General features: G+C 39.6%; 1 long non-coding RNA gene across 1 annotated transcript; it reads right to left on the bottom strand.

Annotated features, from left to right (window-relative positions):
• Positions 1-27,912: 27,912 nt before the first annotated feature.
• On the bottom strand, positions 27,913-53,956 carry LOC120517251. The gene is made up of 4 exons (XR_005631001.1): positions 52,533-53,956; positions 41,625-41,685; positions 33,245-34,501; positions 27,913-28,243 (listed from the first exon to the last, which is right to left on the bottom strand). It is a non-coding gene; the product is annotated as an uncharacterized LOC120517251 (long non-coding RNA).
• Positions 53,957-56,597: the final 2,641 nt, after the last annotated feature.

Genomic DNA, 56,597 nt, shown 5'->3' with positions numbered 1-56,597 from the left:
AACTTCCAGAAGGAGAACCATCACTGCTGGGCTTTACGACCGAACAGCCAGACAGGAACCTCTCCTCAAGAAAAGACACAATGAAGCCCACTAGGAGTTTGGAAAAAAGGAACCTAAAGGAATCTCAGACTGTGAGAAACAAGAATGTAACCAAGACTAGCGTCCTGTTTGGAGGGCACCAAACATCACTTGTCACCCGCGAAATGCCATCCCAGTAGTGAAGGGGGCAGCATCGGAGAATGGGGGACAAGGCAGAGCTGAGGGGCCAATGCGGCTGCACACAGACACCCTAAATGGAGGCACTGAGGGGTTTTGGAATGAAGTCTTAGGGGTCATGCAGGTTTGTACAGGACGGACAGTGTTGATTAATATTACAAAGCTTCATTTCTCACTTTTGTTGCCTGCGTCTACAGGTATCTAATAATATATACGTAGATATATAAAAAATACATTTTAAAAACCGCGCTTATATTAAGTTGTACTAAAAAGTCAAAAATAAGTCTCTCATATTTGCAAAATAAAAGCGTGGGTGCTTTCATCAATCAATAAATTCTTAGCAAAAGTGCCCACGCTTTTATTATACAGGTGATGTATGAGAGGGGGCGGCACGGTGGCGCGGTGGTAGCGCTGCTGCCTCACGGTTCGAAAACCCGGGTTCACCTCCCAGGTCCTCCCTGCGTGGAGTTTGCATGTTCTCCTCGTGTCTGCGTGGGTTTCCTCCCACAGTCCAAAGACATGCAGGTCAGGTGGATTAGCGATCCTATTATTGCCCCTAGTGTGTGCCCTATGGTGGGCTGGCGCCCTGCTCGGGGTTTGTTTCCTGCTTTGTGCCCCATGTTGGCTGGGATTGGCTCCAGCAGACCCCCCGTGATCCTATAGTTAGGATATAGCCGGTTGGGTGGATATTTTAACACTTCTTTTAATATTTCTATCCATTACTAGCGCCATCTATTGGTTAAAATTTGAACTATTCTTCATATGAAAATTTCATTTCTTAATTAACATGGATCAATCGATCAATTAGTGAAACTGATTATTAATTCATGTATGTCATTGGAAGTGAGTAAGTGTGCAAAATTCATTTGGACAATAGGAAGTGGATTAAATATCCATTACAAGAATTGAACCAGACAACAATCAGGTGAAGTTAAAAGAAGTGTGGTAAAAAGCAAAGACAGCAAACTACACGGTAACTGGAGTGAGGCGTTTAAACGCAACGAAAGTCATGTTCTGGTTAAGGAAAAGTTACAGATCCATTGTACTCTGCATCGCACACACGACATGTCGAGCTGCATGGTGGCTTATTATTCATGGTGGCTCCAAAATCTGCACTAACCCCTACTCTCTCTTCTGTTCTTTCTCCGGTTTTCTGCGCCACCACCGCCTGATCAAAGCACCGTGATGTCCATACATTGATGGATTAAAGGCCAGAAGTCCACATGACCGTCATTATCATGTTCTTCCATGAGAACCCTGAATACCACGAGGACTGATTGAAGTCATTTATGTTAAGTAGAATCCCTAGAGGGGGCTGGGTGGTCTCATGGCCAGGGACCCCTGCAGATTTTATTTTTTTCTCCAGCTGTCTGGAGTTTTTTTTTCTGTCCTCTATGGCCAACTGACCATACTTTTATTCTGTGTTAATTAGTGTTCCCTTTAATTTTTTTTTTTAATTCTTATTTATTTTGTATTTTTTTCTCTTTCTTCATCATGTAAAGCACTTTGCGCTGCATAATTTGTATGAAAATGTGCTATAGAAATAAATGTTATTGTTGTTGTTGCATACTTCTATGAGCACAAAAAATTTTAAATCAATTTATGTTTGGAAACCTCAGGCGTTCAGTTGCTAAATTGGTGCGTAATTTACTGCGACTTGAGATGATTCGGCCACCAGGTGGCGCAGCAGTATAAGACATGAAAAATTGATGTCTGACTTAATGTCCACCAGAGGGAGCCGTGCAGGGAGCAGGAACCCAAACGAAATGGAAAAGCGGCTCACGGCATTTAAGAAAATGTAATGAGTGAGTGTCCTTATGTGTCCTGTGGGGTCTTATAAATAATAATAATAATAATAATAATAATAATAATAATAATAATAATAATAATAATGCGTGTGTAGGTGCATGGAAGTCACGTCCTGCACAAGGTAAAGAAATCGATTTACCAATAGCTAATAATAATAAGAAGAAGAAGAAAATTTTCAAACATATCAGTGTAAAATTTTCTAAATTAAAAATTTTGCAATTAAATGAGAAAAAGTGACAACTCTGAAGCAATAACACAACTGACATGGATACTGCAAGAAGCTTGAAAGGCTTCTGATTGGCGTATCTGCAGATGCACTTATAGGATTTAATGAAATATAATTTCCAATACAGTTTCAAAATATAACTGGGGAATACTGGGTATTCCTACTATAGGTGACAAAAAAGGAATAAGGAAAATGCAAAACTTTACAGCTTCTCCTAGGACAAATAAAGTGCTCTCTATGTATTATATAATACTTTTCATCTATCTATTATATGATGCCTTTCACTCTATCAATCTGTCTACTTTATAGCTCCTTTCATCTATCGATTACATAGTGTTTTTCACTCATTCTAATTATCTATTATACAGTGCCTTTCAATAACTACCAATCATATAGTGCCTTTCATGAATTTGTCTACTATATGGCGCCTTTCACTCATTCTATCTAAATAAGTATTAAAGTATTATATAGTGTCTTCTACTCATTTTATCTTTTATATAGTGCCTTTCACTTATTCAATCTATGTATATATTATACAGTGCCTTTCACAAATTCTCCATATCTATTTTTTAGTGCCTTCCACTCTATTATACAGTATAATACATTTTCATCATTCTATTATATAAAGCCTTCCTTTCACTCATTTTATCTGTCTATTAAATAGTGCTTTTACTCACTCACTCACTCAGTCTTTCTATCATATAGTGCCTTCTCTCATTTGATCTGTCTTTTCATTTCTTTAATTCCTGAAACTTTTTATGTAGAACCATAGCAGAACATTCTCAAAGCCGCCCAATCCAATTAGATGTCCCGGGGAGAGGAGCCAATTCCGGCAGCATCCGACGCCTGCACTTCGGAGGATCAGACTCAGACACGTGCACACCCAAATACCTTTTGGTTGAATTTGCAATCGCCATTTAAAGTAAATATGCGTGTCTTGAGGATCTGTGTGATAATCGGAGTGCAGGGAGGATGTAAAAGCTCCTCACGGTTAATATTTGAAGCACCGAGCGTGAGACCAGATAGCTCTGCACATCTGCAGTTACTGTAATATTAAGGCAGCCGTAATGCACGGCACACACATACGAAGAGCTCGACTTCATCAAATACCCAAAGTCGCATTTATGCCGCCTTTCTGACCTTCTATATAATCGAAGGAGTTTGTTAAACCTGAGGATGTCCAAATCTTACTCGATAAGGTTCAAATGCCTCATCGGCCCTTTAAGACAAATAAAAATACCTCTGTGCTGTATAGGTCTTGAAAAATCAATCATTTTTATATAGCGTCTTGGTTTTTTTTTTACAATGAATACCACTTGAAGATAAACTACAAGATGAAAATCAAGAAATGGCTACAAATTGTAGCAGGGAGGCGCTCGGTGGTTCAAAGCAAGCTACGCTTTGATTTTGTGTGGCGTCAGTCCTTTGGGGAAAAATATTATTTAACAGCCTCAGATATTCAAATCCGTACACGCAATTTGCATGCGAATTGTTATCAGAGCCGAACAAACCACTAGAAGGCTTATTGGAATAATTTGAACAATGCAGGCTATACAGAATGTAAAGAAGTGCAGTCGTTCTTTACGGGTTTGCGTGCCTTCTAGTAGAGCCGCTGCTTGATAAAGAAACGTTTAATTCTGCATGTGAGGATGCGAAGTGACTGCTGTGCGTTTCAGAAGTTTTCTAAGATGGGGGCTAAACAGAAATCTTTAAAGTACAGACGACTGTGTGATTATATGCAGTGTGAGCCCTTTAAAGAAGTAGGAACCCATTGATATTTTACAAATGCCATCTATCGGTTCACTTTCCAAACCCGCTCACCCTGCTAAGGTCGCGGACACACTTGAGCCTATCAGGGGCATGGCAGGAACGCTCCTTGCAGGCAGAACACTCAGACACGAAAGATAAATTTAGATAGATAGATAGATAGAAAGATGAAAGGCACTATATAATAGATAGATAGATAGATAGATAGATAGATAGATAGATAGATAGATAGATAGATAGATAGATGAAAGGCACTATATAATAGATAGATGAAAGGCACTATATAATAGATAGATAGATAGATAGATAGATAGATAGATAGATAGATAGATAGATAGAAAAGGCACTATATAATAGATAGATAGATAGATAGATAGATAGATAGATAGATAGATAGATAGATAGATAGATAGATAGATGAAATGCACTATATAATAGATAGATAGATAGATAGATAGATAGATAGATAGATAGATAGATAGATAAATAGATAGATGAAAGGCACTATATAATAGATAGATAGATAGATAGATAGATAGATAGATAGATAGATAGATAGATAGATAGATGAAAGGCACTATATAATAGATAGATAGATAGATAGATAGATGAAAGGCACTATATAATAGATAGATAGATAGATAGATAGATAGATAGATAGATAGATAGATAGATAGATAGATAGATAGAGTGAAAGGCACTATATGATAGATAGATAGATACTTTATTAATCCCAAGGGGAAATTCACATACTCCAGCAGCACCATGCTGATAAAAAAGTGATAAAAATGCAGGTGATCAGTTAAATAGAGAAAAAGGTAAAAAGATAAAGTCGGAGCCGCTGGAAAGGCATTTAGAAAACTTGCCTGCACTTCTTTAGGCCGTCTGAGGACACCCACCCGCAAACTCCACACAGGGTGAACCCGGGACACAAATCCCGATTCCTTGATGCGAGGCTGCGCTGCCACTGCGTCACATGGCTGCCCTGTTATTATCTATTTTTAGTTATTTACAGCCCCGCCGTCGTTGGGTTTTGGGGCGGGGGGGGGTTTAAACGGGGCTCTGGTCCGGGGCCATAACGGAAGGGGGTCCCTTCACGCTTGATTTTTTTGTGCATTTGGGGACCCGGGGGAAGGCAGAGGGGCCCACACGTACCCAGTTGTCTGGGGTCCAAATATTTCTGGCGGCGGGCCTGCTGAGCGGATCAAAATTCTTTCTGGAACTTTCATGGTTCTTTAAGGTGCCAAAAATGTTTCCCCCCATGGCATCACTCTGAAGAAATGCTTTTGATCTCAGCTGGCACCTTTATGCTTTCGAGTGTAGTGGAACCTGTAAGTACTTTTCATTCAATTGACGAATAAAACGAGTTGAATGTGCATTTAGTTTCTTTGAACCTTTTCAAAAAATAACGCAAGTACAGTATTCGATTAGGTGTACATTCCCTCTCATTCAAAAGCAACAAATGTAAAACTGAATTAGATAAACTGGCATCCGTCAGAGAGCAAAAGCCTGCCTTTATCTAATGCTGCCGCGATGGGCTCTCACCATCCTTATAAACGGAATTCAACGTGGATGGATGCCTTGTTTTAAGGAAATCGACTGACAATAACGCAAGTCATTTTTTATTTTCGTAATCCAAAACTCTTATTTTTCTTAGTTCAACAGATACGTTTATTTGCATTTGTGACTTTGGGGCAGTTTAAATATTTAACTGTAACTCGATAGTTGTATATAGTGCGTACACTTGAAATGTAATGATGCGTATTTGAGAGGGGTTTATTGTTTATCGTATTATATTTATTTGTATATTGTGCTTCTAAAAAAACACATTTCCTCAAATTATCTATCTATCAGCTGCACAGCAGAAACTCTCCCCGGACAGGACGCTAATATGCAGTCGAGTAAAAACTGTGGTCTTGTTGGGTCATTGCCATGTCTAATACATTCAAACTCTTATGTGAATATTTTAATGAAGGTAAGGTTATTAAACTCTTTAATTTATGGCACCAGAAAGCCGCGATGCGTTTCAATTAACTTAGACGTGGAGGGCGCTGCTCAGCTTAAAACTCGAGGCGTCGATGAAGCGTTTATTGAAATACACGTTTGTACACTAAAGAGGCTGTGTAGTGTGGAGGCTTATCTGCATAAACATAAATATATATGTTTAAAGAGAGAATGAGAGTTTTTAGCAAACATCTCCCATTATCTTATAAATATAGGGTTGTCCAGATCGAATTATGTAATTTTCATTACGCTATAACTTATTAAGTTTATTACATAGAAAATCACCCGAAAAATCCCGGACCATCGAGAAATGTGCGAACTGACGACATGAAGAATCGTCTTCGCGCCGAACTGGAATCGTCCCCACGTAAATCAAAGTCACCCAGACGATCTGGATCTGCATAATTAGATCTGGACCGCCCTGTACTCGGCCTACTGGAGTCGGAAATAAGATTGCGAATGCGCATGCGTAAAGCAGAGGTTACACACGTGCATACTGTAGCATGCAATCAAGTGACAATTTAGGACAAAAAGTAATAGGTATACATTTAACCCTATATGTGCTGCGGAGTACATTTAATGGGTGCAGTTTAGGTTCACTGGGAGCCATTGATTACCACAGCAGCCCTTGGTGTAAGGTATAAGAAGTCAACGTGGTGCACTGGCCTTTTACCAGACAGCCAATTGTGAAAGAGTGCGCTGCATGCAATCCAGTAACAGAAACCTCTTTGCGAATGATATTTTGAAACTGTGTGATCTTGGGGTGCAGAATACCTCAAATAATTGGGGCTCAGGTGTTCGGGATTGAGAAAGAGATGGATGTTATTTACTTCACATCACATAAAGAACTAAATGTATTTTATTCAATGTGAAAGTATTACCGAGTATCCAGAGCATCATCCACAGTTAAGCAGACTGACAGACCAATTGGTCCAGAAATGCCCAGCAAGGATGAGCAAACTCCATGTAGACCTGGCGCTGTGAGGCAGGATTGAGTGCCCTGTGTTACCACTCTGTCTGCACTAATGTTAGTAAACTTTAAGCTGATTAAAACTAAATGTCCACCTCGAAGGTCTGCTCAGGTCTTAACATCTCATTGTAAGCTATGTGCGCATATACTTCATGTCTAAGGAAACTGCTGTCACAGGACAATACCAGCAGCAGTAGGCAAGACATTTGTGATATAATACAGTTTATATATATATATATATGTGTGTATATGCATCGGAGAGGCAGGTTTTAACGTGAATTAAAATAAAATAATATCTCCTTTTGGGGCGGCACGGTGGCTCTCTCTGGTTGAGAGAGTTGATGTTAGTTCTATATAAAAGGAGAAATCACACGTCAAGATAGTTGTACATAAAATGGTTTGATAAGAGAGTAACTCGAATATGTAATAATAATTATACCATGATAAACAAAACGTTTCCTCCCACAGTCCAAAGACATGCAGGTTAGGTGCCTTGGCGATTTAAATTGTGCCCTGCGGTGGACTGGCGCCCTGCCCGGGGTTTGTTTCCTGCCTTGTGCCCTGGGATTGGCTCCAGCAGACCCCCGTGACCCTGTAGTTAGGATATAGCCGGTTGGACGATGGATGGATCTCCTTTGGGAAAATGATCACGTTTCATTATATTCACTATGTCTCTTGTGCACGTCTTCAGACTTTGACTCCTGACAGGTACAAACAGCAGAGTTTAGTGATAAAGACCCTGCCTGGCCTTCAGACCTTGAGATTGTGGCTTCAGTTCCTGCTCCTGACACTGTGTGACCCTGAGTAAAGTCACTTCACCTGCCAACTCACTTAAAAATAAAGGTGCCAGAGTGATTCTTTACAGTGACGCCATAAGGGAATTCATTTTTGGTTCCTAAAAGAAACATCCTGAACAGGATTTATCAATAAATAACCATGAAAATGATAATAGCAGATTTAGATTCCAATGGCTTAATTCCTGACTGTAAAAGTGCTTGTGCTGCGTACGATTTGATCCGTTAGTGTCATGTCTACGGTACATTGACCATTCCTCTTTGGTTCGCATATAAAGAACTTTTTTACAGCCCAAAGAACCAGTTTCGTATGCAAAGAACCCTTCCTAGAATGGGAATGTTTGTCAGGGATGGGTGAAGGTATTTATCACTATTTTATGAGTTATATGCTCCAATTGGAAAAACGAAAGAAACATAACCAGGTGTATGTCAAATGTTGTAACTTGTCTTGGATAACAGAGGAGGAAGAGGAGGAGGTTAGGAGCAGGCGCTCATACGGTGCGTTGCCACACTCGCCACAGGATGTGAGCCAAAGAATAAGCTATAATAATAAAAATAAAATGACATTAACAGCCACGCAGACGCCACTAACCGAGTCCTCGGGCGCAGCGACTCCAACTTCTAGGGACCAAACAACGCGACAATCAATCTTATCTTTATCTGGTGACACTTTTCCTTCACTTGAGCAATGGTGAAGCTCATCCTGCAGGAACCAGCTCTGGCCGGGATGATTCGGCTAATTTCCATCATGTCTGGTTACAACCGCACTGAAAAAAAAATAACATTAAAGTTGTTCATTCAACGTAAATTTTCTCTTTCAAGCAAATGACGATTAGTCATTTAGTGTCGTAGCTTGAAATATTTGGTTTTTAGATCTCAATCAAAGTAAAACAAAATGTTTGTACTAAAGTAAGTTATGGTGGAAGGGAATAAACATAAAAATCCCATTTCAGTGAACCTGATATTTTAGGTGTTCGTGTGCTGCTGTGTGGGAGGCCCTTTGTATTTTCTTCCGGTTGAACTTTCCAGCGTGTTGGCTTTCCCGAGTGGAGTGGACGTGGCTATGCAGGTCTGGTCATTTTCAGCAGCAGGCTTTTCTAACGGAGGATTTCTGGTTAAGTAACCCTGTTTCTCGACTGTTAATTTGAAGTATAAGAACTCGTAATAAAAGAGACTTTCAAGAAAGCTGTAAAAATGTTTAATAATTTTTTTGTTGTATATTTAAGATTTACACTGTAAAATGCGTGTGTATTTGCACTAGATTATTAAATAAATGTAAAAAGTACAGCATTGGAATGTGTTATGTTTAAAATATTTCTAATAGCATAAAAATGGGTGGGCGGCACGGTGGCGCAGTGGTAGCGCTGGGTTCGCTTCCCGAGTCCTCCCTGCGTGGAGTTTGCATGTTCTCCCCGTGTCTGCGTGGGTTTCCTCCCACAATCCAAAGGCATGCAGGTTAGGTGGATTGGCGATTCTAAAATTGGCCCTGGTGTGTGCTTGGTGTGTGTTTGGTGTGTTTGTGTGTGTCCTGCGGTGGGTTGGCACCCTGCCTTGCGCCCTGTGTTGGCTGGGATTGGCTCCAGCAGATCCCCGTGACCCCGTGTTAGGACATAGCGGGTTGGAATAAAAATGGGTTACGATCAATAAATCATTTTAAATTGTAACAACTTACAAAACAGATTTACTTCAGTATAAAACAAGTGAATTGCACCCAATCACTCGAAATGATTTTCCTCAACTTACAAATTGTTGGTTTAATAAAATAAAAAGAATTACATTGGTTCAGATTGAAAATATTAAGTGCGAATCATTACCTTCATTATTTTAAGTTGAATGGAGGTTACACTTTTTCAGTGTTATAGGGACACATGAACCTGACGGTAATTTTGCCTGAAGAAGGGGCCCGAGTTGCCTCGAAAGCTGGCACATTGTAATCTTTTTAGTTGACCAATAAAAGGGGTCATTTTGCTTGACTTCTCATGCACTACATTTATAATGGCTAACTCGGTACAACACCCTAGTAATATACTTGACGGTATGGGTTACATTGGGGTGCAGAGCAGCCAAAAAGTGAAAATTACAAGCATATGAACTTCTTTTAATATAAATGTGTGTATCAAATTAAGACAAGGGAGAGCGGCCATCGTCTTTAGGTGGCTGCGCTGTCTACTTAGGTTTCTTTTCGACTGGAAGCCAAGAGCGACACATGACGCGGGTGGCGCTGCCAGGACTCTTCTCGGTGCCGCTATTCGTTGGGCAACTCCTTTTAATGAGCACGTGGGGCGTTTATTTATGGCAATCGATTGAACTGTCATCATTATTAATATTTAATATTTGGGATATTAAAGAACGCATTACCAACGTTTTAAAAACACGATTAAGCCAGATATAATGAAAGGCAAGCACTCTGTGTCCTTTTAAATTTTTTTTTTTTTTTCTTCAAAATTGGAAGTACAAATAATCACTAATACCGGGGTTTCACCCTCCGTTACTTTAAGCTTTGTTTCAGACTTGGTGGGCGTCACCAGTAACTTTGCACCTTTTGCGTATGTGAAGGCAGACGTTTGGGATCTGTGCTTGGAAAGAAAGCTCTCTGGATTCAGCAGTTGCCGATGACGTACACATGACTGAAACGTCAAAACGTCACTCGCAGACGTTAGAAATGAGGTGAACAATCCCAATGTGTGTAAGAAGCCACAAATCTAATCAAGAGTAGCACTAATTATTAGGGGTGTAAACTCGCCACTTCGATTCAACGATCTGGAAGAATTTCCTTAAGCGACTTTTTTCATTTTATTTATTTATTACCTTTTCTTCTTAGTTAAACAAACAAACCGAATCCTAATAAACTGATCACATCCTAACGGTCACAGGCTGAGGAGTCACCACTTGTGCTCTATCGGCGGCGAGTGCTGTGCTCACGTAACCGCCGTATCAATCATCAAATTCCTCGAACTTCTCCGAAGTGCCCCGCGCCCTCGTCTCAGCCATCTAGTGAAGTGTCACACAAAGTTTGACCGAAGTGATGATCCTACCTGAAGCAACTCTCATATTTCAGCTAAGACATCTATCTCTGCGTCAGCAGCAGCTGTCTTGGAGCGGCGGAGGCTCGAATGAACTCTTCTTAGTTAAAGCCTTGAAGGAAGAGTGAAACCCGCAGCCGAAGCCTTGGCTCTGTGGACATTTTAAGTTTGTTTGTGAAAGGTAAAGCCAAGCTTTGATTTTTCTTCTCGTCTTTTCTTTCTTGGTTGGGGGCGTGGCTTCCTCGTAACGTGTTCAAATTAAACAAGTTACTTTAAGGGAATTGTACCTGCTATACTGCGATTTGGCCAGCCTGGAGGAACCTCGCGGTGTACTCCACTCCAATTCGTGACTTCTTCTTATTAATCCAATCTATCTATCTATCTATCTATCTATCTATCTATCTATCTATCTATCTATCTATCTATCTATCTATCTATCTATCTATCTATTATATCACCCGGCTGTTATTATTTAGAAGGGTTTTTGCCTTTGATATGTCCTTAAGCAGCATGTGCTTACATATACTGTACAAGCGCTCTTTTTGAATGTACAGATACAGGTATAATGTGGGGAAGATCTACTTTTTTAATGTTAATTTGAGGACACTTCAACCAGGCATGTTGCACGTAGGCTCCTTTCGGCAGTGATTTGTGTGTGTATAGAGTTGGTCTCTCTCCTGTTTTGTAACCAACAAGCCACTTAATTGACAGACATTTGATACTTGTCAGATGACAATCCTGAAAATGTGATCATTCAAGCGCTGATCATCTGTGTGGATGAAAGGGTGTTTGATGTTTCTCAGGCAGACTACTCCATACTTCACAAGTTTTTGACATCAGCTCCTCAGTTTCCAGGCTTAAATTTGGATTTGTATGTGCAGCTATAATGAGAGTTTTCAAGTTTGTTTTTTATTTTCAATACTACCGTTTTGTCCGCACATGAAAATAATCTTTTATTCCCGCTTGGTGGTCAGCGTTAAAAAACAAGACCTATCTGCCACTGGCTTGCTAGATAAGCAGCTTACTAATTCATTTCCCAGATGTGTATATAAACAGGAGTCCTCAAACACACCGACATCCATGCACTTGAGCAACACAGTCGAACGTCTGCCACCAGATTTCACTCCTTTGTGCCGATTTGTCAAACAAGGAAAATTTTCTGCACACATAGGAGCTGTGCTGGCTGTCTAAAACTGCTCAGATTATAAAAAAAAAATGATTTACCAAGACGCCCCTCACGTATATTTAGCACATTTCGAGCAGCTTTAGCAAATAACATGTCTGCGTGGGTCTCCTCCGGGTGCACTGCTTTCCTCCGACTCCAAAGAAATGCATGTTAGGTGGAATGGTGACACTAAACTGACCCCCAGTGTGTGTTTGAGTCTTCACCTTGCAATGTACTGGTGCCCTGTCCATGGTCTGTTCCTGCCATGTGCTTGATGTTGGCAAGATTAGGCTCCAGCTTCCCTGAGACGCTGCTCAGGATAAGTGGATGTTTTAGGCCTGAAGGTCTTTGAATTCCCTGCTCCATTGCTCATTCAAAAACTTGTGATTTCCATGCAGTTGTGATGTTAAATGATGCAAGAATTTAATTTCTGATTTTATCAAGCATCAATCTGAAATACCAGTCAAAAGCTCCCAAATGTCTTTGGATTGTGCAGGACACCAATGGACTCACTGACGCTTTGAATTTTTTTTTTGAAATGCTGTCTCGTTTCATTTGTTCATTGCTGTTTTCTTGCCATTATCACTGGAATATTGTCCAAGGTGTACTTCAGAGAGTGTAGTAACAGACAGAGGGGTTTTAAGTAATCAGCACAAGTTGGGACACCCGAGCAAATGGTTTGCTTCATTTATTTTAATTGCTGCAGAACTTGTTACTTGCTCCCCAAAGAGGGTCCATGTGTAATATTTTAATATTTCCCTTTTCTCATTTTTATTGCTAACCTAACCTTTGAATTTAAATGTCTGCCAGTTACTACTTACCTTTTCATCATTTCAGTTCATTCACTGCATTTCAACTGATTCAATCTGAAGAAAAACTGAGGTGTTCTAAAACTTTTGACCAGTACTGTAGATAGATAGATAGATAGAGTGAAAGGCACTATATAATAGATAGATAGATAGATAGATAGATAGAGTGAAATGCACTATATAACAGATAGGGTGAAAGGCACTATATAATAGATAGATAGATAGATAGATAGATAGAGTGAAAGGCACTATATAATAGATAGATAGATAGATAGAGTGAAAGGCACTATATAATAGATAGATAGAGTGAAAGGCACTATATAATAGATAGATAGATAGGTAGATAGAGTGAAATGCACTATATAATAGATAGATAGAGTGAAATGCACTATATAACAGATAGAGTGAAAGGCACTATATAATAGATAGGTAGATAGAGTGAAATGCACTATATAACAGATAGGGTGAAAGGCACTATATAATAGATAGATAGATAGAGTGAAAGGCACTGTATTATGATAGATAGATTTTAATCTTTAACATAGTAGACATAAGATAGATAAATAGAATTTTATTTTAGCATATTAGACATGATAAACTAGATAGATAGATAGGTAGATACATATTTTATTTTTTAAAAACGTTTATTGATATAATTGTTAAAAAACATTATATAACATCACCCAACAGACAAAAAAACACATACAGTACATACAGAAAAATAAAAATAATCTTATTCAATATAACAAAAGAAGAAAAAATTTCCAAAAAAGCTGCCCTAACACACTCTAATTAAGCATATGTGGGGAAATATTATAACATCAAGTGTAACTCGTCTTCTTCACATTCACAGAGCACACTATTTACACACCAAACATCTCTAAACCTTTCCAAATTCTTTGTACATTTATAAAAATTAAACTCCACTAAGATTCTACTCTTACATAACAGTTTGAAGAACCCAATGGTATCCTGAAGCCCAGCCCCACTGATCTTATTTTTGTGGGTTTTCCATATTGTCAGTTTTGCTTGTCCTATGATGAAGTTCACCAGGTTCACGTTATTTGCTGTCCGTTTTGTTGTCTTCCACCCAAACAAGAAGCCCACCTTGTTACAAACAAAACCCAATCTAACAATCAGATTAAAAAGAGGCTGAAGCCTCATACAAAACATAAAACAATGAAACACGGTTTCTCTTTCACCACAAAAAGGACAAGCATCAGTAACCCCAGGACTAATTATTGCTAAAAAGGAGTTCACCGCTAAAATGCCACACAACAGCCTCCACTGCAGATCTCCCACCCGATGAGCCAATGGTGGCCTGTACAGCGACCTCCAGGCTGGCTTTGCTCCCTCCAGAACAGTGAGTTTGTCTCTCCACGGTGTGTCAGGATGCGTCTTCAGCTGAGTTTGATGGTTGACAGTCACACACATTCTGTAAAGCTGTTTTCCTGTCACAAACTGCAGTGGCAAGTCCAGCAGGTTACTTATGGACAGTGAGCCATTTGTTTTACTGTCTGTCCACTCACATGCCTCATTTCTGGCGCCGCAGTGAGTGGCAGTCATTCCAGCAGCTCCGTGTATGACTTTATCTTTTTTTTCTCTATTATTCTCTCTTTCACTGATCACTTCTACCACTTTCTTTTATGTGGAATCGCTCCCTGGACACTTTTTACTATTTTTACTACTTGACATGGATTTTTACACTCCAAGACTCGCCTATTCTAGTAGTCAACTTAAAGCACTGAGAAGAAATGCCCACGCCGGTGTGGTTCCCTAAATGTTGTGAATTTCCCTTTGGGATTAATAAAGTATCTATCTGTCTATGCCGGGGACACCACAAGTGTAGGACAATCACAGTCACTGGAAGGGCAAATCTTTGTAACAAACAGATCTTCTATTTGTGTTAAATAGCACTTGAGCAATGATGTTCTCAGTCTATTTAAGAATTTGCCTAATAATCACAAAGAGTGCACTCCTGTCTCCTGTGCTATTGTTGTTGTTTCCTTCCAAACAAATCTGTCCCAATCAATTAAATGACAAAGTTTAGTAACAGGGCACCGTACAAAATTGTGAGCAAAATGTTGTAATTCCCAAGAGCAGCTGACATGAGGATTAAATAGCAGCGGTTCCTCCAGTTCCCAAAATAAGGAAGTACTTTCAAAATCCCTCCTGACCTTCAGTAGAGACCAAGCACTTAATAAACTTTTATAAAAGTCCGGTAACTGTGAGGTATTAATCTTGTCCACTTCACACAGCACTATGGTCTTCCCCAGTCTCATCTGTCCAACCTGGTCAAGAAAAAACCGAGCTAAAAAAGTCCGTGGGTGCTGCTCCTGTGCATATAACAGTTTTTGTATTGTTTGTAGACGGAAAGCAGCCACTCGACTCCCAACATCCATAAGTCCAAGACCCCCTTCAGTGGTAAGTACAGCACACTCAGATAGATAGATAGATAGATAGATAGATAGATAGATAGATAGATAGATAGATAGATAGATAGATGAAAGGCACTATATAATAGATAGATAGATAGATAGATAGATAGATAGATAGATAGATAGATAGATAGATGAAAGGCACTATATAATAGATAGATAGATAGATAGATAGATATATAGATATATAGATAGATAGATGAAAGGCACTATATAATAGATAGATAGATAGATAAATAGATGAAAGGCACTATATAATAGATAGATAGATAGATAGATAGATGAAAGGCACTATATGATAGATAGATAGATAGATAGATAGATAGATAGATAGATAGATAGATAGATAGATGAAAGGCACTATATGATAGATAGATAGATAGATAGATAGAAAGAAAGATTTTAACTTTAACATTGTAGACATAATAAGATAGAATTTTATTTTAGCATATTAAACATGATAAGATAGAAAGATAGATCGAGATAGATAGATAGATATGAAAGGCACTATATAATAGATAGATAGATAGATAGATAGATAGATAGATAGATAGAAAGATAGATGTGAAAGGCACTATATAATAGATAGATAGAAAGATTTTAACTTTAACATAGTAGACATAATAAGATAGATAGACAGAATTTTATTTTAGCATATTAAACATGATAAGATAGATAGATAGAAAGATTTTAACTTTAACATAGTAGATAAGATAGATAGATAGATGAAAGGCGCTATATAATAGATAGATAGATAGAATGATAGATAGATTTTAACTTTAACATAGTAGACAAGATAAGATAGATCGATAGATCTTTATTTGTCTAGACTGACTAGACAGCCCATACTTCACACTACCTAATTATTTTATTTAGACTTTTAAAAAATTTTCTAATGGTGAGAAATAACGAGTGCCCCTTTATGAATGCTATTCATCTATCTCACCATAGGACAAAAAGCGGTTATTTGAAGGAAGAGGAAAAAAATGGCAGTCTAAAGACTGCAGTCTAACAATGGGCTTAGTTAGTGCACAGAGGTCACTGCCAGAGGAGCTACACTAACATAAAGAAGTTGTAATAATAATAATAACAATCTCAAAGAAAATCATAGAAAATGCAATGGCATTAATAATTCTAAAGATCAGAATCATCATGACCCCAATCACATACATTAAAAGTCATAGCCATTATCTTCCTCACCGCATAAAGTGAAATAAAGATGATTGGATAATAACAATAATAATAACAATCATAATAATACTAATGATTACAAAAAAGCATTTGACTGTCCCACACACAAGGCTAATACAAACGTTACACTTCTACAAGACACACCCTGTCCACATACACGTCTACAGTCACTACTGGGCCACTGGAGGACAACACTACAGGGACACATCAACACCACACCAGCACACACAGACTCAACACAAATAAGATGAGGCGTCTTTCAGGCAGGGAGATCCCCCCAAGCCCCCTTTCCCCATATTAGCTGTCTCTGGGTCTGTTTTGCTCTCAACTAATTATCAAACAGATTAAGCAACACACAATATGGACACAAAATCAAAAACCAACACTAAGAAAACACCCAGTCACATCGATTCTGTATGGACAGCATAAAGATACATGCAGGAGCAAGAAAACAATTACAACAATTACTAGAAAAAATCCAAACATATTTACAATGCATACAGTTTGGACTTGACAAATGTAAAACAATCCTTAGAGAATCCTTAGAGACGGTGGGCACACTCTCTAAAATGGCAACTGAATCAAGGCCATGGCGGATGGTGAACAATGTAAGTACGTTGGGTTTCCAACAGACAAGCTTATACAACACAAACAAATAAATATTCTCTTACACAGCATCACTCCTTTTACAAATCCTCAAAACACACCTACTGTACAAGCACGGCACACAATTAAAGCCATCAGTGCACACACCGTGCCCATTTTTACGTGTTTCTTTGGTCAAACAGACTTACAACAGCTTCAAAAGAGAACACAAACACAAAACAAGTGCGCCCCAAAACAGCCATAGAGCGATGAACTCTTTCACGTGCTGAGAGATAACATGAATTCACACAACACACAGATTAATAACCTAAGAAAACTCTTCCACACAAAACAACATATATCAACACTAAATAAAGCAACAGTTAATGCAGACATTACACACCAACATAACCTCCAAACACAACGTCACAGCCGACATAACAGCCACATAACTTAAAGCACAAGCATGGACCCTGGGAACACAGCATGGCAGAAACTCTCATGAATTTCTTCAGTCTTGTGTGGTTACAACCAATGGTGGGCTAAGCTGTGGTGATCTGTTTGGCAAGACAGAATTGTCCATGCTAGCCATACAAGATAGTCATAAACATGAAAATCTACAGTTGTGGCCAAAAAGTTTAAGAATGACCCTAGTGTCGGTTGTCACAAAGTCTGCTCCTTCAGTGTCTTTAGATCTTTCTGTCAGATGTTTCTCTGGTCCACTGAAGTAGAATGACAAGCAGTTCACAAGTTTCAAAGTCTTTTATTGACAATGACATGAAGTTTATGCACAGAGTCCATATTTGCAGTGTTGGCCCTTCTTTCTTTTTCAAGACCCCTCTCTGCAATTCACCCTGGCAGGCTGGCAATCAACTTCAGGGCCCAATCCTGACTGATGGCAGCCCATTCTTGCATCATCAATGCTTGGAGTTTGCCAGAGTTGGTGGGTTTTTGTTTGTCCACCCGCCTCTTGACCACAAGTTCTCAATGGGATTAAAGGTCTGGGGAGTTTCCAGGCCATGGACCACAAAATTTGATGTTTTGTTCCCCAAGCCACTTGGTTCTCACTTCTGCCTTCTGGCCTGATGCTCCATCATGATGGTCATCAAACTGTTCTTGGATGGTTGGGAGAAGTTTCTCTTGGTTGATGTTTTGGTGCCATTCTTTATTCAGGGCTGTGTTCTTAGGCCACATTGTGAGTGAGCCCTGCACTGCCTTGGCTGAGAAGCAACACCACATGACATGAATGGTCTCAGGATGCTTTACTGTTGGCATGACACAGAACTGATGAACGCGCTCAGCTTTTCTTTTTTCCGGATGCCTCACACAATCGGAAAGGGGATTCATCTGAGAAAATGACTTTTCCCCCAGCAGTCCTCAGCAGTCCAATCCCAGAATATCAGTCTGTCCCTGATGGCTTCTTTGCTTCCCTTCTTGACGCCCACCAGGCCATCCTCCAAAAGTCTTCACCTCACTCACCGCTACCTGCTGCTATTCCTAAACAAGCTCTGCCCTGGTGGTGCCCCAATCTTGCAGCTGAATCAACCTTAGGAGATGCTCTTGGCACTTGCTGGACTTTCTTAGGCACCCTGAAGCTTTCATCACAAAAAGTGAACGTCTCTCCTTGACGTTCTTGATGATCTGATAAATGGTTGGTTTAGGTGCCATCTTACCAGCAGCAATATCCTTACCTTTGAAGCACTTTTTGTGCAAAGCAATGATGGTCCTTTTGTGGCAGCGCTGAAATGCAGTTGTTCTTTGGGATGAAGTTCATTTTCATGGCAAAGAAGGACTTTACAATTAATTGCAATTCATCTGATGACTCTTCATAACATTCTGGAGTAGATGCAAATTGCCATCATAAAAACTGAGGCAGCAAACATTGTGAAAATTAATATTTGTGTCATTTTCAAAACTTTTGGCCATGACTGTACATAAAATATATTCTGAAAAATTCTAATCATTACAGACAATACATGCAGATACTGGCACAAGGAACAATCCAGAATGTCACCTCAGGTTGTAAACTACCGATGCAGACACAATCAGATGGCAAACACTGGACATTAAGTATTGGCAATAGAACACAAACTAGTCGACACATGCAAACCATAATATAAAGAACCAGAAAACAGCGCACATAAACTAGGCTGGGGCAGACAACACCATCCGCTATCTTCTTCTTTTCATTATTTCCCTTCTTCCCCTTGGTAATATCTTTCATAAACATAACATTCATTTTCACTGTTATGCTGATGACACCCAGATCTACCTTGCTAGTAAACCCACCGCTTCCTTTCTACCACCTTCGCTTATTGACTGTATAGCTAAAATCAAATCCTGGTTTTCTTCGAATTTTCTTAAATTAAACAGTGACAAAACTGAGGTTCTCCTCATTGGCTCAAGGTCATCCTTATCCAAAGCCGATAATCTTTCTCTTGTGATTGATAACTCCATTGTTTCCCCATCACCTCAGGTTAAGAGTCTGGGTGTCAGGACTCTATCTTTCCAATCTCACATTAATAACATCACCTGGTCTGCTTATTTCCACCTACATAATATTAGTGGCATCCGTCCCTCCCTCACTCCCAACACCACTGCCATTCTTGTTCACAGTCTTGTTACTTCTCATCTGGGCTACTGCAACTCACTCCTCTTTGGTCTCTCTAATAAATCTCTTCATAAGCTTCAGCTAGTCCAGAATTCTGCAGCTCACATCATTACTCAAACCTCATCTATTCACCATACTACTCCGGTCTTGCAGCAGCTTCATTGGCTCCTGATTAAGTTTCAAATTGATTTTTAAAATTCTGCTATTAACATTTAAGGCCATTCATAACCTCGCCCCTCCATATCTATATTCAGAATCCAATATTCAGAAAGGAAAGCGCTCCACAGTGTCGTCAGGACAGTGGACAGACAGAACAATTGGTTGTACCCTCCCCACTCTGGGACAAATCTACACCTCCCGATGCCACAAAAAAGCAACAGACATTTCACAGGATTCATCACATCCCGGTCACTGCCTCTTCCAGCTTTTGCCATCGGGCAAGAAATACACAGAACTGAAAACCGGGAGAAACCGCCTTAAAAACAGCTTTTATCCAAAAGCAATCATAGCCCTGAACTCAGGATAAAACTGCTCCATATCATCATCTAAATGTGCAATATAGACCTTAAGTCCACAAGTGCAATTTGTATATTTTGTAAAGTACTTTTATTACTATTTCGGTTTGTTATTATTTTCTCTCTTTTTGTCTTTTTAACTCTTATGCCTCACACTGAGTTGACTGCACCTTCAATTTCATTGTTCTTTTGTAAAAGTGATAATGACAATAAAGATCTATCTATTATATAGTGCATTTCCCCCTATCTATCTATCTGTCTATCATATAGTGCCTTTCCTATCTATCTATCTATCATTATATAGTGCCTTACACATCTATCTATCTATCTATCTATCTATCAGTTCAATGAGAATCGTATGTAGTCATTTGGAGAATTGCACCAAACCATTTGCAGTCCTTAAATAATAATCAGAAATGCTGTTATGCTGTGAGCCAAATGGTGTTGGGTTTTAATTTATTATTCTCGGGGGACCCAACCTCTCCTCTCTTCTGAGAACCTTAATTGTCATTCAGAAATTGTCCAAGGTAACTAAGTAAAACTGTAATATGCTTTTTTTCCCTGTAGTTTACCCCCCTTTTTGTTTATCTACCTATATATCTATTATATAGTGCATTTCATATCTATCTATCTATCTATCAATCATATAAGTGCATTTCCCCCATCTATCTATCATATAGTGCCTTCCACATCTATCTATCTATCTATCTATCTGTCTGTCTGTCTGACCTTCTTCATGTTGCCATTCCCTCCCGTAACCTTAGATCCTCTTCCTCCATCCACCTGACCGTCCCTCTCGCCCATCTAACCTCCATGGGGAGCCGAGCATTCAGCTGTTCTGCTCCCAAGCTCTGGAATTCATTACCTACTGAACTCAGAAATATCAAATCATTTTCAACCTTTAAATGTAAACTTAAAACACGTCTGTTTAAAATGGCTTTTTCTTTATGATCACAGTGGCTTTGTTTGGTTTTACAAACAAAATAAAATGACAGATATTATTGACATTGACTACCAAACACACACAACATGAAAATAAAATGCAGAAGTACACAAAACAGATGCTTGTGGAGAATGGACAAGGTGATCATTGTTCTGATTGCTGTATTCACCACTGGTGTCATCCCACATACGCCAAATAAAAGCCTACATATAAACCAACACCCATATAGAAAACTACAGAAAGCAGCCATTTTAAATACTTGTCACCTAGTGAGGAGGTTCCTTCACTCAAACACAATCCCTAAAAACATACACAGGTACACACCACAGAGAACTGCCTCGCGTCTTAGCCCAGGCCCAATGTAGGCTGTAGCAATGGGACCATCCCAGTAAGTATTTAATATAATAACACATTGCTTATTGACCAGGGTTAACTGTTTTTTGTACTCTCTGCCAGTGGTGCAGTCCTCTGGGTTCTTATTTTATTATTTTACTTCGTAACCAGTGGGTTATTCTCACCTTAAGTCAGGAGATCCTGGAGGGCCACAGTGACTGCAGGTTTTTGTTTCAGTCGCTTTCTTATTTAGACAGCCAGTTACTGCCACCAATGCAATGAGCTAATTTTTCCTTCATTTGAAAGGACTTTGTTTTTTAGGATATAAAAGTGTTAATTGCTTCTTTGTTAAAAGAAAAAACAAAGGTCTGAGAAATTAGGATCTTCTCTGGTGCTCAAAACACTTTGGTACTGCCCCCAGAAAAAAAGAAATAAATTGGAAAAATGTGGTGTGACAGTATGAGACCACTAAGAAGGAGCGTTTTATTAAAAGTATGATGTGGCTTCTAATTATAGTGAAAATGGTGGCCCTCCAGGAACTGAGTTTGTGACCCCTGACTTACCTGGAGGGCATCATGGTGGTGCAGTGGGTAGCGCTGCTGCCTCGCAGTTAGGATACCCGGGTTCGCTTCCAGGGTCCTCTCTGCGTGGAGTTTGCATGTTTCCTCCCACAGTCCAAAGACATGCAGGTTAGGTGCATTGGCGATCCTAAATTGTCCCTAGTGTGTGTGTTTGTGTGCCCTGTGGTGGGGTGGCACCCTGCCTAGGGTTTGTTTCCTGCCTTGCCCCCTGTGTTGGCTGGGATTGGATCCAGCAGACCCCTGTGACCCTGTAGTTAGGATATAGTGGGTTGGATAATGGATGGATGGACTTACTTGGATATCTGTTTGGCTCATTATTGTTGGGTGGCTGTTTAAGAAAAGTATAAACAATTAAGGATTCTGAATCTGAAAAAAAAGCAAGTGAATTAAGTTAACTGTTCTTTTAGCAGCTGTAATGGGTTACTAATGAGCAAAGTGGTTGGAAGAAACACTTGCAGCCAATGCAGGATTAACCATTAAACAAAATAAGCACTTGCTTAGGCCATCAAGGGAAGGGGGGCACAACAGAAATTTTCAAATGTTGGATTTACCAGGGACCACATGATGCAAAACTGTAAATGGTGCAGGTGAACCAGGGTCCACAAAAAGCGGCTCCACACATTACGTGAATAAATTACACACACACACACACACATATATATATATATATATATATACATACAATAATAAAAATAATAATAAAATAGTAATAATAGAAGTTAATGATCTATATTATTCTTGGGAATACAACAAAATTAGAATCTGGTAACTGCCACACAATCCACTGAGGCTCATATGATTGTTTTTGTCTTGATCATGTTTGCTGTCCTATTCAATCATCCACTGTGTCGTCCACAGACATACGATAATTTTCAAAAAATAAAATTTGATTTTATGGTTTATTATTGCTGTGGTGGGCTGGCGCCCTGCCCGGGGGTTGTTTCCTGCCTTGTGCCCTGTGTTGGCTGGGATTGGCTCCAGCAGACTCCTGTGACCCTGTAGTTAGGATATAGCCGGTTGGATACTGGATGGATGGATGGTATATTTTTGGCCTGGTTAATCCTTCACTGAAAAAGCAACTTGAAATCAGACTGCATTTTACCATCAACTCACTGTGTACACCACTAGAGAACAGCAGGATTAGGGTTAGGGTAAAAAACTTTCTACACATTTGGCTCGAAGCACAAGTCGGTTGCTAATTTAAGGTTGACTCTTAACCTGCAATTGCTCCGTCCTGGGTATGACGTTAATCTGCATCCAGCCCTGCATGTAGGCCGTCCAACCTGCAGGGAAAAACTTGGGGGTTGGTGGCAGAATTGGTACTCCAGCCATCATACAACACCTCACACTGGTTCCACTCCATCTGAACTAGTGTGGTGATGAGGTATCACCCGTTGCATGGCTGCACTCGGGTCCGAATCTGGATCCTGAGTTGGTTTTGTCGTGTAGTGGGTGCGGCAAAGCACTGTATCAGTGTGTGCTCCTAACCTCATCCTTATCATCCTTCTTCTCTATTACGTTTGGCTGGTGGATTCAGGAGACCACTGAGGTGCTTTTCAAAAACTGAAGCTGTTTCATTCTTCTCTCTCTTTTAACAAGCGATCTCACATCTCATTCATTCAGAAACAACAACATTTATTTCTATAGCACGTTTTCATGCAAATGATGTAGTTCAGAGTGCTATACAAGATGAAGAAAGAAAAGTTCATAAAAAAAATAAAAACCTAAAAATAAGATTAGGCAATATTAAGTAACAATGAATAAAGTAAGGTCTGATGGCCAGGAGGAGAAAAAAAAAACAGCAAATCTGTAGGGGTACTGAGGCCACGAGACCACCCAGCCCCCAATGGGCATAATACCTAAAATAAATGATCTCAATCAGTCCTTTGGTTTTCATGCTTCACGTGGAAGAATTAGATGATGCATAACAGCAGAAGGCCGCCTCACTACTTCTTTTAAGTTTATCTCTTGGAATTCTAAGCAGACCCTCATTTGAAGCCCTAAGGTTACGATTTGGAGTGTAAGGTGACAGGCATTCCAAAATATAGGATGGAGCGAGATTACAATTCTTTGTAAATCATAAGCAGTAAATGGCACAGGTAACCAGTGCAACAATGCTAAGACTGGTGTGATGTGCTTGGATTTTCTTTTCCTAGTTAAGATTCTGGCAGCCGCATTCTGCACTCGCAACCGAGTCATGTCTTTTTTGGGAGTGCGTTACAGTAATCTAGTCGACTAAAAACAAAAATGTGAACTAATTCTTCAGTATCTTGCAAAGGTATAAGGGGTCTAACATCTCTTACATATATTTCTCTTCTGGTTCGTCCTTCTTCCTTATCAAACCCGGTCCCCCCACACATGGCATTTCTCGATTCCTATTCCTCCTCTTCCAAACCCTTCCCCACACTGCCTGCAACCTCCCATACACCCCCATGCCGCTTTTCTCGATTCCTATTCCTCATTCAGACTAGCGTGTTCCCCGCTCCTCTCTCATGACACTATTGATGTCACATCACCTTCCTATATCTAGCCTGACCGCGTGACCTTTCACTTCGGCCATGTGTGCGCCTGGGAGTCGTTTGTGTAGCCTGCTACAGGAAGGTACTCTCTCGACCATTGGCATTGGTTTCGCTCCTTGTTATTTTCGTTATACTGCGACGGTTGTTTCCTAAGCCTTTGTTTTAAAATGAACGACAGCATCTTCTCTGTCGATGGGTTTTTGTACAACGTCATCTCTATTCTGGGATCTGACAACTGCCTGTTCCTATCATTGGGTTATTTCTTGACACACGGTTGACAAAGGCAATGCACTCTCACTACGACATAGGGCAGTAGATTTTGTTGCATCACATTGGGACAGATTTGGAGACGTTCTTGCTGTTGTTCCTTCCAACGCAAGTTGAGTTATCACAACAAGTCACGAGTACCATCAATGCATGGCAACATCTGGAGTTTATGGTGGTGAAGCTGAAATTCAAGCTCTTTCCGAGATTAGATCTTTCGACTCATTATCTGTCGTCTCCAGCAAAACACCTATTCACAACTGCGTCTTTTAAGAAGTACAGTATTTCTTTCTTCTTGATTTCTGAATTCCTTTCTCACCGTTTTCCGTTCTTTTTCTTACACCGCCGTATGCTACGGCGGCATCGGCTAGTTTGTTATCTTTCTTAAGTGAAAAAATGCTGTCCTAGTGATCTGTTTAATATGTGACTTAAAATTCAGGTCAGAGTCAATAATTACCCCAAAATTCTTTACCTCTGTCTTGACTTTTAAGCCTAACAGAACAAGTTTATTTCTAATACCCTCAGTATATCCATTTTTGCCAATCAATAAGATGTCTGTTTTCTAGTTATTTAGCTTGAGAAACTAATGACTCATCCACTCAGAAACACAAGTAAGACACTGGAGTCAATGAACCAAGAGAGTCGGGGTCATCAGGTGCTATTGATAAATACAGCTGTGTGTCGTCAACAGAGCTGTGGTAGCTCACGTTATGCCTTGAGATATTCTGACCTCATAGAAGCATGGAGATCGAAAACAGCAGTGGACCCAGGAGAGATCCTTTTGGACCACCATATAGAATATCATGCGTGTTTGAAGTATAATTGCCACAACTAACAAAGAATTTTCTACCTGTGAAGTAAGACTCAAACCAGAAAGGCCCATGCACTGAATAAGTCGATTTATAAGAATAATGTGATCAATGGCTTCAAATGATGTAAGAGGATGAGAACAGATACACGGCCTCTGTCTGCATTAACACCTGCAAGTCATTTGCTACTTTAACAGTGCAGTTTCTGTACTTTGATTTGCTCTAAAACCTGACTGAAACTTGTCAAGAACAGAATGTTTCTTTGAGTGATAATTTAGCCGCGTAATGACTGCCTTTTCTAGGATTTTGATTAAGAAAGGCAGGTTAGAAATAGGTCTAAAATTCTCAAAAACAGAGGAGTCGAGATTATTTTTCATGAGCAGGGGTTTAACTACAGCAGTCTTAAGACAGTCCGGGAAGACCCCCGTATCTAATGAAGAATTTACTATGTCAAGCACACTATCAATTAGCACATCAGATATTTCTTTGAAAAAAACATCTTGGCATTGGGAAAAACGTGTTGGTATGCAGAGAAATGGAGTTTCATAGCCCTTAACATACCAAGCCTAATTCGTCAACGTTGATTACCAAGCTGGGGTCTTCTGAGGACCCCATGTTTTTTTTTTATTTCTCAATTGTTTGTTGTGGAAGGTTACTCAAATTAGGTTTTTTTGGGTGTCTGAAAATATATTTCAGTTATACAAGCATTGTGAGCATCAAATATTTTGTTTATTTCAACAGTAGTTAGCTAACAGTAGTTAGTTCTTCATAAAATTGTATATTTTTGTGTTTGTAAATCCATCCATCCATCCATCATCCAACCTGCTATATCCTAACTGCAGGGTCACAGGGGTCTGCCAACACAGGGCGCAAGGCAGGAAACAAACCACTGGCAGGGCACACACACACACACACACACACACACCAAGCGCACACTAGGGACAATTTAGGATCGCCAATCCACCTAACCTGTATGTCTTTGGACTGTGGGTGGAAACCGGAGTACCCGGAGGAAACCCACGCAGACACGGGGAGAACATGCAAACTCCATGCAGTAAATCTGAATACATAATTTTAACAATATAATGTGTACATTTTCATATCTGATTATATGGAGTGGTGTACATTTTGATTATATACAGTATAATATTAATGTAAAACCAGTTATATAATTTCACAAAAACAAGTGATACAGATTCATTTGTTGCCATCGCTACAATCCTTAGCACATGTCACGGTTGTGCTGGTCTTCCTGTGTGTCTCACAGACAAAACGTTTGCATTTACAGCAGACCGTGTAGACTTTCCTGTCTTTGCTTCTGGGACAGTATGAGCATCTTCACCTCTTGTGGATCTGGTGCTGCATTGATGTTGATGGTGTGCTTTGAGCTGAAGTGTTGCGCGCAACAAATACTCCCGCAGCTTCAATAGCACTGACAACTGGAAGATGGAGACCATTTGGATTGCTTGCCCTCCGCAGAATGTTGGGTTTTGTCAGTTCTTTGCTTTAACTCCAACAGGAATCGATATCTACGATTTTTCTGGCGGTGGTTCCATTCTTCGTTTTTTGACATCCTGATCCAATATCAAGCATGTTCATGAAAAGTCTCAGAGGCCATCTTGAGGTACGTCTGGCACAAGAATATTCTCTTACCAACTTGTCTGCATTGTCCACCCCTCCTTTGGTATGGTTGTATTCAAGTATCACGTTGGGCTTCTTGTGACTTTCACTGGATACTGAATCATCAAGAAATTGAGCGGAAGGTTACATGGACTGCTTTGTTTTTCTTTGGGACGTAGCTGACCACTGCTACCTCGTCTGAGAAGATGAATTTTGATGAAAGAAGGTGTGGTCTATGGCCAGCTTGTCATCCCGGCCAACACCCCCAGGCCGCCAGGTGGAGCTCTTCCTGCGGCATGGAGGTGCCCCGAATAGCAGCAGGGAATCATGGACAATGAAGTTTTCCTTTACAGCCCTGCTGGATACCACAGGGGCCAACAGAGGACGCTGCAGGGAGGCCCAGAGAGTCATATGTGCCCTATAACCCGGAAGTACATCATAGGCAAAGCGACAGGGGAAATGAAGTACTTCCGGGATGTAGAAGAGGACTTTTTATCTGACCCGGAAGTGATAAGAAGTCACATGGACTGAAGGATTGGAAACACTTCTGGGTCAGGCAATATAAAGGACTATGGGAAACCCCCAGATGTGGAGCTGAGCTGGGTGGAAGGGTGGCAACGCGTCTGGGAGTGGAGGATTGGTTATTGTAGTATTATTGAGAATTGTGATTGTATTGTTTATGAGTATTGTGGAAAGGAGGGTGCTTTGTGCACTGTTTATTAATAATAAAGTCAACTATTGGACTTTTACCTGGTGTCTGGCGTATAGTCTGAGGGTTCAAGAGGACGATAGTGCCATCTATCTGTTACAAATGTCTCTACCTTTTGCAGTTTCCATCATTGCAGGAATGTCAAGCTTTTTTGCTCTCAATGTTCCTGTCATGGTAATGTTCTTCTGCAGCAAAAATTCCGCAGTTGGCACGGACGTAAAAACACTGTCCGTAGTCACACCTCTTCCAGATCCAAACAGTGGTTCCATCAAGTCACACACGAACAATGTCATCATGAGATTTGTCGGCGGGCCATTTTTCAAAATTTACAGCGTTCACATTCTGTAAAAAACAAGAAATAAATCAATCTGAATTTGTAATGTAGTATACCAAGCGGGGTCCTGCCGGGACCCCAAGTGTGTTTTTATTTTTTTATGTTTTTTTGAAAGAAAGCATTGTAAGTCTAATTATATAATATTTATCTTAAACTGATCCGGGACACATACAAAAAGCAAGAATAAATTGGTTGTTATAGTTACCCAACTTGGTATGTTAAGGGTTAAGTACGCATTGTGTCTCTCAGCGCTATCTACAGTCCAAGCTAAATAATATTTTGAGCACGCAACCCAACAGCCAGAAGTCTGACAGAGCTTGTTATACATAAACATTACAGCGGGTCTCTCTCTCTACTCTGTGACCCACCAGGCATCAGGCTAAATCCTCAGCCTTGGCCTTGTGGATGCCAAGCTCAATATGGCTTCTTTATGCTGAGCCCAAATGGACTCTTTGGATGACCAGCCCAGTAGGGTACCACCAGTGGCCATCATCTGCTGGATTGGCTCCAGTAGTTTAGGTTCTCATAGTGAACAGCTCCCGAATTTGGAGCAATGGATGGGAAGATTAAAAATAACAAGGCTTGAAAAACATCCTGTCATGAGTGTAATATTTCCAGATATACTGTACATTACTCCATTCATTACTGAACCTGTTCAAACCAGCTGAAGGTCACAGGGTCAGGACAGAGCCTACTCTGGAAGCTTAGGGTATAACGCAGGGATCAACTCTCGACTGAGCACCAGCCCATCACAGAACACTTACTTCATTGGTATTCTGTATTCAGTGCACATTCAAATGTTTAGAAAAACCCGCAGCTTTTCCTCCTAAGTGATTTTTTTCTCCAGTTTTCTGTCAGCCAGGCACTTACTGCTTATTGTGTCTTTGTGCTGGATGTTGCCAACCTCTTTCCAACTGAGGGGCACTGTTTTAGCTTTACCCTTGGAGATGTGTGGTTGAAGCTTACAGCCTCATATTCATTCATCCATCCATTTTCCACCACTTATTCAAAGCTGGGACGTAGGGGCAACAGTCTTAGCAGTGAGTCCCAAACGTCCTTTTGCCCAGCCACACTTGCCAACTCATACTGTGGGATCCCGAGGCATTCTGGGAGATATAATCTTCCCAGAGAGCCTTTGGGTCTTTCCGGGGTCTCCTTCCAGCTGGTCGTTCCTATAAAATCTCCACAGGGATCATCTAGGAGACACCCATATCAGATTCCTGAACCACCTCAATTGGTTCCTCTAGATGCGAAGGGTCAGTGCCCCAGCAACCCTGCAGAGAAACCTTACTTCAGCCTCTTGTACCCGCAATATCATTCTTTCGGTCATTACCCAAAGCTCATGACCAGAGGTGAGGGGAGGAATGCAGATCGACTGGTAAATTGAAAGCTTCGCCTTTTGACTCAGCTCCTTCTTGCCCACTACAGATTGGTACAGTGACTACATAACTGCACTTGATGCGCCAAGTAAGTCTGTTCATCTCACCATCCCTTTGCCCCTCACTCGTGAGCAACACCCAGAGGTATTTAAACTCCCACTCAAAGAGACATTCCACCATTTCTCCTACTGAGGACCAGGACCTCAGATTTTTGAGGTGCTGATCCTCATCCCTGCTGCTTTACAGTCCCTTGCAAACTATCCCAATGCACGTTGAAGCCAACAGGACCACGTCATCTGCAATAAGCAGCAACACAATTCTAAGTTTCAGTGACCTCATATTTTCAGCAATAAAATGCACATCGCCTTTTGTTTTTTTTAGCTTCTCCCAGCCAATGCTATGTAGGGCAGGACAGTAAAGAGATATGAGAAGTCTTGTACTACTGACTCTCTTAAAGGTTGCTAAAGTAATTTCAAGAAAGAAAGAAAGAAAGAAAGAACAATCTAGACAAGAACAGGCATTTCAGCCCAAGAAGGCGCGCCAGTCCTGTCCTATTAATTCTCCTAAATAACATCAAGTCGAGTTTTGAAAGTCACTGAAGTCCTCCTGTGCACCACACTACTTGGTCTCTTATTCCAAGTGTCTATATTTCTTTGAGTAAAGAAAAACTTCCCAATCTTTCTGCGAAATTTACTCTTAACAAGTTAGTGACTTGTACACCACATTTTAAGGCGCTATATAATCTTACACTCTGTTAGCCTTCTTAATGGCCTCTGAACACTGTCTGGAAGTTGATAGCTCCTAACTCCTTCTCATAAGGTGGACTCTCGATTTTCTGACCGCCCATTGTGTATTCAGACCTGACATTTTTACTTCCTATGTGTAATTCTTTACATTTACTGACATTAAATTTCATCTGCCACAAATCTACCCAAGCCTGTCTGCTGTCCAAGTCCTTCTGTGACGATATAACGGATTCCAAATTATCTGCCAATCCACATATCTTGGTATCATCTGCAAACATAACCAGCTTGTTACTTATATTCAGGTCACCCTTTTTGATCCGAAAGCATGCTGACGTACACTCCAAGTGCAGGATAATCAACAGCAAAAAAAGAAATGAATGTTAAGGTCTGAGGCACACAAGAAGGAAAGTTCTGGTGTGGCCCCTACCACAATTTTCAGGCCACAAACAACTCTGATATTAGTATTAATATTACTATTACTTCGCATATAGAGTTTTGGGTCTTGTACTTATGTAATAATTTATAGTGTTCTTTTAAGTGACGTGAACAATCTGGATGGGCTCCACGCTCCCTTGTCACTGCCGGGAGCCTCTTCAACCTGGAATCATCGATAGTCAGGAACCACGAACTGGACAAACAAGGACACACACATGCAGCAAGGGGTTGGTGCAAAAAGTGATAGTGCCTTTATTATAACCAAACAAAACAGTGTTCAAAAAAATGCAGTGCCTCAAATTCTTCTCCACATAAATAAATAATCCACAAAACCAGTGATAAAATGGGTGACACAAACCCAAAACACAGCAGTGCAATTGACAAAGCAAACTGGTGTCAGAAAAGACAGTATAAAATATTAAACTTCTAAACTAAACCTCTAAGCAAAAGTTTGATTGCAGAATTTCCATTCCTGGCATGTTAAAACCCCCAAAACAACTTGCAAGATGAGTTTTCCAGCTTCAGGGAAATTCAAGAAAAATGGAAATGAAACTCAAATAATAACAACTGGATTGGCCAAAACTGCCTTATCCCAGTTCTTGCTTAATGGGCTTTTTTTTTTGAATGCCAGCACAGGCTGCTCTGTTTCATCTGTTGTGCAAATCATGGGCACAACAGCATCCCCTTTGACAAATCTTTGATTATATACTTGCAGTCACCTGCCAGCAGAGGGCAGTAATATCATAAAACTCTAGTTCCATGAAATGGCCCATGTATCCCACCAATGGCGAAATTTTATTTTGAAAGCGTCATCTCTTGAAGGGTTATTCATTTCACAACTTTTAAAATGACATGGCTATGGGGTGCCAAACCATGTTTCAGAAGGCATGACAGATGGCGGGTTAAGGGTTTATATGAAGATTCTTAGTTTCAAATGCTAGCACATTTTCTTATAGGTGTATATGGTCCAAATCATTAAACAAATATCAAAAGGCAAAAAAGTTGAGGCAGAGGTCTTAACTACAAAGCCTTTGCATAACTAAATTTAAATTTGTGAACATAGTATATTCAGAACGTTTTCAGGCTGCTAACTTCCTGCACACTTTATTGTGTAGTACTTTAATTTGAAATGTATATATTTGCCATTTTTGCCCATCCATCTTCACTTAATAATCCGAAATGACAAAGTGAGTGCATGTTTTCAGAAAGGTGTGTAGATTTATTACTTTATTTATCACTAGTCTGAGATATAAATGAGTGCAAATGCTAGATCTTGTCACTTTCAGGATGCCAGACTACACTATATTAATCACAGAGGATGACAGACTACATGACACACAAAACAATTAACAAGAAATGCTGCTGTTTTTATTGCTGCTTCTAATGTTTCAGTAGCAGAGACCATGTGAAATGAATGGATGAGAGCTCATGCCATGCCAGCGTCTCACAATCAATGTTTGCTCTGAGGATGTTAATGGAAAAGTTTAGAGAAGGCCAGAAGGAGTTGCATTGCGTCTCTGTGGACCTGGAGAAAGCATATGACAGGGTGCCTTGAGAGGAGCTGTGGTATTGTATGAGGAAGTCGGGAGTGGCAGAGAAGTACATAAGAGTTGTACAGGATATATACGAGGGAAGTGTGACAGCGGTGAGGTCTGCAGTAAGAGCGACGGAGGTGGGATTACATCAGGGATCGGCTCTGAACCCTTTTCTTATTTGAAATGTTGATGGACAAGTTTAGACAGGAGTCCCCATGGACTATGATGTTCGCTGATGACATTGTGATCTGTAGCGATAGTAGGGAGCAGGTTGAGGAGATCCTGGAGAGGTCGAGATATGAGAGTAGAGGAGAGGAATGAAGGTCAGTAGGAACAAGACGGAATACATGTGTATAAATGAGGGGGAGGTCAGTGGAATGGTGAGGATGAGGGGAGTAGAGTTGGTGAAGGTGGATGAGTTTAAATACTTGGGATCAACAGTACAGAGTAATGGGGATTGTGGAAGATAAGCGAAGAAGAGAGTGCAGGCAGGGTGGAGTGGGTGAAGAAGAGTGTCAGGAGTAATCTGTGACAGACGGCGGGTATCAGCAAGAGTGAAAGGGAAGGTCTACAGGATGGTAGTGAGACCAGCTATGTTATATGGGCTGGAGACAGAGCTAGAGGTAGCAGAGTTAAAGATGCTAAGATTGGCATTGGGTGTGACGAGGATAGATAGGATTAGAAATGAGGACATTAGAGGATCAGCTTAAGTTGGACGATTGGGAGACAAAATCAGACAGGCGAGATTGCGTTGGTTTGGACATGTGCAGAGGAGAGATGCTGGGTATATTGGGAGAAGGATGCTAAGGATAGAGCTACCAAGGAAGAGGAAAAAAGGAAGGCCTAAGCGAAGGTTTAAGGATGTGGTGAGAATTTAGCGGCGGATCAATCAGTCATATCCCGGACCTCCTTACCTTTAGAAGTGGTGAGCAGTGCTTTGCGCGCCTTCCCCTTCCCCTTCTGGGAGTCCGAGTCCGTTGGGTAATGAGACAAGTAGTACACGGCCTGTCGTGGACCTTCTCCTTCCCAAATTCCTTTGGGTTAGGTCACATGGTCCTCACCGGGGAAACAAAACACTGGATTTTTCCGCACTTGGGCGTCTATCGATTCGGCTACTTTTGTCCTTGGGAAAATGGACGGCTCCACGCCAAACCTCCAGATGACCCTCTTCTAGGTGATATGAGCACAGGACAAAGTTAATTACATTAAAAAACTTTTCCATTGTTTCCCAGGCATACCTCCTCCATGATGCCGTCATCCGGAGTTTTCTCTGCCAGTTTATTGTAACCGCTTGCCGTTTCCTTTCCGACGGTGTTGATCACGAGGGCGGAATTTGGCCATCTGCTTGACTTTCTTTTTAGCCATAACATTCGTAACAAGGGTAGTTTTCTTTGAGGGTCCTTTGTGTCACAGCACAGTCTATTGGGTTTGCGTCCACGTTATTTTTAAAAGGCTTTTGACCACAACTGACGACCAGAATCCTGCCAGCTACGCCAATGTAAGAGAATGGATGCTTGAGGGTGCTGTTGCCCTGTGAAACCCAACAGACAGATGCAGACACAGATTTAAAAGCACTAAGAAATATTTTAATTTTCTTCTTTAATAGTACCTCCAAAGCACCACAGCCACAATAAGCACACAATGACTAAACACAACAATTCTCCTCCTCTCCTCCCAGCAGCTCTGTCACACTCCCTCCCAACTCCGGCTCTCTTTCTGGGTTCCCATCAGTCCTTTATATAGTCCTTGGTCTGGAAGTGCTTCGGTTCTTCTTCCCACTTGACTGACTAGCACTTCCGGTTCACCTGGAGAATTCAGGTTTTCAATCGGCCCGGAAGTACATCGGGGATTCTGTTGTCATAGTTCATTAGTACTTCCGGGCTAGGTGAGAATTTGTTTTCCCACCAACTTCCCACAGCATCCCCTGGTGGTACCCATGGTACCCAGCAAAGCTTTGCTGCTGAACTCCAAGTCCCATAGTGCCCTGCAGTCCAGGGAAGCTGCCATCTATCGTCTTGAGGGAGGCATCCTTCTATTGCTTGTATAAACTGTCGGCCTTCCCTTACATTGCCCTTCCCACAGCTGAGCGCCATTGGGCGAAGCAGCCTTTCCCGCAAGGGTTGTCCTTCTCCATGATGGGCTGTCTGTAGCAACTGGACCATGCCTTCATCCTGAAAAATAGGAATAAGAGAACTACGGAGAGATAATGCACAAATGTTTCTGTTCAACTGACTCCCAGGTTCTCCCTGGACAATTCCTCCACACATGGCCCGGTCAGCAGCATTCATAACACAGCCGTGTCCCTCTGGATATTCTGGCTGTTCCTTACTATATATATATATATATATATATATATCTATACTAATAAAAGGCAAAGCCCTCACTCACTCACTCACTCACTCACTCACTGACTCATCACTAATTCTCCAACTTCCCGTGTGGGTGGAAGGCTGAAATTTGGCAGGTTCATTCCTTACAGCTTCCTTACAAAAGTTGGGCAGGTTTCATTTCGAAATTCTACGCGTAATGGTCATAACTGGAAGCTGTTTTTCCATTTACTGTAATGGAGATGAGCTTGAACGCCGTGGGGGCGGAGTTTCGTGTGACATCATCACGCCTCCCACGTAATCACGCAGTACATAGAAAATCAGGAAGACCTCCAAAAAGCGCTGAAGAAAACATGCATTATATAATTGAGAAGGCAGCGAAACAATAAGAAGCGAGCGAGTGACATATACAACCATATTCATGAGTTCTGCTACTGAAACAAAGCACGATGTAAACCTACACTTTAAATTAAGTTCATAGACAGGCTGCGCTGGCGTTTGTAATTTAGTGCCTGCCCATATAAGGCCGTCCGTCAGCGGCAATCCAATAGCAAACTCCCACTAAATATTCACGGGTGAAGGACTGTGCTTATGCAGAGGAAGATGAGATGGTCAGCGTGGTGTTTGGCACAAACTCAGCGAAACTGCGAGAGAAAGTTTTAAGTGCCAGGACTAAGGTAACATTAAATACAGCCATGGACATAGCACGAGATGGCACCAGCACAACTGGGAACTTCGATGCATGTACACCGAGCGGCTCACGTGAACTGACGCAGTGCACAGAAAAAGCAACAGTTCCAAAGAGCTGAACAAAACCGAATTACACAATTGAAAAGGCAGCAAAAATATGAAGCGCCTGATACAGCATATTCATAAATGCAGCTACTGTGGAAACAAAGCACACGGTGGAAAAAGTCAATGTCCCGCTAAAGGAAGACAGTGTAAAAAACCGTGCATGCAGTGTGTCAGGTCTCGATAAAGAGAAGACGAGCTGTTTATTGATGCAGTAAGAAACGAATCGATGAATGAAACCTGTCATCTTTACAACGATTGACAAACACGGAATGTAACTTGAACACAACACATCCTACAAATACGAACCTGATTGAAAGAAATAATGATAATCAAATCCTTGATGACAGCAACACTCAGTAACACTCACAAAACAAATACTGTATATTGACAGTCATGTTACGTTATTTTTAAAATGTTCCCTTTTCTTTTCTAGCTTTTTAACACACTACTCCTCTATGATACGCGGGTATATATATATGTATATATATATCCCGATCTACATACTCGAATAATGGATACTTTATTCGCCATCAATGATTGTTTTGGTAAAGCCATACTCAGTGTATTCATTAGATGAACGGTAAAAAGTAAGAGCGAGGGAGGATGACTTATTGAGGCATGCAGGCTGTAGTGCGTCAACTCTATCTGAATTGCGCGATCACATTTGAAAAATATATCTTTTCAAGTTCTATTTAGTCCATATGTGTCAAACTCAAGGGCGCGGGCCACATCCGCCCGGCGTAATTATATCCAGCCCGCGAGATCATTTTATATACTGTATTATTGTTATTAATGGCCCTGGTATATGAAGCGCTGGTAACACAATAAACTACAGATCCCATAATGCAGCGCTTCAGCTGCCTTGCCGAACACTTACCGCGTTAATCAAGTCTAGCTTATGATGCTGCAAGTTATTGCGGCTAGCTCACACGATGCTGAAGAGAAAAGTTGATTCTGAAAATAGAGCCTTTAAAACCGATGGGAGGCTGAGTATATGTTTACTGAACCCGTGTGTCTCATTTGTGGAGCTAATGTGGCTGTAATTACAGAATTTAATCTAAGACGGCACTATGAGACAAAACATCAGGGAGTTCTGTGTTGTGGAGATTCTCAGGATGGATTGCAGGTGCTCATCAGTGAGGCTGAAAGACCTGAATGCAATGCAGAAGATACAGAAAGCAGAAGAATTAAATAAGAATCTGACACTTCAGCGGACGTTTTACCCGTGCACAATCACAAAGTGATTTCAAGTGAAGTTGCTTTTATGGGAGACACAAATGCACCAGTGCAACTTTCCCTGTTGCCAAGTAATGTTAAACCAAGTCGTCACTACGGTGTTCCCAAATCGCACTTTGCTGATAAACCGAGCGCACTGAGTTTGCACGGCGCTTTGGTGACTTTGAAGAACAAAAAGTCCGTCTACATGCGGCTCGAACCTTGTGCATGTTTGGTAGCACATATCTGTGTGAGAAGCTCTTCTCAGTGATAAAGACTAACAAAACAGCACACAGGAGTCGCCTCACTGATGAGCACCTGCAATCCATCCTGAGAATCTCCACAACACAGAACCTCACACCAAACAGAAACGAACCTGTTGCCAAAAAAGATGCCAGGCGTCCAGCTCTAAAATGACATATGAGCAAAGACAACTGAATGATTTGATTTGTTATTGCTGAAAGGAACACATTTTATTTATATTTCCAGGTTTTGTTATGCAGCATGTTCATATTTGAATTTGTATAATTTTGAAAGGATATATTTTTATGGAGAGCAAAATCTTTTGGGATATTTAAAATCTAAGTTTATTTTTTATATAAATTTACATAAGAGTAAAGAAATTTGAATGTTTGTTCTTTTAAGTTATTTAAGGTTTGAGTTGATTTATTCACGAATAATATTCCTGTCTGTTTTACCATTCCTACCAAAGATATTTCTGTCGACTAAATAAAAATTCCTTCTATTTAAAATTTAAATAGAACTTGAACAAATACGATAGTTCATAATATCCACGCAGACTTGCACGTAAGAGCGGAGTTATCCGTTTTAACAAGCAGCGTATTGCACTGATACTGAAATAGCTGTGTGTGTATATATGTAGATATGTATGTATATGTATATATATGTTTATATATGTGTGTGTGTGTATGTATATATATATATATGTGTGTGTATGTATGTATGTATGTATATATGTGTATGTGTATATATGTGTATATGTATAGATATGTATATATATATGTTTATGTGTGTGTGTGTAAATATATATATATATATATTTATATATATATATATGACAGCAACACTCATCACTCACAACAGTGACAAAACAATTACATTGACAATCATGTTACGTTATTTTCAAAATGTTTCCTTTTCTTTTTCATTGCTTCTTCAACACACTACTTCTCCGCTGCGAAGCGCGGGTATTTTGCTAGTATATATATATATATATATATATAGTAAGGAACAGCCAGAATATATATATACACACACACATATTAGGGGGCTCTACCACCTGCTCGACTCACTCGCCAAATCCCGGGGGTGGGTGCTTGGTGCCCATAATCTCCGCTCAAAGGGCATTATGATGGTCCTCCATTACAGAAAGCGATTGTATTTAAAGCGATGGTATATAGAAGAGTATGCAGAGTGCAGGAGGAAGACAGTTTGGTCCTTAGTTATTATAGAAAGAAAATCAGTTACTTGAGTATTTAACTACAACAATTTATTTTAAATACCAATGAATACTAAAACATAGTAAAAAGTAAAAGTAAAATTTAATATAAAGTAAATAAAAAATTAAATTACATTAACGCCTGTTCAAAAACAATATTATGAATTACTTTATCATCTAACTTGCACTCTATAAATGTTACTTTTTTGCATTTCTGTTCACATGTTCAGGATATTTTTCTCTTTTTCAATTGCTGGACGATTCTTTGTTCTTCATTTTTATTACTTGTAGCTCTTTTTTGTTCATTTTCTTTTATCGACGTTTATTATCAGCCCTTGACGCTCTTTTTTATCATGATCTAAACTCAACGTTCCTGAAGAGATATTTTTGCTTTTCTGTCTTGCCATTACAATTGACTGCATTGAAGGGTGAGGTAGCACTAAGAGTTATGACGGGGTGAGACGTAGAGAGGATGTGTGCAGAAAGAGTAGTGATTAGGCGAATGGTGTGGAGAGGAGTGGTCAAGGCTGAATAACTCCTTTTAATATAATGAAACTTTTTTTAATATAATAAAGAGATATACAGAATGTGTAAAATATCTTTGTTTTGTTTGAAAACACATAATCTTGCCAGAAAAAGGAACTGACCCACCTGGATGTTCACCAACATCTTGCTGTTTCTGAAGATTGAATTCACTCAGGTTATAAACTTCCATGTAGCATTTTGTATTTGCTGTTCCTGGTGTTGATGCAAATAAATATGTTTTTGAATAAAAGCCTAAAGCCAGTGTCGCTTTCTGACAGCTATTAGTGGGCCTGGATCTTACATTGATCTTTTCTTGTCTAATTTTGGTCCCTTTAGTGCACAAGGGTACACCTTTGTGAATTCTTCTGTTAGTGGTAAACTGGATGAAGTAAAGGACTGAAAGTAAAGGCAGGCCCAGTCAGCGGGCAGCCTGCCATAGAGGTCCCTATGTGTAGTGTGTAATTGAGTGAAAAGAACTGAACAAACGTTACAAGTATTCATTTATTCCTGCATGTGCTGAGGGGTCAGTTGGGACTGAAAAAAGTAAATGGATGTTATACACTTCACAGAAACATATTTATAAAACCCAAGAATGTACATAATTGTGCCTGAAGTGGAAACAAATGAGTTTTTTGAGAATTTTGGGTTCTTGGTCCTTAGTCCCTCTTGTGATGCATTTCAAATTTTACAGCTCTGGATTGGCATAATGTACATTAGATTGGAGGGAGTAGGTCCTCTCTGGAGTGTCAATCAGGACATTATTTGTAAATGAGACAGGAGAGTCCGTTGGGGTATGGGGGGAGAGCATTAGATGTTGTCCCCTTTGAAGGTCAGAGTGTGATATTCCAGTACGCAAGATTTACTGCCAGTACACTGAGACAAAAAAATGGAACTAAGCTGGAATACTGTACCCCTACTTCAAGCACTGGATTTAGTAACAAATGCTGGCCAGCAAAATGTGCAGTTTTTCAAACAAATGAAGAATTTTTTTCACAGAAGAATCACACTGTTTGTAATGAATTACAATTTATAATAAGTAACTATATAAAATATATATATATATTTTTTTTGTAAGTACTGAGTAATGTAATTAAGTTAGTTTTAAAACTAACAGTCCCAAAAACAGACAACAGGTGTATAGCTAGTTTTGACATTTCTTCCTATCCCCCATCTAGGCAAGAACCAACCTAGATAGTTGGTGAATTTCATGTTAGGTGATGTGGCTGCAGGTTTTTGTTTCAACCCACTTCTTTTTTTAATTGCACTCCTAGCCTAATTAAGTGAGTTGCTATTTTTCAGTTTCTGTGTTTTGGTGTCAATGTAGAAATTAAAAAAAAACTAAGTTTAGTAATTTGTTATTAAAATGTACTAAACATATACATTCACTGGCCAACACAAATATCTAATCAGCCAATCACATGGCAGCAACTCAATGCATTTTGGCATATAGACATTGTCAAGGCGACCCGAATTCAAACCGAGCATCAGAATAGGGAAGAAAGAGGATTTAAGTGGCTTTGAATGTGGCGTGTTTGTTGGTGCCAGACGGGCTAGCCAGAGTATTTCTGAAGGTGCCGATCTACTGGGATTTACCCACACAACCAGTAAGGTTTACAGAAAATGGTCTGAAAAAGGGTAAATATCTAGTGAGCGGCAGTTTTCTGGGTGAAAATGCCTTGTTGATGTCAAAGGTCAGAGTAGAATGGCCAGACTGGTTTTGAGCTGATAGAAAAGCAACAGTAACTTAGATCAGCACTTTTTACAACTCATGTAGGCAAAAGAGCATCTCTGAACATACAGCAAGTCGAACTTTTAAGCAGATGGGCTACAGCAGCAGGAGACCACACCAGGTGTCACTCCTGTCAGCTAAGAACAAGCAACTGAGGCTACAATTCACATAAGCTCACCAAAACTGGAAAACAGAAGACTGGAAAAACACTGCCTATTCAGATCAGTCTTGATTTCTGCTGTGACATATGGATGGTTGGATCCAATTTTTTTTTTTACCTTTTAACAATATTTCCATCCTGCTGTTCCAGGTGTTCTGGTTATTTGACCCATTATTTACTAATTAGTGGGTCTGACACTGAAGTTGCAGCCTTTTGCCATTCAGTACTGTTTACCTGGGTGTCTGTTCTGCTTGTTGCTAACTGCCATTATTAGGATTCAATGAAGGGAGTAAACTACACCGAAAAAAGGCAAAATAACAAGAAAAAGAGAGAGTTAAGCATTTATATACCTATAGCAAATACAGAAATCTTTGTAAATATCTCATAAATGCAAAAAAATTATTTCTGTGCTTTTCTGAATGTAGAATAGGAGAAGTAGAAAAAGAGACCAGCTAATTCAATAAGATCCATTTTTACCAATGATTATCACAGATTGTGAATCTGGTTGGAATAAAACCTGCAGCCACAGCGGGCCCCAAGGACTGAGTTTGGGAACCACTGTTGCGATAAAACAGCAATGACAGGGTTTTCTTCTGGCCTTGGCACTGATTGTTTCTTGTCCCTTTATTGACCAGGTTTCATCTCCCAGCCCCTTTTCTCTCTGAGGCTACATTGACAATGGCACATTTTCATTTAAAAATGCACACATTCGTCTGTGTTTTTGCCTTTCATCCACAATACTCCGGTGTTTTTTAACCCCTGAAAAGGAGGACTTTGGAAAATCTCTCCAGAGTTGTATATGTCTGATCACAGCAGCTCAGAGTTGCAGTGAGGATGGGTGAAAACTGATAGTTTTGAAAACGCAGACTCTAATTTGCACTCTGATTTGTTCGTGCTTATTACAAGGCCCACTCCCAACTGGTTCCTGTTCATTACAACATCTCATTCCCTGACTGGTTGCCATTAACAGAAGGAAACAATACTTCAACAAAGTGGACACAGAGAAGTTGCTTTCCATTGCTCCTGTTATACAGTTTGAATGCTGCATTTATGCACATAAGACAAATAATTTACTATTACTTACAGTTTTGCAATAAATCCTGTGGCTGACAGCGATCCACCATTCTGAATATTCCTTCGAGGATCTTTATCAATATAATTAAGGGAACAAATTACAGAGAAAGGTAAATTAAAAAGAAAGCAACTATTTAAAGTCATGGTAAAGAATTCAAGTATTGATGAATTTCTTTAAAATATCTGTAGTCCAGATCAAACAGCCATGACATTAATTGACTGGAAAACTGATTGAACATTAAATGATGCAAAGTGAAGTAAAACATCAATGTGAAATAATTCACTGTATAAGGCTATGGAGGTGTACTGTTCTGAAAACTCTCATGGAGCATAAGATCGTTCAGAGAAAATCTGATTATCTCAAGAAAAACCAAGCAAACACGGGGTGAATGAAAAAACTTCACAAAGACAGGATTCCCGCGGAGATCTAAGCAGAAGTCTGAGCGCTGTAACCCACCACCATGTCCACTATGTGCTGGGAGCTACTCTTAACGGTAACGATGACAAGTCAGGTAGATCGGCACCAAATTTTCTTTGGTTCATGTGGTTTCACTTTTTCACGGTTCTCTTTTAACAACCTGCTCAAGATTTATTATGAAGGAACAGCATACACTCATATTCACACACTCACAAACCCAAGCCTGCATTTTGATTCGGCCTGCGAATCGAGCTAAAAGGACACCCGGTGCTGCACTGTCTGGCACGGTTCTCTCAGGCCACTGGAGCTGCACCTGTCCATGTGGCAGCAGCCCTGCTTGCTTCACTCGGTGCATCGTGTCTGCCACCCCTCCCACAACAGGGATATTTATAGTTGATGGCTTCATTCGGCTCTTTAGGGATGTTGTCTTCCCTTTCATGTAGGCACTACTGCCTGCACTCTGTCTATTGAATCATCTTCTGTGTTTTAATCTGATACAAACACACCAGGGAGTACATCTACCACCCTCCGTCCATTATCAGAAGCGCTTAATCCACTTAAGTGTTGTGGGTGTTGCATATCCCAGCAACATCCGAAACAGAAAAACAAATCTGCTTTAGCCTTGCCCGTTGACTACTTCTTAAAATATTCAGTTTGATTTCATCAGTCCTGGCTGTTTACCCCCTGTGTAAGCTATTGGCCAGTGAGGTGACCATGTGGCTCCAAAGCACAAAGTCACAAGTTCCAAGCCCAGTACTTCCAAAATCTCTGCACCATTGAATCAGGCAAGCAAATCAAATAGGTTGCTTTTTAATTACAGAAAGTTAGTCCTGTAACCTAAGGGAAACACTGTGTGTGCCTTACAAATTTTGGGTGAACCTAATGCTTACATTGTAGATAGGCATTACCATTAGAACAGCATTTACTGAACAGAAATGGCAGGCATACTGACCTACTGGCTTGGGCACTGCACTATAAATCATAGGTATGCTAGTTCTGTTACTACTTGCAACTTTGTGCAACTCATTTAATCAAATGCTGGCACTTTGTGTTTATGGTCATACCAGCAGGATTATATTACAATGTCAACAAAATAAATGTAGTACATTTTCTTCCAGAACTTTACTTGAGTACAAGTAATGGAGTAACTGTAACACACTGCTATCCGCCTTTGCTTGTGTGGTATTGTGAGGTGTCTTTTGTCACCTGAAAGCCGTAAGTAGTTGCTGTTTCATTTTAGGCAGTTCGTAATGAATATACTTTCCAGAGTAACAAGTGGCTGAATAAATTATTTAACATGTATACTGTATTTCTATTGCTGAATTATGACAGACCAGCTCCACTACCCATCTAGGATGGGATGAAATCTAAGTAACTGACATAAACCTAAACGTTAACGTTTGCAGGGCATCAGGAAATGCACAGATCTCTGTTATTCACCATTTGGTATGGGTTTTGCCAAAGCATTGTTAATGTTTGTGATGCGCCATCTGTTGGAATGGATAAAGTGATGCATATGTCTCTGTTACATGCCATTTGGCAAGTGATTTGTAAAAGCAGTGTTAATGTTTTTAATATGCCATCTATTGAAATGAAAGAGATATAGCAACCACACACAGACAGAGACAAAGACACTTATCCTATTATTAAGGCAGTTGGCGATGTGATAGGGGATCAGTGATGTCATTTCAACTGAAGTACCTGTATTGACATAGGGGCTCAGTTCAAAAGCAGATTGCTTTACGGCGTCAAGGTTTTAATGGCTAAACCTGCAACCAGGGGTGATGAAGTTGGTACACAAAACCTTCAACTCCACCTCATCAATTTCTGGTACCACCAACTCTGACTCCTCTATTTGTAATTGGACTCATATATTTACTGTGCTGATTGAAAACACAAAACACACAAGATACAAGGCACTTCATCACTGTAGTTTTTAATACTGTAATATGTTATACTTTAGGTTTAAAAGCTGTAGCAATGCTGTTGTGGCTTACAAACACTGAGTAACATTAAACATAAGTCTTACAAAAAAAAAATCAAAATTTTATAATCAAAATTATAAAATCTATTTTTAAAAATTTTTTTTTTACTTCTTTTTTTTTTAATTGTTTATTAATTTTATTACAATCAATACATAGCAATCAAGTTTTTACAAAAAAAAAAGAATTATGTTCAGAACAGATCGATCCCCACCCCTGAGAGAGAGAGAGCAAGCCAAACGGTGTAAAATTTAAGGCTTGTAAAAATACCTAAATCAACAAATTCTCTGTGCTTTATAAAATCATTTCAAAATATTACTGATTAGATCCTGCCATGTTTTGAAAAAAGTCTGCACAGATCCTCTAACTGAGTATTTGATTTTTTCCAATTTTAAATAATATAACACATCAGTTTCCCACTGACTTAAAAGAGGAGAGTTTGGGTTCTTCCAGTTTATCAGAATAAGTCTGCGTGCCAACAGTGTAGTGAATGCAATCACAATTTGTTTGTCTTTCTCCACTTTAAGACCCTCTGGAAGAACCCCAAACACAGCTGTTAATGGGTTAGGAGGGATTGTGAGTCCAAGACTGTCTGAGAGGTAATTAAAAATTTTTGTCCAGAATAATGTTAATTTGGTGCAGGCCCAGAACATGTGACCCAGTGAGGCTGGGACTTGGTTGCAACGCTCGCAGGTTGGATCATGCCCTGGAAACATTTTGGAGAGTTTTAGTCGAGACAGATGTGCTCGATATATAATTTTGAGTTGTATAATTGTATGCTTTGCGCATATGGAGCTTGAGTGAATTCTCTGCATTGCTACTTTCCACTCCTTTTCTGATATATTAATTGAGAGGTCATTTTCCCAGTGTCCTCTTGGATCTTTGAAAGGAAGGGATTGTAAAAGGATTTTATATATTGTAGAGATGGAGTCTAACTCCTTGAAATTGAGCAATAATTTTTCCAGCGTGGATGAGGGTGCAAGATGAGGAAAATCTGGAAGGTTCTGTTTAACAAAGTTCCTGATTTGAAGATAGTGAAAGAAATTTGTAGCTGGAATGTTAAATTTGGAATGTAATTGTTCATAGGATGCAAAGACGTTGTCTATATAAAGATCTCTAAGCAAGTTAATTCCAAATTTTTCCAGATATTAAAAACTGCATATGTTTGTGAGGGTTGAAAGAGGTGGTTCTTTTGCAGGGGTGCCACAGAAAGAAGCTTCTCCGTCTTAAAATGCTTTCTACATTGGTTCCAGATTCTAAGTGAGTGGAGCACAATTGGGTTATTAGTGTATTGTGGATAACGTGTTTATTGGAGCACAAAGCAGGAATACAAAGAAGTACTGCAGGATTTTACTTCTATTGCGGTCCATGCCTGTGTATGTTCTTCTATTTGTGTCCAGGTTCTTATCGCCTGTATATTTGCCGCCCAGTAATAAAACTGGAAGTTAGGTAGAGCCATGCCGCCTTCTGCCTTTTGTCTTTGTAGGGTCGCTCTTTTGATGCGTGGATGTTTAGAATTCCAAATAAATGAGGTTATTGTTGAATCTAATTGCCTAAAGAACGATTTATTAATGTATATTGGTATGTTTTGAAATAAAAAGGAGCTTAGGAAGAATATTCATCTTAACAGTGTTAATTCTTCCAGCTAGTGTGAGATGAAGGGTTGACCATCTATGCAAGTCTTGTTTAATTTTTTCCATGCAGACGACGAAATTTTGTTGATATAGAACTTTATGTTTACTTGTGATGTTTACCCCGAGGTATTTAAACTGTTCTGCAATGATAAAAGGTAGGGTATCTAATCTAATATTATATGCTTGAGAATTCACCGGAAGAGTACACTTTTATTCAGATTAATTCTGAGACCAGAGAGCTTTTGAAATTCTGTGAGTGCTGCTAAGACTGCAGGCACAGAATTTTCTGGGTCCGATATATACAGTACCATGTCATCTGCATATAATGTTTTTTTACTTCTAACATTCAGACTTTTTTGTCTTTAGTTTTAGTTAGAAAAAAATATTTTTTCATTAACAACACATGTTGAATTTCAATTTTCATTAATGAGAACACACTCAGGATGCTGAATTAGTCCAGTGGCAGTGTTAACAAATGTGCAAGTGTGCATTCTGACTTGAGAGACAGAATATGCATTGATGGAATAAGGAATCAGGAGATGAAGCGTGATCATTCGGACTTCCCCAAGCTCACTAGGGATAAAGCTATAAACCAATTCATCTAAACCAAAAACACTGAATAAAAGCATAGTCAGGAATCTGAAAGCAAGAACCTAATGCCAGGAACACTGCCTCTTAAAAATCACACTACAAGGTTTGTTTTTGTAACGATTCACTTGGACAACCATCAGATACACAGCACGGCTGTGATATCTGTGATTTTGGGCACCGCGCACTTTCAGTCACCTGTGCTTAGCAACAACATACTAACTGCAATCAAATTTTTGACCAAAGAGCAGCATCCACAAAATAACAACATGGTGGCATCCATGAAAAACAAGTCATCACTGTCTAGCATAAAGATAAATAAAATAAATGGATTATTCACAAAAAAAAAAGGGTCATAAAGAGTGCTGCAAAAACCAAGGGGTAAAGCATAACAAAAATTTTGAAAATATCCATATAGTAAATACCCTGCCTAAAATATACAACTGAATTTAATTACCAAGTTGCAACAAATGAATGCATTCCCTCCATTAGCAGGATAATTCATTTAATTAAAATTGTGTTCAGGGCTGGGGGTTGATTTGTTTGCGATCCTATTTTTGTAAAAATTGATTTATTTGTATGGAATGTTGTGTGATTTCAATAAAGTTAATAAAAAATAAAATAAATAAAACATTGTGTTCATTAGAATTGCTTCTGAACACTATGAAATCACTTCAGGTTTTTTTTTGCCCAGCACCTCCTGACTCACTGGTATAAGAAAACCCCATGGATACACCGTCAGAAGTTTCTTGAAGTTTTGTTATGTAAGATGTCAAGTTTTTTTTGGTCTTTTCCCCCCTACTTTTGATCCTCTAGACCTGAAACCCCTCATTTTGAGGCCATTTAGGACTGTATTTCGTGCAGGAAAGTGCACCCATATGTTAAAGGATAAACCAAGAGGTATCTTCAGCAAAATGAATAGAAGGACTTGGAGTTGTACAAGCCGCATCAACCGACCCCAGGAGTTCACCCGCTAATGCATAGTTTCTTAAAATATTGGTCAGGTTGCCACTGTTAGATCGCATAGGGTCAAGAGTTAGCGTTGTATTTAATAGGAATGGGTTGCTTAAGGTTTGCCAAGTGTTTCGTGCCTGGTTGGCACAGTTCTATAAGCAAGTGACATTGCTCCATATGCTGACAGTGTAAACTTTTGGTGGCAATTTTCTGATTGCTGTCATGGGCTGGGCCTAAAGACACTAAAAAGATGCAAGACTGGGTTGCGAGGAAAAAAAAAACAGTTTAAGAAATCCTAATCTAATGGGATACGATAGGTCAAAGTGATTCCCTTTCAAAAAAAAGTGAAAAAATATGTGGGGTGTCATTTTATGCTATTTCTAGGTTGCTGATTATGAATATGATTGTATTTTTGATTTTTGATTCATTAACCGTTGGTCTTAACATAACCTCTCACTTCATTATGTGGTCTGGGAGCTTCTCACTACATAGTGGCTCACTTATGCCACAATAAAGACTCGTGTAAATATGACTGAAATGACAGCTAAATTATGCAGCAGAACTAAACAAGTTACTTTACCACATTTCTTTTCTATCATAGATAGACAGAGAGTACTTTATTAGCTCCAAGGATGGTATTTAGCATTGCTAACAGATGCTCAAGAAATACAGGAATATTATAACAACCAACAACCACTCTTTCTCCCTGCAACACACAAAAATGACAAAAAAAGAATAAAAAAAATTTCTGACTTGGCTAAGATAAGATAAGAGAGCATCATGTAGGTGTTTTACATTGGGTGTGACGAGGATTAGAGGGTCAGCTCAGGTGGGATGGTTTGGAGACAAAGTCAGAGAGGCGAGACTGCGTTGACATGTGTAGAGGGGAGTTGCTGGGTATATTGGGAAAAGGATGCTAAGGATAAAGCTGCTGGGCAAGAGGGGAAGAGGAAGGCCTCAGAGGAGGTTTATGGAAGTCATGAGAGAGGACATACAAGTGATGGGTGTAACAGAGCAAGATGCAGAGGACAGGAAGAGATGGAAAAAGATGATCCACTGTGGCAAACCCCAACAGGAGAAACCAAAAGAAGAAGAAGAAGAGGAAGATGTAGGTGTTTTGCAATTGGTATGAAGGAGCCCCAGTTGCGTTTCTTGACCCACTTCTGTTAAAAAATTCATTGGCTAAAAGTCCTCAATGCTAGTGTATCACGGAGAGGTTGTGCAGCATTGTTCCAAAGGGCCATCAGCTTTGTCTTCATTCTCTCCTCTACTACTACCTCCAGTGGGCCCACAGAGCATCCTGTAGCTAAACCTGCGTTCTTAGTCAGCTTGTTGATATGGCAGGTCTACCCTGAAGTGACAAAGCAGTGTAGAAAATGGCACCGACTATCACAAAGTTATAGAATGGGGAAAGGATATCACATTAACAAAATGCAGTCTCCTACAAAAAAAAAATTGCTCTGCCCTTTCTTTTGTCCTGAGACGATTCCAGCCAGCCTTTGATGTGAACCACCTAGTATCAGTAGCAGCACAACACCCCATGAAAGAAAAAAAGAACTGAATCATTTTCCTTACTTAACATAAAAGCACAAGCTAACGATTTGTTAATGTCACAACACATTTTAATGTGTATCACACAGTTGAGATTTAATATGATCAATGTTGCTCTATACTTAGAACAGAAGGAGAGCTGAAGCTGGAGTAGATATGCTGTGTTCACTTGATGTTGACCTTATAACACAACATAAATGAGAAAAATAAATTACTGCTGGCCCATGTTGACAATGGTATGAAGACCATGATAAATGGTATCTTGCATATCTAGAAGCACAAACTATACTGAGTGCGTACCCATTAGACTGTGCTATAGAAGAACACATTTAATTTAAATTGAAATAAATACTACTGTCACAAATCAACACACTCCCCAGACTGGACTTTACCCGTCCACTCAAGTTGGACAATATTTTGGATCACTGCCACAGCCACTGCAAGATTTAAAAGTCTAATGTTAAAGGTTCCTGTCAGAGGTCAATCAAAGTCTGTCACTGAGGCGTCACTCCTGTCAGAGAGTTTTCAACACCTATCGTGTACAACAATACCACAGACTCTGGCTGGTTCAAACTTCCTGACAAAAATCCATGTTAGTCCGTGATGTAAGTATGCCGCCTAACAGACCCTTAATGAAGGTCCAAGCAGAAGTATGGAGACTCTGTTTTGATATTTCTTGGTTTTGTCTCAGTCAACTCTGTGTTACTGAGCTCTCTTGAAGACATGCTTTTTCAATAGTTTGCTGAATATCAGTTATTATCTGTTGTATGATACTATTGTCTCATATCTGAAGCTTCCTAAGAGTTTAAACATTCTTGGTCCACAACAAGTCCACCACACACACCACACACACACACACACAAACACACACACCACATACATAGTCTGGTGTTCACTCATTTAGGGGGACTGCTGAAATGAAGAACGTCAAAGACAGCAAGCCCTGGAGACCTCTCCTGTCACACACTCATTAACACAACATGTTGTTAAATAAATGTCATTTCTTTACGGCAGGAATGGGACACTTTCTGATGACAGCTGCTTTCAGTTTTGAAGGGTTTTTCAATTAAATTCTGTACTTTGTGAACAATGTTGCTTTTGAAGCCCTGCCGGAAAGAAATGAAGGCCCTCACTCTTGAATCTTGGAAAGAGTTCAGAATAAAGGATTTAGATTAAATATTGTGAGAGCTTAGCCATTAGCTAAATAAACAAACTTGATGGACTGAATGGGCTGCTCTCGTTTGTCAAATTTCTTTTGTTCTATTGTCCTAGAATATCATAAACAACATTCAGTTAACTCACCTGCCACACAAACACATGAGCTGCTACTCCACCAGATGCACCATTGTTATAAGTATGGTGTCATTTAATATTATTAAAAAAATATACTTAGAAAAAAACAATACTTTGAAAAACAGTTGCTGCACTTATCACAGATCAGAAGTAGAGTAGATAAGATTTTAGGAAAGACCTGTTGGAATAACAAGCTGTGGACATCAGGCCTGAGGGAATACAGGTGGCTAAGACGAAAAGACATGAACAGGAAGCTGACCTCAAATTTAGGCAGAGTCTGTCTGAGCTGAGTCATTGGGATCAACATACCCACTGGTGCAAGAAACATGTCAAGGACCATTAGAAATGGATAAATGGGGTCTGCAACAGCTTGTGGTGACTCTTGCTGCTGTCCCACGAAGATGGCATGCTGGATCAAGGGCCAGGCCGGACCAGAAACCAATCAGCATACTAAGACAGGCAGCCACCTGGTAGCCTAAGCAAGATGAGCTGATTATTATTCAGGTTGTATCTGTATTGTACTCCCTGAATCTGCTTACAGGGTTGGGAGGGAACACAGTCTGTTCTGGCAACATCAGGTGCAAATCATGAACCAAGTTCATTGATCTGTTTTTATTGGGACTTCTTGAATTTTATGTGGCTCTCTGTATGGTCATGGTATACAGGTTGTTGTTGATGCCAGCTACAAGACATTCTGAGTTAATGTACCCCCACCTATAAAGGGTGGTGGGGTGTTAATTCTAATGTCTACGTATCTGGATATTTCAAAGGAAATCTTTCATGCAGTAATTATCTCAAATCTGATTAAGGAGTTAGGATTGTAGGATGTTTATTTTCGACTTTGATTTTTAGTTTACTTTTATGCAAACTAGGCTAAGAATTGAATGGAGGTCGGTGGAGGCCAATCTGTCAATATCTCACTTTTGAATTACCTTGTTAATTTACTTTGCTGTTGTCAGGTGCTGCTGTGTATTGCATTACATTCTCCTATTTCTTTGTGAGGTGTTTATCAATATATGAACAATGTGTGGTGGGCTGTGTGACACTCTGAAACTGCACCTCATTTAATATTGAACATGTCTGTTGAGTTTTGTCAATACTGGATTCACATGCAGAATGCTTAACTTATTTGTTTGACACAATGGATACTAAATGATTAGTAATTTCTAAATGTAAAAATAACATAGGCTAACCATTTCACTATCCTGCTATAACAAACAAACATTTCATAACCTATGCACTGTGGCATGTTGTTAGGCTGGCATGGTGATGACAGAGATGAAGATGGTATTATACAGAATAGGCCATACTGAAGATGTTTGGGTTTTTTTCTGATTTGTCTATTCTTTGGCGTAGGATCAAAAACAATAAATGATAAACAGCAAACTCATTATGCAACAAAATGTTTTCTCACAATAACCACATGCATTTATATTATAATATTGCCATAAATAAAACTTTTTATCTTACAATTCAACAAAAAATTGTTAATCAAATGGTAACTAATATTTAACTTAAGACCACAATAGTGTAATATTGTTGGAATCAAAACTATAAGGTCAAAAACTGAAAACAGAAACCAAGGAGCAAAACAAGAATAAGAAGGCAGGAACAAAGTCAAAACCAGAAGCACAAACCTAGAACTAGAGTTTACTGTTATGATATTAGTGCACAAAAACAGGGAAAGGATTCGAGGCCTTGAAAAAGACCCATAAACCAGGCCAGAACACTCTTTAGCCTGTGTAAGAATAGGCCTCGCCCCAAGCAGCCTGACCTCCCAACTCCACAGGCAGGCTTTGGCCCACACAGACCCTAAAAGGAGATTTGACTTCAAATTTTCAAAATATACTTTAATGTCCCAAAATGTCAAAAATGCCCTTTGACAGAGAAAAAAAAACATAAAATGTCTGGCTTAAGGATAAGGCAAATGATAGTCTTTATAAGTATAGATATTTATTTATAACTGGCTGTGTAAGCCTGTGCTGTAAAAGCCCAGGGTCCTAGAAACTATTGAAATCGTCAGAAATAAATTTGAAATGTAGAGATCTCAGGTAATTGAAAGGAACTACTCTAGGCACCTCTTTCCTAGGAGGTTTTGTTTTGCCGATGTGCTTGCCTCGCTTGCGTATTAGCAGTGGGAGGAAAAGTAAAAGGGATACCGTTTTTCCGATGTGCTCGCCACGTTTCTGTAATAGCAGAAAAGCGAGTGACTCTTTCTTCGGATGTTTTGTTTTGCTGGCCTTGCTTGTGTATCCTCGGAGGTGGAGCCCTTAGCCTGACTCCACATTTCATTTCCGGGCCGGACAGACACACACACTTCCATGTGTAGACGTTTATATATAAGATAATTAAAAAGCACAAAGTGGTGAAAAACAAGGCAATAGCCTAAATACACAATCCAGAGCAAACAAGCACCAAACCATAATCCAATAATAAAAATCAAGAACGGAGGCAAATAAATCCAAGGAAACAGAAAAACGTCAGAAAAAAATACTCACCATGCCCTCTGTGAATGTCACTGAACCACTGAAACATCTCACAATACACAGGCTCAGGGCGGACCTTCAGTTGTGATGTCAGGTTGGTTTCACCTTTTGGGGTTCTACCCACAAAACACAAGGAGCAAAGCAGAACACATAATACATAGATAGTAAATATATTAACAGAATAATATTAACAAACCATATATAAATGTCATACATATGTGAAAAATAATATATTACAATAAGCAAAGTCAATGCAGAAAAGGAAATAAAAGTCAGGGAGCACAACAAAGCTGAAACATGAAATCTAGAAGCTGAAGATGATTGATTTCTTTGACGCGAATCCACTAAGGACTGAAGCATACTGAGGACATTGTGTATAAATACCATTGCATCTGTGATGTCATCAGCACATGTCATGTAGCTTGGTTATTTTATATACATGCAGAACATGGACTTTCTCTCCATTTAACAGAATAAAACAGGATATGAGAAAGCAAAGCTCACAGCAGAAATTGTTAGTGAGAGGTCAAAAACACAATCATCGTAGAAGAAATGCAAAGTAAAGTTGAATAATTCGTAAAATGATTTTCATGCCAACTAGCCTGCATAGGGTTGATTATTTAATCCAAAAACATGGTACACCTGTCTTATACACTGATCAGCCGCAACGTTAGGAATACTGAAAGGTGAAGTTAATAATATGGATTACCTGGTTACAATGGCACCTGTCAAGGGGTGGGATATATTAGGTGGCAAGTGAACAGTTGGTTCTTGAAGGTGATCTGTTTGAAGCAGATAAAATGGGTAAGCATAATGATCTGAGAGACTCTGACAAGGGCCAAATTGTGCAGGCCACTAGAACCGTGAAACTCCAAAATGGCAGGTCTTCTGGAGTGTTCTTGGCATGCAGGGGTTAATACCTACCAAAAGTGGTCCAAGGCCCACTGAGGCACATGTGTGTTCTCACAGAAGAGCTCCTGTAGCACAATTTGCTTAAAAACTTAATGGTGGCTATGAGAGAAAGGTTTTAAAACACACAGTTATTTATATATGTAGCTGAAGATCAGGCAGAGTGCCCATGCTGACCCCACCCCTGCCCACTGCTGAAAATACCTACAATGGGCACATAAGCATCAGAACTGGGCCATGGGGCAATGGAAGGAGGTGTCTGATGAATCAAGTTTTCCTTTAGATCATGTGGACAGCAGGATGCTGGTGGTAGTGACCTCTTTCAGCAGGTAATGTGTCCTGTTACACTGCAGAAATTGTTCAATGTGTTGACTTGTCCTTCAAATTCTCAAATCTCAATTTGATCAAGTATCTGTGAGATGTGCAAGAAAACCAAGTCTGATCCATGAAGACCCTACCTCACAACTTACAGGACTTAAAGGATCTGCTGTCAACATCTTGGTGCTACAGGACACCTTCAGAGTTCTTGTGGAATCCATGCCTCGATGGGTCAGAGCTGTTTTGGCAGCATGAGTGGGACCTGCACAATATTAGGAAGGCAGTTTTAATGTTGTGGCTGCTTGATGTATATTGATGATGTCATTCATGCAGTCGATGAGATCGAAATCAAGATACACTCAATGAAAACTATTTGTTGGAGTTATTAAAAAATAAGCATCATTTAAGAATAGCTGGTTCTTTGACTTTGTTTCACTTGACTATGAGTTTTGGTTTTGCTCCTAAATACAGTATTTTATTGTATTGACCCATGATGATTACTTTGATTAGGATTCTGGCTACCATTTTGAATCCTTTGTCACTCAGAATGACTTAACGCCACAGATACCTACCCTCCATTACGGCCAGACTCTAAGTTGTCACACTATTGTTGCATTTTTTACACTGACTTTACTTTATATTGATCTATTCCTATAAAATAATATGTACAATGTATTTCAAGCAGTTGGGAATGTTTTTCAGCACTACCAAAGCATACTTTGCTCTGTCCGTACATGGAATTACTTTTTTTGTACAATAAACTTCAAGCTCCTGTAAAAGGGAGTTTAGCCAGTGCTTCCTTTTCACTTCTAGAGTGATTCAAATTCAGATCACACTTTTTCCAGAGCTATAAATGTTGTTTTAGACTGGCTGTTTTTCACAGTCACCTGCCCCACATAAGTTGTATAAGAAACAAAGAAAGAAAGCGCCCATCAGTCCAAAAAAATAAAAATAAATAAATAAATAAAATCACTGCTGTTTTTTGGAGTGTTTATATAAAATTGGAAGCTCACATAATCCTTACAAAACCATCTAGAATAAAAGAACATGAGAAAAATTGACCAACGAGAGGAGACCATTCAACCTGTTAAGTTTATTTGTTTAGTTTACAACTAAGTTGTTCCAGATGAGGAGACTCGAGGGTTAGTATTACAGTCCAGCGACACAAAAATGTAATTTCCTGCTGAATGACAATCAATCAGACAGTTGGGATTACTGCACTATGCATTATTGTTTAACAGTAATTTGCAGAAGGGTTTAAGACACAGATGGCTCAGCTAATCTGCTGCTTCAGGTTCAGCTAACTAGAAGAACCATCAACAAAAACATTTGAGGTCTATACCTCAGGTACTCAATACTCAAGGGAAAGGGGTATGCTTAATAGAGTGTGCAATACTATTTAGCTTGACTTTCTAAAACATTTTGCATGGTGGACTCGGAGACCCAAGGTGCAGTGTAAAGGTGGATGTACAACTAGTTTAATGCACAAAGCAATGGATTAAAGTGCAAAGTAAAATCAAAAACTGGAGTTCTGCAAGAATCATTGCTGTGGTCTATCCGTCAATCCATCCATTATCCAGCCCACTATATTCTAACTACAGGGTCACGGTGGTCTGCTAGAGTCAATCCCAGCCAACACAGGGTGCAAGGCAGGAAACAAATCCTGGGCAGGCTGCCAGCCCACCACAGGCTGTGGTCTATCATGGTGTTAATTTATAGAAATGATAACAATGAAGATATAACATAATGTAGTTGTTGCAGCTTGCAGATGAAACAATAATAAAATGAAATAATGAATAAAACAATGAAATAATGAAATGAAATAATGAAATAATGAATGAAACAATGAATAAAATGAATTTCCAAATATGCTCATGTCAGAAAGATCTCTCTATAGATTAACCTGTAAAGAATTAAACAGATATAGATAGATAGATAGATAGATAGATAGATAGATAGATAGATGGATTTGTAGCAAGAAAAGCTGAAGGCAATGAGTGACTGACTAACAAATAAATAAACAAACAAATAAATAAATTGAAATAAACTAGCTGACCAACTAAGCAAAGAAAGAAAGAAAGAAAGAAAGAAAGAAAGAAAGAAATGCTATTAATTTTATTACTACAAATGTTTATAGTATGTTTGCCATCTGTTGGAATAAAAATGCATCCATTACAAATTGCATTCCAATAGATGGTGTGTTATATCATATGAAATTTTTTTGCTTTACCTATTTGTTAATTTTTTGCAAAGTAACCTCAGGTTTTCAATTAGGTGTTATAGAAATAAAACATTATTATAAATAAGTTAAATATATATACACTCACCTAAAGGATTATTAGGAACACCTGTTCAATTTCTCATGAATGCAATTATCTAATCAACCAATCACATGGCAGTTGCTTCAATGCATTTAGGGGTGTGGTCCTGGTCAAGACAATCTCCTGAACTCCAAACTGAATGTCAGAATGGCAAAGAAAGGTGATTTATGCAATTTTGTTGTTGGTGCCAGACGGGCCGGTCTGAGTATTTCACAATCTGCTCAGTTACTGGGATTTTCACGCACAACCATTTCTAGGGTTTACAAAGAATGGTGTGAAAAGGGAAAAACATCCAGTATGCGGCAGTCCTGTGGGCGAAAATGCCTTGTTGATGCTAGCGGTCAGAGGAGAATGGGCCGACTGATTCAAGCTGATAGAAGAGCAAGTTTGACTGAAATAACCACTCGTTACAACCGAGGTATGCAGCAAAGCATTTGTGAAGTCACAACACGCACAGCCTTGAGGCGGATGGGCTACAACAGCAGAAGACCCCACCAGGTACCACTCATCTCCACTACAAATAGGAAAA

The sequence above is a fragment of the Polypterus senegalus genome, chromosome 17 (genome assembly GCF_016835505.1).
Source record: "Polypterus senegalus isolate Bchr_013 chromosome 17, ASM1683550v1, whole genome shotgun sequence".
Taxonomy (NCBI): domain Eukaryota; kingdom Metazoa; phylum Chordata; class Cladistia; order Polypteriformes; family Polypteridae; genus Polypterus; species Polypterus senegalus.
This window is presented reverse-complemented; position numbering and strand designations above follow the sequence as displayed.